The following is a 72,089-nucleotide window of genomic DNA, read 5'->3' as shown; positions in this document are numbered from 1 at the left end:
CAATTACTACTCAATTGATCATGGAAAATCCTATCACTAAATCACATTTAATCACATTTAATCACAACATCAATCATGAATTTTCCCTAAAATTCCCCAAATTCAATGCCAAGGCTTCATCCCTAACCTCTAGTCTAAACTACTCAACTAGCATGATTAACATCAATATTAAACTAATATTAATCCTAATCATGAAACTAATTGAATTAATGAAGCTAATTGAATCAACAAAAATCAGAAAATTCAAACCACAAAAATTGGGGAAAAATCAATGAAATTCAAATTATCAAACTAATTCTAGAATTCAAGCATGAAATCAAAGCATAAACGAAATTAATAAAGAAATTAAAGAATTAAAGAACAAATCAAAAGAAGAATTAGAATTATACCTTGAAATGAAGAAATTGCATTAAACTTGAAGCACAAAAATGAAGAACAAAACTCAAGTGAAAGAGAAAAAAGAAATCTGAAAATTAATGATTGAATTTAATTTAGAATCAAGAATTTGATGCAATGAATCCTAATCCTAATCACTAATCTAAGCCCTAAACTAATTATAGAGAGAGAATTATAAGCTAAGCCTAAAATCTGAAAATTAGAAATGAATTACGTGAAAACTAACTCTTCGACAATGCTGCGATTTTAAGCTTTATAGTAGCAGCCCGCAGCCCCATTCTGTCGCACAATACGTCTTGTGTGGTCGCACAGATTGTGTGCGGTCGAATCTGAAATCGTGTGCGATCGTTTTCCAAAATCGGGAGATTCTGTCTGAAGTTTGCAGTTTGTGCGACCACACAGAATTTGTGCGACCACACAGTTTGAATCTGTTCGACAGCACAGAGTGCAGGAGCTGCGTGTTGCTATGGCTGCTTCTGTTCTACTGCGTGTTGTGCCATGGATCTTGCTCGTAGATGTGATGCACTGCTTTGCTGTCTTGCTGCAAGGTTGTGTACATTGCTGTCCCATACTACAAGGTATGGCACTCAAGGGGCTGTACAACAGCCTAAGGATTGCTACAAGGTGTGAGCAAAGTTGCTGTTGTTGTGGCTCGTTGTTGTTCGTATGCATAGTAGCTGTAGGTGGGGTATTGATGCACTGTACCACTCGAGCTGTTGCTGTGAGTGCACTTGTGGGCAGCGACGAGACTCAAACACAGCAACCAAGTTAAATGCCTCGCCTAGCACATTCAATAAAATCGTAAAGCACTTTATTAAAAATCAAAAATCAAAATACTAATTCGTTTAACAATTTTACAAATCGTAACACATATAACTCGTCTACAAGCATAATGACACAATATTAACACGTCAATACTCAAAACGAACCTTACGCAATGAGAATGCGCACAAAAGGCATATTTAGAGAAAAAACGACTAAAATCTACGCAAGACGAGAAAATGTTACGATAAATGCAAAAATGCAATAAACGAACTAAAAACGATAAAACTAAGCGAAAATAATAATAAAATGCTAATGAAATGAACTAAAATCCTAAGCTAAGAGCGACATAAATGTCGCTCATCAAACTCCCCCAAGCTAACCCTTTGCTTGTCCTCAAGCAAAGCTAGAATGAGAAACGGGGAGGAGAATGAGCTTAGTTATTAAAAAACAAAATTACGAAAATAAGAACTACAAGAATGCACACTAACTCACTTTCGTAGGAATCACGGTTGCATTTAAGCGCATGCAACAAGCTCTTTGAACCCCACAATCGCTCATGAGGGCGAGTGGGATCTCGCAAGGGTTTCCAAAGAGGAACACCCATAACTCTTCCAGAAATTCGAATCAAGGCAAGAACTAAAAATGAAAAACAAACAAGAAAAAGAAAGAAAAGAAAAGAAAAAGAAAAGAAAGGAAAATAATATGAAAAACGAAACTACAAAACTCAAGATAAGGGCCTTTATTATGGAACAAGTATGAGAGAATGCTAATATTACTAACCAAATAAACGCAAGCACGCTAAACAATGTCCTAAATCGAGTGAAAGATTCAAATGCCAAGCAAAGAGAACTACGGGCAAACACTAGTCAATTCCCCTACAACCGAGCATACCACATCAAATCTCTAGATCCTATCCACCCTAGAGAATAGCGTCTCGAGACACCGCGAAGGCGCCGGAAAATAAGATTAGGCTACCCGACATCTTAGCATGACAATCCCATTCCATAAACTTGACCAAATCCTCCCTCCACCGACAATGACTCAACTCAAAAGGGTCAAGAGGACTTTTTGGGGTGAAACGTAGGCTAGGGGTAAGGTGTGGAACAAATTTGGTAATTCGGTGCTCATACCTAAAGTGAAGCTCAATAAGAACTCAACTCAAGCAAAACGAACCAAATACAAACTCATACCACTTATTTGGGGTACCCCCAAGCTTATTCAACAACAATTCTAAACTACAACTCTTTTTGCACTTTTCTTGATTTGATTTTCTCTTTTTTTTTGCGTTTCAATTGAAACTTTTCGCATGCCTTGTTTTTCTCTATTTTTGGCCTTTTCAAAACTTTTATTTCTCATTTTTGCTTTTGCATCATTTATTCACAATATACAACACATTTCCCAAACTTTGCCATTCATACCAATAAACATCATTCCTCAAATATGCATAATCATTCCAAAACTATCAAGCATCATAACACTAAGCTTCACTATCACTTCTAAGGGTGAAAACAAAACAAAGGCTATTAGGCTTGTAATGTGCTCATAAGAAATGAAGGGTCAAGGCTCAAATGGCTAGCAAGGGGGAAAATGCAAACAAAAACATATGAGAAAAATAGAAAATAAAGTCCTAAACTAAAAAGAAAAATAGTCACCGAAAGAAATGCCTCTATCGTCCCCTAAAGTAGTTCGGTCGCGGTCTCGGGGAGGAAATAGTCAAATTTGGGAAGTAAGAAAGTCAATGCCAAGGATCCATGCCACTCAATATATGTATATGTGTTTGGGCTTCTTTGAACATGAACCTCACAAAGGAGCAAATATCACTCTCTCCGGTTTCAAATCACTAGAGAGATCGACACCATCTTACCACAAGCCAAGGGTTCAAGACGCATGGTACCCAGAGTTCAACCAACTTTCTTAACACCAAATCTTAGATTCGACCCAAGACATTAAAAACCGTGCTACCATCTACCAATTAGGAATAAAAGCATTCTAGTCTACAAATTCCAATTTTATTTGCCCAAATCAAGAATAATGCCTAAAAAGCTAGAAAAGCTTGGCTTGAAAAAGATTGAAAAGGAAAAAGAAAGAAAAAGATAAGAGAAAGAAAATAAGGAAAAGAAAATGAAAAGAAAAGAAAAGGAAACAAAATCAAATATTCACAAAATCAATGAAACTAATCAAGGAATATGCACAAAATCCAAAATATTCACAAAATCAAGCAATCCATCACACGGAGATCAAAGTAACAAACAATAGAATCTCCCCCCAAGCTCGAATTAGGCCATGTCCTCAAGGCCTAAAACGAAACTAGGAGGGGCACAGCTACCCATCCAACCAATGCCCCGCAATAAAGATGCCCAACCCAAAGAATGCATGTGAGTTAGAAGGATATTACCGGTGATGACGTGGGAGCAAGTCCCGCAAAGAACCGTAATAACGAACGAACTCACCAAGGAATAGCCGGAAATGGCAAATATGGATGCAAAGATTTCCACATCAAGAAAGCTTGAGCCACAAAAAAAAACTTCAAAAATCAAGAAAAATTAGTATACATGAGCCAAATGGCCAACACCCACGGGTTGCCTCCCGAGAAGCGCTCTTTTTACGTCATTAGCTTGACGCTTCTTACCTCTAGTAAGTACCCCGACAACGATCGCAATAGTTTTTCATATGCAATGGCAAACATATCCAATAGTAACAAGTAGGCAAGAGTCAAATGAGATGCAAGCACAAAGTAAAATGCAACTCTATGCCTAAAAGGGGTAGGGAACCAAAAATATGAAAAATCAAACGGAAAAACAAAAGAAATACTCCCTTCTTCATGCTCCTTTAGTGAAGGAGAATCATTAGGATCAATGGAGGAAAAGGAATCCTTAAGCGGCGGGAGTTTGGACAAAAAGGGAAAAGAAATGGGAAATGAAGGATAAATGTTGAGTTTTCTCTTTCGAAAAGGGGAATGGGGGAAGGGAGTGGGAAGAAAAGATTCACAAACAACTTCACTCACATCACATAAAGCACAAGAAATCTCAAAATAAGATCCTTCATTCACTTTAAAATCTTTTTGGTTGGCACATTCACTCTTTTCCTCAATTTGAATCGATTTAAGCACTTCAAGGCAAAATGGAGCAAATAAATTTTCATCACCATCATCGAGGCATTCACTCAAAGAGGAACGAGTAGGAACAAACTCTCCAATACTCAACTCCTCAATGTCATGCATCATAGGTGGCAATGTAGCCTCAAACTCATCTCTTCTCCATGAAACTTCCTTAATAGATTCTTGCAATAGGTTAGAAATTCCCAAAAAGCCTTTTACAATTTGTTGGGGCATGACTTCAAATGAACTCAAACAAGAATCTATTCTTAGGTCTTCTTGAATTTCAAGATATTTTATGAAAAGGAGCCTCTCCAATAATGATTTTGGAGATTCAAAATTCAAAGAGCTTAGGAAATTATCATGGAGAAAGAGAAGATCATCAAGTGTAATCGATTCATCATTTTGAGAAACAAGAGAATTTGCCATTTTTTTAGTTTTCAAAGAAAAAGAAAGTGAAAAATGAACTAGTCTAGAGAACTAGAAAGAAAAATCAAACAATGATGCCACTCCCGGCAACGGCGCCATTTTGATAAGGTGTTTTTCCGTCGTTGAATAGAAAATCACCTCACCAAACAAAATTTATAAAACACCTAAACTACCGGCTATATTGACTTAGCGGCAAGTATAGGGATCGTCCCATAGGAATGGATATCTTTGACTTATCAATCCATGCGTTCACAAGCTAGTTCGGATGGAATTTGAGTTTTTGAACTAAACTAATCAAAGTTAGAAAAGCAAACAAATAAAGGAAGCTCTAGAGATTTCGGGAATCGGCAATGGAAATCGAATCAAAGAAATAGCAAGGTCAAGACATTCATGAATATGCAACGACATAGCAAATAGGGGAATGAAAACTAATGACGTGCTCGCCACCTCTCGGATAGAGCACGCGAAGCAACCTAGCCTATAGAAAAGCTTGCGCATAGTCCTAAGCTAGATTAGCTCGCATATAATAGGAACTATCATTCACTTGCATGAATTAGGCTCGCAATGTCTTACCAAACCTAAATCATAAATTCCAATCTAACTCAATCAACTAGCATTTGCAATTACTACTCAATTGATCATGGAAAATCCTATCACTAAATCACATTTAATCACAACATCAATCATGAATTTTCCCTAAAATTCCCCAAATTCAATGCCAAGGCTTCATCCCTAACCTCTAGACTAAACTACTCAACTAGCATGATTAACATCAATATTAAACTAATATTAATCCTAATCATGAAACTAATTGAATTAATGAAGCTAATTGAATCAACAAAAATCAGAAAATTCAAACCACAAAAATTGGGGAAAAATCAATGAAATTCAAAATATCAAACTAATTCTAGAATTCAAGCATGAAATCAAATCATAAACGAAATTAATAAAGCAATTAATGAATTAAAGAACAAATCAAAAGAAGAATTAGATTTATACCTTGAATTGAAGAAATTGCATCAAACTTGAAGCACAAAAATGAAGAACAAAACTCAAGTGAAAGAGAAAAAAGAAATCTGAAAATTAATGATTGAATTGAATTTAGAATCAAGAATTTGAAGCAATGAATCCTAATCCTAATTACTAATCTAAGCCCTAAACTAATTCTAGAGAGAGAATTATAAGCTAAGCCTAAAATCTGAAAATTAGAAATGAATTACGTGAAAACTAACTCTTCGACAATGCTGCGATTTTAAGCTTTATAGTAGCAGCCCGCAGCCCCATTCTGTCGCACAAGAGGTCTTGTGTGGTCGCACAGATTGTGTGCGGTCGAATCTGAAATCGTGTGCGATCGTTTTCTAAAATCGAGACATTCTGTCTGAAGTTTGCAGTTTGTGAGACCACACAGAATTTGTGAGACCACACAGTTTGAATCTGTTCGGCAGCACAGAAGCCTGTTCGACAACACAGACTGCAAGAGCTGCGTGTTGCTATGGCTGCTTCTGTTCTGCTGCGTGTTGTGCCATGGCTCTTGCTCGTAGATATGCTGCACTGCTTTGCTGCTTTGCTGCCTTGCTGCAAGGTTGTGTACATTGCAGTCCCATACTACAAGGTGTGGCACTCAAGGGGCTGTACAACAGCCTAAGGATTGCTACAAGGTGTGAGCAAAGTTGTTGTTGCTGTGGCTCGTTGTTGTTCTTATGCATAGTAGCTGTAGGTGGGGTATTGATGCACTGTACCACTCGAATTGTTGCTGTGAGTGCACTTGTGGGCAGCGACGAGATTCAAAACACAGCAACCAAGTTAAATGCCTCGCCTAGCACATTCAATAAAATTGTAAAGCACTTTATTAAAAATCGAAAATCAAAATACTAATTCGTTTAACAATTTTACAAATCGTAAAACATATAACTCGTCTACAAGCATAATGACACAATATTAACACGTCAATACTCAAAACGAACCTTATGCAATGAGAATGCGCACAAAAGGCATATTTAGAGCAAAAATGACTAAAATCTACGCAAGACGAGAAAATGTTACGATAAATGCAAAAATGCAATAAACGAACTAAAAACGATAAAACTAAGCGAAAATAATAATAAAATGCTAATGAAATGAACTAAAATCCTAATCTAAGAGCGACATAAATGTCGCTCATCAATCTACCATCCCAAGTCCCATACTTAGCCAAGTTTGGAGTTCCATTATCAGAATGCATGTCTTTAAACTTTTCCTTGAGTTCTAGGTATGGAAATTTGTTAGGTAAGCAATTAATGATAGTGGCTGCTATGGTATCCTTTCTCATTAAGATAGGTTTCCCTTGAACTTTAGCACGGTATTTACATCCAAACACAATTTTCTTCACGTAAATATCAGGGGTTTCTATATCAAGTTTCTCGAAGGATCCTATATTGGTGTACTTGGAAAGAAACATTTTATTCCTGAAATAAACAATTCCGGGTCTCACTAACGATTTCCAACCAAGTTATAAACAAAGTTCAATAACGCAATAAGTTTGGTGGAAGCAAACAATTCTTTATGCACATTTAAATGTAACACTTAAACAATTAGCACACGCACGTACATAACAATCAATTTCTTATGCTAGCATTGACTAGCTACTAATGCACATATAATTCTATCTTATATGCCCTTCTTATACTACCCATCTCTCATAAACTAAAGCATTGGAATAATTTAAATAACAAAGTAAATGGACGATAATATAAGAAAATTATAACATAGAATGATAACATAAATAAAAGTATAAAATAAATAAAGTAAAATAAATAAAGGAAATGCGTAGAAAATAAATTCGAAAATAAAGTTATTAATTCGAAAAAGATTTTATATTTCCTAAATAACGAATTCTAACTTTTGAAACAACTAAAAAAAATTTGAACTTCTTTTAAAAAAAAAGTGTACTCAAATTTTTGTTTTTGTTTTTAACTTGAGTAAATAATTTGATTGCGAACTTAAATAAGAAATATTATGTACTTTCAAACAAGATAAAAGGAAATCGGCCCCCCATAAAAAGTACCAATTTTTGAACACTATAATACGTAGGAGCTCGATTTTAAGAAATTTATTTTAAATAACTAGATAGTTAGGAGCCTAAAATTTTATTAAAGTAAAACCTTAGCTTCTAGATACCACTTTGTAACACCCCAACAATTCTCTCTTTTCTAAAATAACATTTTAATATAAAACGTAGAGAATTATCAAGGCATTATCGCCCGTGTGAAAATGTAACGGCTTATTCAGAATTTTACAGCGGAAAACATAAAACAAACTTTAGGTTTATAAATAATCGATTACAGGTTTAATCCCAAAAACCAATCAACGAAAATAAGGATAAATAGTACGACAAGTTTAAAGTCCAAATTAACAAACCAAGTTACTTAGCAAAACAAAATAAATACAAGCTCTCTAATCCCGATCCCAATGATGCATCATCTTCAAACCTGTAGATGGACAATGCTTATTGATCCTTTGAGACTGCTCACCAAAATGGGTCATCACAGGATCAATAAGGCATAGCCATGATCAACACACACAAACAAAGCACGTAATCAGCAAAGCTGAGTACTACATACTAACACAATAATAATCCTAACATGATTCTATTAAACGAACAATCCTAATATGATGCTAATGAAACATAAGGGCAAACAGAACATATTAATTTGAAGACCACACTTGACTAGACTACGCTAGACTGGACTAGACTTTTATAACAATAACATTATTTTAATTGAAATAGTCAATGGACCGAGTTGCTACTAGAAACTTCTTCACTAAGGAAGACGAGGTACGGGCGTGACTCCGTAAACCCCAATGACCTGCGATATCGAGGGACTTTTGACTGAAATAGAACTGGTGATCAATCCTGCCCCAGAAAAAGCCATAGGCGACCCATGACCCCAACTCCTAATTGTCTGTCACTTTAGACGTGCACAGTCTAAAGCTATTGCTACTCAGTTTCACTTTGCGTGATTTATAAATTAAACTCTGTTGTGACTCAACAACATTTATTCACGACTATTTTTATCTTGGAATTAAGTAAGTGATTACAAAGGTATCAATCAAGACTCATTCCAATTAAACCCAACCTTTCCTTTAATACTGATCACCCCTCTATATGGGTATAAGGTTTCAACTTACTAAACAAGGTCCTCGGCCCTCATAAGGTAGTGAAAAGCTAAAAGGGAACAATGAACAATCGATCTGAATCAATGTATATAAAATAAAGTTCCCAACTGACATGCTTGCATCAATAATCCATACTAACATGTTATAATTCTCATAACGAAATATATATGCTCAACATGTCCATCCAACAATATTAAACATGCACTTTCAACATAACCAAGTTCATCAACAATTTCAACATGGTTTCAACAAATCACACACATTTCAAGCACACAGGTATGTACGTACCTTGTGTAAACAAACTGATAGGCCACTTTAACGAATTCAAAAGTCGCCTACAAAGAATTCTCCGCCTAAAAACAACCAATAAAATTCCCCAATCAATTTCCAACAATTTACAGCAATACTAAATACTCTAAATACACCCTAAACACATTTTGAACCATCTCCAATATCGAAACTTAACTAAATAACCTCCAAGCATAATAACTATTAAACTAATGATCCCAAATCGTTCTAAACTCCAATAAAACATCCCTTTTAAAATTTCCAGTAATAAAATATAATTTCAAACGTCCACAAAACATAATCAACGTTCTTAAAATCATAAAAAATAATAGCTTTAATAATATATAATCATTCTATTATGATTAAAGCCATTAAAACCTTAAAATTCATGCTTTAAATGATTAAAACTCTTATTTCAATTCAATTACAAAATCTGAAAATTAATAATTTAATTATGCAAACCTATAATTCTGAAATTCATAATTAAAACATAAAACTTATAATTTAGATTCAAGAAACATAGTTTAAATTATAAGAACGTAGTTAAATTCATTATTTAGACATAACATGTAAATCTGAAAATTCAAATTAAATCATAAAAACATATAATTTAAATTCAAGAATTATGTGTTAAAACTTAATTAATACATAATTTCAAATACTTAATTCACGTAGGGGTTTCAAGGGATTAACCAAAAAAAGAGAAGAGAAGAGGCTGGTCGGCGGAGCACAGGCGCGACGGCGGACCGGAGGCGAGCTGAGGCACGGCCGCGCACGGGCAGTTGAGTGTGGCTGCCGCGATAAACAGAAACAAGTGAGAGAGGATCAATAGAACAACCGAGAAGGGAGGACGAAAGACAGCAAGAAGATGAAAGAGATAAAGGAGAGAAGGGACGGCTACCGTGCGGCGGCGAGGCGGTGAAGCTTTCGCGGCGGCTGTGGTGGCGGCGAGGAAGAACTCGCGGTGGTTGTATGGTTGGGCAAACAACAACGATTAAAAGGAAAGAAAAGAAATTGAAACCGCAATGAAGGAGGAGGGCGAAAGAGGAGAGGAGAGTTATCGGACGATGGAGGAGGAAAGCAGGCGGCGGTCAGGCAAGGTGGTTGACGGCGGCCTGAAGCAAGGAGAGGGGCAGCAACACACTTCACGTGTAACTGAAGCAAGGAGAGGGTTTTGGTTTTCGTTTTACGTGAATTATATGTGGGTTTGAGAGGAGTGAAACTTGTGCGTCAATTTTGGGTTTTATCTATTTGGGGCTTTTCCAAAATTGGGCTAGGATTAGGATTTGGGTTTGAGTGTATGAATCAAAAATCGATTCGGTTTGTTTTCTGAATTCGAATTCTTTTCAAAGTAAAATTCAAAACTATTTTGATTTCATAAATCGTTAAATATTTAGAGCGTAATTAAAATAAAATAAATATACGTCAATTGTATATTTATTACTAAAATTCATAAATTCTATTTAAATATAAATAATATACGTTAAAATATATTAATAAAATTTATAAATATACGGGGGATTACACCGACCGGGGAAAATTTTCAACTTTTGACATAAGTTCACTTGATAGACATTTCTTAGCCACAGGACTGGTCCTGACAGTCTATCTTGAATATATCGTCAATTTGAAGGGACTCATCATTTAATAAACCACAAATTAAATGGAGTATGAAAAATACATTTCATATATGATAAATGTTCAACCCCAATGTTTTACAACCATGGGCCTAAAACCCATCTTTAAAATAATTCATGGAATTCAAAGCTATGCTTGATTTCCAGTGCCACAATGTGAGTGTTGTTTCTCACTTGTTGCATAGGTTTAGTTATCATGCTTTGCCAATCTTAATATCCTTTTCATCGAATGTTCTTCGAGATATGATGATAAGATCTTTTGAGTATGTTTATTTTGTGATCTAATCTTTCTTGATACAATAGTGGTTCTACGCATTTTGCAATGAAGAACCATCAAGACAACAGACATGTGATCTACCCAAGTTCAGTGAAGAACTCTTTAACATAAACAACCCTGATTTATTGCTTCTTAGGCAATAATTACTTTTACTTCAACTGTTTAGGTTGCTAGTGATGCTTTTTTTGGATTTACTTATCCAAGCAGTTCACATATATGTGGAAGACTTTCCAGCTGTATCTTAGAACATAGAAATTAATATTTCCCACGCAACAACTCATGGTGATGCTCTGTAGCTCATCCTTGCCAATGGTTAACTCCAAAGGGATCTTGCTTGATCCTTTGCCAGTGTTTATGCGTGTAGCATCAATATTTAACATATATTTATTTCCCTTAATCAAGAACTATTCCTATGTACTTTTTTAAGTACCATAAGTATTCTTGATCTCAATCTAGTTGATCTTCACTTAGATCAATAGAGATTGGTATATGTTCGTCATGCCTAAAGCCATACGATACGTTTTTGGCGATCCTCATATTATATCATACATGATAAATTATTTTGCAGAATTATTCTCAATTGAATTCTATTCATGTAACTTTAGCTATCCAATTTCAGTAAACACTGAATTCAGCTAAATTCTTTGACATATAATATAGGTTAAGAATCTCATTTAGATTCTTTGATGTTTAACTTAGTAAATGCTTATACATAGTTCAAACATTCTTTACTTAGATTTATTCACATGGGTCGAATATCTCCAATGGAGTCTTTCAAGTTTTGATTTAGTAAATTCCATTTACTTAATGCAAAACATTAATATAAGATCTTAGTAAATAGATCTTAAACCCAGTATGTACTAAGTTTCGCCTTGGTCCATGATTGATGAATAATTTTCAAATCTAAGTCATTTAGCATTTGAATGTTATTTCACAATAGAGAGATATGCGTGTGACATAGGACCAATTAAGTTTTACGTACTCCCACTAAACTTCTTATATATCTATAAGAATCATGTGCATTTTATGAAACTAAAATACTTATTATCTTCACTAAAATACAGTTTCTATTCCCAATTGCTTGCTTAAACCTGTACTTAGATTTCATAAGCTAGCTTTCCTTTCCAAGCATTTATTTGGATCCACAAATCTTATGACATGCCATGTACATAGTTTCTTCCAACATTTGATTGAGGAATACATTTTGTCATCCAATTGCCATATGTACCAATATGCAATTATTGCTTGATTTATAGACTTGAGCATTAAGATTATGCATGAGGCTTCAACACAATCCACGCCATGAATTTGCTTGTAACCTTTAGCAACTAATCTAGCTTTGTGTGTGAACACAATTTCATGTTTGATGGTTTTTATCCTTAAAACCAATTTGTAACCAATAGGTGTTAACCTATTCTTGCAAATCAACAAATTTTCAATTTTGTATCAAAACATTGGTTATGTTTTATGGCCTTTAACCATCTAAAACATTTGAGTCTATATATGGCCTCTAACCATTTTAGGGAATCTAGGCTTCGTCATAGCTTTCTTACAAGTCACAAACTCATTAATCTACATAATAATATTAATCTACGCTTTTTTGGTCGAAAAATGGCGCCAAAAGCGTCACAATTTTCTAAAATGACGCTTCAATAAAGCGTCATTATGTTTTGGGCCACTATATAATGACACTTTTATTAGCCACAATATTTGTCTTTTGTGACGCTTTTTTGTGCCACTCGTTCAATATAGGGACGCTTGTTGTGGTGGGTTTTTGTCGAGCTACATTTGGCACGAATTCCAGCCAAATCAATTTTGACCCAACAAAGTGTCACAATTTACCTCCCCATATTTCCCACCAAAACACTTTTGATGCATAAAAACGTCACAATTTACGTCCCCATTATTTCCAACCACAATGCTTTTGATGCAAAAAAGCGTCACAATTTACCTCCCAATCATGTTTTTTAAATGCTTGAATTTATAATTATGTTGAAACAAAGGAGAATCAAATATATGAAATTAACTAATATATCTTATCATAATCACACTTGTAATCAATTAAAATTACAAGTCGATATATATAGCCATAAACTAAAGTAACTGCATAATTTACACACATACTTAATTTATTTAAAAAAACATCTATGTGCTATTTGCACTGTCCAATAATCAAACTAGTTAAGAACATACCAAAATAACAATAGGATCCTATATTACATATCCATACATCAAATTTTTTACTTTTCAAGTCACACTAGAAATAAAAATTTCTTAGTACTATTTAACTAACATAGCATTTATTCCTTTAATAACATAAAAAATGTCTGTTTCTAAATCCACGCGACTGAGATTGGAGCTTCAATATCTTGATCTAATTGTTACCTTTTCCACCTGAATATTAATCTACACATAAAAAAAATTATGTCATATATATGCAATGTAAAAAGAATTGTACATAACACTATTTTCTTTGAGGAAATACTTTCATAAAAAATCCGACATATATATAGGAAAAGTATACAAAGATTCCTCAAGCCAACTGCAATTTTCAGGACTTATAAACATTTATAAATGCCTTGTCAAGGAAAACTATTACTAAACAAAATGAAAATTTTAACACCAAATTGTGTACCATAATTTAGCTATACAAGATTTCAAGAGCAAGAATCGATACAGCAGAAAGCATAAACTTGAATGGATATCGAAATTTACTCTAGGGACAAGATGATTTAAATGAAAACATATTGAACCATTCTAGTGCAGTACTTCCTGACAAACTTGAAATAAAAAAATCATTTTTACGACATTGTTCTTTATGGTACACAATATGGGTATAGATGAGATTATCCTAGCTACTAAACTACTATAATTATTATTATCCAAGTCTAAATAATCCATATAACTCACAGTTACTGCACATAGTTTGAAACAATAAGCAGGGTAAACTAGAGATTAATCATCTTGAATTCTTATGCATAGTATTAAAATACTGAAAGGGCAATTTGATGCTACAAGAATCAAATTCCACAAGTTCCTTCACAAAATAGTAACAATCACCATAATCGGTGTGACTTTCTACCCCCATTTCATTCTTTCTCATAATCTTATTCAACAAATGTCTCATTTAATGTATCATCTTAGACCATTTTCGTAAACATATGACAAGAATTGATCCAGAGAACAAATGCTCATAGTACTATTAATTGACATTTATTTTAGAAAATCCTAGGTCTAGAACTCTCACTAAATTCAAATCTAGTACTTCGTATTTAATAGACATCACAAGGAGTTACTCAGACTACTTGAAAGTAAAATGACAGGAAACTAAAATGCTGACTCAAAGTCTCAAGACTATCAAAATCATCATATATGTTCAGACATGTAAAAAAATAAACTGACGAAGTCTATGATATGTTAACCTTTAAGGTCCCGATGTTTTTAAGATAACAAATTTCAAAGGACAACAATCTCTTCCAGCATTAATATCAGACATTCCTCTGTCTCCCTTTGCTTTTAAATGGAATTATCTTCCAGCATTAAATTAAGCAGGTACAGGTGGAAATAGTTGCATTGTTAGGGAAGGAGAACGGTCCAACAATAGTGGACCACGTAAAGGAACAGAAGGTGCAATTACTGGTATTAGGCCACAGAAAGCGATCAAAGGCATGTAGATTTTGGATGAGGTGGACTGGCAGAAAAAGAAGATATGGGTTATTGCATACAAAATGCCAATTGCATGACAGTCGCTCTAAGGAGGAAGAGAAAAAAACTAGGAGGCTATTTGATTACTGTTGAACGTCATAATTTTTTTTTGGCTCTTGGCCTTGATTATTTTAATAAAAAAATAGGCTTAATGAAGGTATGGCCTCCGTTAAAAGAGGTTTGGTGTCTATAGATGATTATTCTATTTGTAAATCTGAAAATTTCTTCAATAATCCCTCTGTTCCATATTGGATGACTTGACTTTCAAGGCTCGAGTCACTTAAAGGTAAATATGTGAAAGAAGACATGGAGGGGGAGTTAGACCACTTCCTAAGTAGGATTTAACTAGTACCCACCATTCCAAATAGTGTAATAGCACCTTTAATCCTCCTCGTGTATGACTACCCTTATATGCAAACTTTCTTCGAACTCTATTTGCTTATTTATATCAATCATATGACTCGATGTCATTTATGAATTTCTAATTTCTAGAATGATGTTCAATCATACACTCAAACACAGGGATAACCTCCACTTCTTTAGCATCTATCTGATGGCCTGAACATAACAAAAAACTAAGCAGCTCTAACTACGTTCTCCACTTAGATATTAGCTATGATTTCAGAAAGTTGAGCATGTACAAATTTAAGCTCACACAGAACAGTGTAATGTGACTACTTAGAAGGATACTGACCAACAACCTTAATTTGACAGCTTATTGAGCTCTTTGGAAGAACTCGACTTCCTTGGATACATGCGGTCTTTTTTGTTCCTTAGACTTGGGAGGTAGGGTCACTAAAACTTTTGCAACCATTAGAATATAACTAAGTAACAAAACGGGGAAGTGTTCAAGTTTTTCATCTTTAATTTTCAGATTATAATATTCTTTTTACATCATTCAGTTAATATTACAAACAAACCTGCTACATCATCCAAATTTCAGAACCCATTACATGCTTTATATGAATAGCTTAGCAAGCATTAACATTGATTTATTCAACTTATACCATTTTCCTCTTTAATCAGGTGCTCGATAAAGAGTGGGCAACTTGTTTTTACAAAATGCATTATGTGGGTGAGGAGGGGCAGAGTGGCCTTGGTCACATGGTGTCCAAAATAAAACAATGGTAATGTATGGCTTTTTCCTATATAAAGATTGATCATGAACATCAAACAAGGCCGATTAATGATTATGAACAGAACTTACAATTTGTTGAACTGTACTTGAAGCTTTTTTATGCTTGTTCTTGAATCTTGTATAAAGAATAAGTCCGTGTAATTTGGATTTATTTATTACTTTTTCTTAATCCTATACTTACTATGCATAGTTATACGTAAAAATATAATCTCATTGGTTGGTAGATGCACAACTAGTTGATAATTAATGAAAGGGTTAAGAACGATAATCTACATATCCGAACAATTGTAGCAAAATCAGCTTTTAACTTCTTGTTCGCATCACGCCAGGTGTTTTCTCCCACTGGACAAAATGAATCTCGTTTTGCAATATCACCGAGGAAACTCACAAGGGTGGAACCACATTTTCGAAGAGGTTGCAGAATTCAGTAAGCATGACAATGTATCTGAATCCTTGTTCATCAATCCAAATGTCTCAAGGCTGGACTGAACCATTCACCCTGTGGCGTTTTCCATTAGCATCTGCCAGAATTAAAAGATATAAAGTTAAGCGCAATAATAAAAAAAAACCACTAAATTACACAGAATCACCAATATTAAAAACTATATGAAAAAAAAGGTGCATCTTTTATGTAGAGACATGTTTACCTATAGGCTATAGCTATAACCTCTTCCTTTTCATCAAAATTCATGCATTTTGGCCAATTTGGAATTATAATCTGGCGTTGAGGTTTTCATTGTTTCACACTAGTATCTCCCCCACCTCCTTCAATCAATTCTTCTTCACTCTCAGAAACATATTTGTCTGATTCATCAGAATTGTAATTTGGCATAATTTATGTCTCAACATGAATAGATGGAGTTCGCTCAGCATGAAAGGATGGAGTAGCATACTAGTTTAGTTTAGCAGGGAATTTTAATTTGAAAAACGTATGATATAGTTTGGCTTTAGTTGTAGCATATTGGTCAAACTTAAGGTTAAACAATAAATGGGATTAGGCTAGGTGATAGTAGGATAGTAGTAGGAGACTCGTTTTATATAGTATTACATACTCCACTCCTTATTAGAAAATAGCTCCCTTTAGGGTGTGTCATCTAATAACCTCCCATAAAACATACTCTTAAGTAAGATAAAAATGAGATGAAATGAATAATAATCTTTTTTTTAACCGTGCTTCTAAGAGTGGCTTTAATTTAGTCATACAGCTTCACAGAGATTGAGAAACAACTTGAGATTAATGGGGAATTCAATTATGGTTTATATAATTATTACATTCTTTTATTGTTTTATTAACCTAAACATATATAGAATCGGCCAAACAAAAATATTGAAACCATATCCTTTCATAAATATTAAAATAAAAAAAATCTACAAGATCCAAAAAATTTGCACAAAACGTTAAGATTCTCTTAATATCAACCCTAAAGATTGACAAGAGAAAGAGTCATTCACCTGCAGAATGGAGAAAAAGATGCTAGTAAAGCAGAGACTTCCAGAAGCAAAATCTGCCTAGAAAAGACATGAACTTGTTAATCAGTAATGACATCTAGAAACAAAATCTAACCGTTAAATGGGGGACTCTAATATCACCCCTAAAGATTGACAAGAGAAAGAGTCATTCAGCTGCAGAATGGAGAAAAAGATGCTAGTAAAGCAGAGACTTCCGGAAGCAAAATCTGCCTAGAAAAGACATGAACTTGTTAATCAATAATGACATCTAGAAACAAAATCTAACAGTTAAATGGGACACAACAAAGATCCATCAGTTTCAGAGCGTGTTCCAGTTAATCTAACATGACAGACAAATATAACTCTGTCAAAATCTGGCTTTGGAGTAGAACTTATTTCCAGTTTCTACACGTAAGTCCTCATAAGACCTTATGATTACAGCATTTACAGGTTAACGATGTATTGAGAAGACTAGGCATATGATTTGTCATATTTTCAATTTAATAATCACACATTCACACCAAGATATTTTATTTACTTCACACCAATATGATAGCCTGCATATTTTTCTACCATCCCCTACACTCAAGCCGATCTACCATACTATGGCCATATAGTCACTATATGTTGAGTACAGCAAGATAACTTTTTTTTTTTGGTAACAAATATATTAACCAATCGTAATAAAATGTATGTACAAGGTTGAAAAACACACATACAAAAACACACCCAACAAAAAACAAACCTCTATAACCTATAACGCACAAAACGTCAGACATATACAACTAAGATAAAAAAAAAGGCAAACAGTCAAAGATGAAGCCAAGAAGACAACAACAACAACCTTGCGGACCATCCCTGAATAGCAACAAACAAGAGCAGCAGAGCTAGAAGCACGCCAACAGAAGCACATGTGATTAACAAACGCAAGCTGCAACCACCTGCAGCCACTAAGGCAGCACTGCAGTAGCAACAACCCAGAAGCAACACATTGTGGAAGCTCTACGACAAAAACACCCTGACCCCCTGCTTGGATAGCTTTATTTCCATAAGCTAATATGTATTCTATAAAAATCCACAAAAATAAGCATCAGCTACTTACTAGATCTCACCTCAATAATAAATTTTTCATTGATAATCAACCCTTGCCCAAACTATACGTTATCGGCACCACATATTAACATTTTAAAAATTGAGTTTATGCTACTTTTTTTCTTTTTTCAGTGGAAATTCTGCACCAGTGACATACTGCACTGATTCAATGCACATTCAACATCAAGAAATTAAATTTCAATTTTTTAATCAAAATCAAATAAAGTGTGTCTTAGACAACATATTCATGATCAATTTGTTTAACTAAAGCTGAAGTCCTAAATTCACATTATACACTCAACTTATTATGGAAGTTCACAACAAAGATAAACCAATTGCTGATCTTTTAATTAGAATATGCGGGTAGGATTCTTGGATGGAGACTGCCCAACAATGTTTTCACTGTCAAGTATTTCCTTGTAATAGTTGTAAGGATTCTTTCCTTAATTGTATAGATAGATAAACAAGATGTAATCCATCATTATTTCGAAATATCAATCAAATATCGTTGCATATAACTACATATCTTACAAGTTACAACACATTCCTTGAAGAACTTAGTTCCCCAAATCAGAATTAAAAAAAAAATCTACAGTTGCTATCATAATTTGCAGATACCCTAAAAAAATTGAACCATCCTAAAATTACAACACACAAATCCTTTCCTTTTTACAGTTTCTAACAATCTTGAATTTGCAAAAAGAAAAAAAAAGGTGAAAGAAAGGAATGGAATTGCCGAATTGAGGGAAATCAACAATTATAATCGAGACTATAGCGGGTATGGAACATCAATAAAAGGAGCTTACCCGTGAATTAGCGACGATGCTCTATTATGTCGTTGTGATGGATTTGTTACGGAGATGTGATGAAGTGTTCAATATTGCAATTACGAAATCAAATCATGAAATCCAAAGAAGCTTGTAATAAGAATGAAATTAGGGGTGCAAGAGCGAGAACTATAATGGCTCTCTTGCAGATTTCCCGTTCATAATCGAAAGGAATGAGAGAGAATTGAGTTGAGGAAAACGTTTTGGTGAGAATAATATGAGATTTTTTTTGAATAATCTGGGATTTTGCTGAAGAATAGAGGGAGAAGGTCGAGTCGGTTGCTCGAGAGCAGAGGAAGTTCAAGTTTAGAATGTCGTGGGTGCGTGGGTGAGAGGGTAGTTTTTAAAAAACATGCTCATTATGGTATTTGGGACTCTTTTTATAATTAATATTATAATTAATATTTGTGTAGACGCCTAAAAGAGTCAATATTTGCATTTTCAGTTTTGTGAAGACAAAAATATTGCGACCCTCTTTAAAAGCGCCACGGCAGAAGCGTCATTATTTACCGCATTTTTTTGTAGTGTTAGGCGGAAAACTATTACTAAGATTACTGTAAAGGTTTATCCAAGTAAGTGTTATTTTGGCATGGCACCTTTTAACTCAATTTTTAAAGTTTGAAACTTAAGGCTTTTATTATGTTGGTTAGATTTTAAGTGAACTAAAATCCTTAATCATGCAACATAATCAGGCCACAATCTCATGCATAGTTAAGACATATTTAAAGAAATTAATAAATAACTTAAAGCATGCATAAGATATAAATGTGATCTAGTATGGCCCGACTTCATCTTGAAGCTTCAACTTCAAAGTCCGTCTTGAAAATGGATTGGAAACTCCGTCTTGAATTTCACCATGGGAGGAGCCATTTTCTTCAAATAGGATAAGCTATAATTTAAAATAATTACAACTATTTGATGGTACGCAGACCATATTTAAATAAAAAACTTTGGTGCATTAGACCAATTTTACATTCAAATTAATGGTACGCAGACCATATTTTCTATCCTATTTGGGCCATACTAGTCACTTTCAATAACCTGCAAATCAGTACATATACAATATATACCATTCACCCATTAATTTATCAAGGAATGGCCCACATAGCTAGTTTGTAGAACATATTATGCATCACATAAATATTTGTAGCAATTAATCAAGGCTTCCAATAATCTACCAATTATTCAATCCTTATTAATTCTAATCAAGTTGTTTTAACCTTAAAGGATTGTAGACCTAATCAAGAGTTTATGTCTAAAATGCTCCCAATTAAACCAATAAATTTACATCGCTCGGCAACGCACGAGCAGGCCACACGCATCGCAGCCAGCCCAGGCCACGCTGCGCGCAGCCCACCTTGCTTCAACGCGTCTGGTCTCTTCGCTGGGCAAGGCAGCGCGCGCTGTGGCGCAGCACGCTCGCTGCCCACACGCGTCTGCTCGCTCGGCTCATACCTTGCCCCATCGGACAGCACACACGCCCATCACCAATGCCTCGCGCGCGCGCGCCTTTGCTTGTTGCTCGCTGCATTCGTACCGCATGGGCGACGAGCTCCTTTGCTCGTCGTTGCATGCCCGCACTATACAACACTCCTTAAGGGTAACACGTAGCGTCCTTTGCTTTGTGCGTGCAACATTCATGAGCGAATTTCATAAAAATTAAAACTTTTTAATTTAATTTATTGACAAATTAATAAGTCATATTAATTTTATAAATTTAGGGCGAAAAATCGAAAATTTATTAATCAATTAATTTCCAATTATCATGGATTCAAATCTAGGTCATAAAAATTTAAAACTTATCAAAATAAACAATTTTTATGGTGGTTTTTAATCATGGATACCAAATTAAATCGTCAATTAATTATGAAAATCAAATCAAATTCTAAATTATTCGAATTTCAACAAATTAATTACAATTACAAATTAGGTTGTATAATTAACAATCTTAGGAATATAAATTTGTTAAACGTATACAGTAGGTCAATCAAAAATTCAAGATTTAACAACAAGAAGCGCAAATATTTAATTTAACATCTTAAAAATTACAAATATTGCGTTGGAAAAACTAAAACCTCCGAAAAGTCATAGTTAGGCTTCGAATTTGGGAATTCTGGGATCGGCCGAAACACAGTATTTTTGTCAAAATTTTAGAATGCCTTTTACATACAGAATCGACACAAAAATCACTCTATTTCGTTGAGAAACGAAGAAACTGCCGAAAAACTGCGAACATGTAATTAAATAATCGCAAATTGCAATTAATTACAATTACGAAATTAATCACTCCTTTTAATTCCTTGCAAATTTATAAAATATAACCATGTTAAGAAATTATTATGGAATTAATTAGAGGCTCGTGATACCACTGTTAGGTTATGATACATATAAATGAATATAAATCATGTGGAAAAACCATAAAAGCCAGGATTCCAAATTAATCGCCATATAACAATTAGCATAATTTAGGATGCATACTCTTTGTAGCGTGCCCTCCTTTGCTGCGCCCGGACCGAACAAGAACAAGTCTTTAGGACTCCAAGTGTCGTCCCTCCGTAAATAGTCCACACCACGTCCGGATCCACCTTAGTTTTAATTAACTAGAATTGCCCCAAAGGTACTATGTGTTTTCGGTTTTTATGCAGCAAATAATGACTAAGTTTTATGCCTAAAACTTGTATGAATACTTAGAAAACTCGTTATAAATTGTGAGCATTGATCACCTATTTATAGGGCATGGGTATCGGATATTAGAATCCTACTAGGAAACGATTTAGTGAATCTGAATTAATCTAAAATTCAATCACTTAATTTATCTAGTAGACTTAGGAAATCAATCATATATGAATCCTAATCGATCAAGGTTTCGTACGCAAGCACAAACACACACGCACGAACAGCAGCCCACGAGGGGCGCCATGCGCGCGCGCGCGCTGAGCCCAGGCCCAGCAAGGGCTCGCAGCCCACGAGGGGCGCGCGCCTGCTGGCCTTGCTCTCCCATTTGGGCTTTGCTTGCTTTGGTCGCCCGCGGGCTTTGCTAGGCGTTGGGCCTAGCTTCGTGCTAGGCCTTGCGTCTAGCAAGCTCGTCCAATGTTTATTCGTACGACGCGCTTCCGATTAATTTTCCGATTCCAGAATTCATTTCCGATACGAACAATATTTAACATTTCCGATTCCGGAATTAATTTCCGTTTCGAACAAATATTTAATATTTCCGTTTCCGGAATTATTTTCCGATTCCGATAATATTTCCGTTTCCGGTAATATTTCAGATTCCGGCAATATTTCCATTTCCGGTAATATTTTCCGATACGTACCATGTTTCCGTTTCCGGCAACATCTACGACTTGGATGATATTTATATTTACGATACGATCCATATTTAATTTCCGTTTCCGGCAATATCATCGTTTCAGGAGTATTCATTTATTTGCCTTTGACGATCTCAGCTCCCATTGGAACCAAGATCCGTCGATTCCGAATATCCATAGATGGAGTATTTAATGCTATTAAATACTTGATTCGTTTACGTACTATTTGTGTGACCCTACGGGTTCAGTCAAGAGTAAGCTGTGAATTAATATCATTAATCCACTTGAACTGAAGCGGCCTCTAGCTAGGCATACAGTTCACTTGATCTCACTGAATTATTAACTTGTATAATTAATACTGAACCGCATTTATTAGACTTACCATTAAATGCATACTTGGACCAAGGGCATTATTTCCTTCACGAGATACCTCTGGGCTGAATCGCCGCCTCGACCTCGATGTTTCTCCTGACAGTCCCCTTCACGAACAGTTTGGCGAACCTAGAGGCCCAATCCTCGAGCATATGCGCGAATTCGAGCCCCTGACAAGCCAACCCCGCCCAAATCCGGGTTGGCTACCTCCTCCTCCAAACCAAGCACTTTCCATAGGCGCCTCGACGACCGTCACGGCTTCGACGGCCGCCCAAGCCATCCTGTTTCAGGTCGGCATATCCCAAGCAGCGACGTCTGTTCCCATGTTGGCACCTTCTTTCCACCTGGTGTCTCATCCATTACCACTTCCAACGGTAGCCATGACGACATCAGCTCCTGCCCCGGCACCACCGCAAAGGCCGGCACCACCTCCAGCAACCCAAGCACTTTGCTGGCTCATCAAGTCGTCCAACTTGTTGTCAATCTCGCCACCTCGATACCAGGAGCACCTCCTCACATGGGTAATGGGTTAGTTTTTGACAACTCTAATGGAGATAAAATAGTAATCGGCCTCTAACCACTAGTCCAAGTAATATACTTGAGGCTCCGACTTTTAGAAGAATATTCCTCTATTTTTATTTTATTTTTACTTGCACCGTTTGATGTTTCATGCATGTTAATGTACATCTTTAAATATTAATACCTGTGTTTGAACATTAACTAAATTTATAAAAAGTTGATATTTTGAAAATATATATATAGAGAACATTAACTAAATTATATAATTTTTTATGTATACATCACAAAAAGTTGATAAAAGAAAATGTCGTGAATAAAAAAACAGAGCAAGGACATCTATACCTATACTAAAAGAGAATTTCCTCTCTCCTCCATTGTCCACGTGTCTCTCTAAGAATTGATTTCCTTAATTTTTTTAATTTAAAATATTTTATTCCTAAAAGTAAATACTTAATAGTATCCCGTATAATTCCATAATAGTCTATACTTAGATATCAATAATTATTCCATATAAACTTTAATTTTAGTAACCTCTACTTATTACTTCAGTTTTGTATATTTGAAATAATTTATTATTGTAGTATATATTCCAAATTTTAGTACGCTTAACTCATATATATTGTAGTTTTTACTAAATGTATTAGTTAAGCGTACTAACATTTGGAATACATACTACAAAATAAATTATTTCAAATATACAAAAAAATATATATTTTAAGTTCTAAAAATATAGATGTCCTATACTAAAATATTTTAAATTTAAAAAATTGAGGAAATCAATTCTTAGAGCGACACGTGGACAATGGAGGAGAGAAGAACTTCTCTTTTAGTATAGGTATAAGTATATATATATATATTAACCTTAAAAAAGCTACATTAAATGCATTAAGAAATACTAATGAAGTAATTTTATTTTATTTTGATCTTTATGTGGCTAGAAATATTATGCAACATGACAAATAAAAAAAACATATACTATCAAAAAGAGAAGTGTATGCGAGGAAAGATGGTTTTTAAAAAAAAGTACAATTAGTGAACACAAGTCAAATTAAAAAAAAATACAAAAATCTAGACTAATCCTTCGATAAAATTGTAACACACATTTCTCTTAGAAAGTATGGAGTATGTACCCCGTAATACATTTACGAATAATAGATAAAAGCATTCTTGCATAGAAACATAAAATAAAGTTATTGAAGGAAACAAATAATTTTGTAGAATAATCTAACTAAAAAGATATCTACACATTTCTAAATTAAATGCGCGAGGAGTACTTAAATTCTATGAATATATATGGAATAATAAATAAATGGTTTGTATTGTAAAATATTCATAAAATTACGTAAATAAGCTTTTTTATGCTGGTATAAATGATCTATATAAGAAATACACTATCTTGTTGCATAAATCATTTCTTATGTATTACTATATTCTACCCGATCCAAAATCTATCAATTTTGGTAATTTTCATTTTTTTAAGCTGGTAAATATAGGAAAAATTACCAATTATTAAGATTGAAAACTATTTTCTCCCTCAATATTTATAAAATGTCAATTTTACATGATATGTTCAGGGATGAAAAAACTAACAAGAAGCTAATAATTAAAATAGGTTGGAGGAAAAATTGAGGGTATTCCATCTAAACTAAAAATTGATGTAAAAACAATTAAATAGGAAAATTCCATTAATCTAAGATGACAAGAAAACCTTATATTTACAATATACTCCGTAGATGAGAATATATATATATATATAATGGATATTGTAGTTTTTAACTTGATATAATATCATGCACAATCTCCTTTGATGTTTTTTTTTCAAGTATACTTCATAAAAATAGGAAAGAAAATTAGCATTCTCTACATTTCCATTTTGGTAAAAATGAACTAAATAAAATATGTACAACAATTAAAATTTTGCGTGTCTATTAATTACTAGAAAAAAATAAAATGGTTCCCAATGCAAGACTGAGCACCTAATATTTTTAACATAGGTATGTAGTCTCTTTAACAGTAATGTAGCCCACTTTTATTTTTAAAATTTAATGTTCATCAAAATTTAAGTTATTAAATAAACGTGCCAACTATGACTATATCATGATTAATTAGGTTAGTGTTACTTTATAATTGAGTGTTAGGTTATGATACATATGAACAACATAAATCATGCGGAAAAACCTATATGCCAGGATTCATATTATTTGCACATAATCATATAATTAGTCTAGGATGCATACACTTTGTAGCGTGCCCTCCCTAGCTGCGCCCGAACCGAACAAGAACAAGTCTTTAGGACTCCAAGTGTCGTCCCTCCGTTGAAAGTCCACAGCACATCTGGATCCGCCTTAAGATTGACCAACTAGAATCGCCCTTAAGGTACTTAGAATTTTCGGCTAATAGGGCAACAATATAACTGAAATTTTGCTCTCAAAATGTCACTCTGAATACTTGAAAACGCGTCCATAAATTGTGAACCTAGGCACATATTTATAGGGCTATGGAAAGGGATTTAGAATCCTATTAGGATACTAATTAGTTTAATTAGAATTTCATTAAAACTCTTTTAAACTAATTATATCTATTAGGATTAGGATTTAATCATAGAACGAATTCCATTAGCTTTAGAATTCGTATCGAACACAAACGTTGCACGAGCACGAGCACCACACAGCCCGCGCAAGCCTTGCGGCCCACGCGAGCAGCGTAGCTCGCAGCCCACCTGTGCGCGCGCGCCTTGGCCTTGCTGGGGCTTGGCCTTGCGCTAGGCCTGGCGTGGCCTTGGCTGCGTTGTGTTGGGCGCTTGGCTTGCTGGACGCGGGCCTGGCTTCGTGCTGGGCCTTTGTCTAGCAAGTCTCCTCCAATGCTAATTCGTACGATGCGCTTCCGATTAACTTCCCGATTCCAGAATTCATTTCCGATACGAACAATATTTAACATTTCCGATTCCGGAATTAATTTCTGTTTCGAACAAATATTTAATATTTCCGTTTCCGGAATTATTTTCCGATTCCAATAATATTTCCGATTCCGACAATATTTCCGTTTCCGGCAATATTTCAGATTCCGGCAATATTTCCATTTCCGATAATATTTTCCGATACGTACCATATTTCCGTTTCCGGCAACATTTACGACTTGGATAATATTTATATTTTCGATACAATCCATATTTCCGTTTCCGGCAATATCATCGTTTCCGGAGTATTCATTGTTTGCCTTTGACGATCTTAGCTCCCACTGAAACCAAGATCCATCGATTCCGAATATCCATAGATGGATTATTTAATGCCATTAAATACTTGATCCGTTTACGTACTATTTGTGTGACCCTACGGGTTCAGTCCAGTGTAAGTTGTGGATTAATATTATTAATTCCACTTGAATTGAAGCGGCCTCTAGCTAGGCATTCAGCTCACTTGATCTCACTGAATTTATTAACTTGTTAATAAATACTGAACCGCATTTATTAGACTTAACATTAAATGCATACTTGGACCAAGGACATTATTTCCTTCAGTCTCCCACTTGTCCTTAGGGACAAGTGTGCATTTCCTAATTCCTTTGTCGCTCGATGCTTGCTCTTGAACATAAGGTAAGAGTTGTCATCCTTATTATGTCCAGAGGTGTTTCTCGGTTTCAGAGTTCAACTGATCAAATAAACAGATAATCATAGCCTATGATTAATCTGAGCACGGCCATGCGTTTTACAGTTTCTAGCTCTCCGAGTGGCCTTTTAGCATCTCATCCCGATTTATGGGAGGACAATCCCAATCTTGCGATCTTGAGATTAGACTTCATTTGATAGGTGATTACCCGAGCGTTGCCTTTATAGCCTCCTTTTACGGTGCGACGGTTGACAATGTCAAAGTAAGCAGTTCTCAAACAAGTAATCTCAAATCACTCAGGTATTGAGGATTAGTGTCTAATAATTTTAATGAAATTTACTTATGACAGATTTTTATCTCTTACAGTAAAGTTTCATAGGTCTGTCCGATACTAGTCTTCCCAAAGTAAGTATCAATGCAAATGATTACGACATTGCCATGTCCACATAGTTCAAGAAACAGAACTACTAGTCATCTTGCATTCTAGTCGTCTGACGTTTTCTATGCGTCCATCTTTATAGAAAACTCCGACCAGAGACCTTTTTCAACTTTTGACATTCAAGTTCACTTGATAGACATTTCTTAGTCACAGGACTGGTCCTGACAGTCTATCTTGAATATATCGTCAAATTGAAGGGACTCATCATTTAATACTAAACCAAGATTAAATGGAATATGAAAATACATTTCATATATGATAAATGTTCAACCCCTAATGTTTTACAACCATGGGCCTCGAACCCATCTTTAAAACAACTAGTGGAATTCAAAACTATGCTTTGATTTCCAGTGCCACAATGTGAGTGTTGTTTCTCACTTGTTGCATAGGTTTAGTTATCATGCTTTGCCAATCTTAATATCCTTTTAATCGAATGTTCTTCGAGATATGATGATAAGATCTTTTGAGTTTTTTATTATGTGATCTAGTCTTTCTTACTTTGATAGTGGTTCTACGCATTTTGCAATGAAGAACCATCAAGTTAGCAGACATGTGATCCACCCAAGTTTAGTGAAGAACTATTTAACTTAAACAACCCTGTTTCATTGCTTCTTAGGCAATAATTACTTTTACTTCAACGGTATAGGTTGCTAGTGATGCTTTGTTTGGATTTGCTTATCCAAGTAGTTCACTGATATGTGGAAGACTTTCCATCTGTATCTTAGAACATAGAAATTAATATTTAATTTCCCACGCAACAACTCATGGTCTCCAATCCATGTTGCCATTTCAAAACACGATGCTCTATAGCTCGTCCTTGCCAATGGTTAACTGATCCAAAGGGATCTTTCTTGATCATTTGCCAGTGTTTATTCGTGTAGCATCAATATTTAGCATATCTTTATTTCCTTGAGTCAAGAACTGTTCCTATGTACCTTTTCAAGTACCATAAGTTTTTCTTGATCTCAATCTAGTTGATCTTCACTTAGATCAATAGAGATTGGTATATGTTCGTCATGCCTAAAGTCATACGATACGTTTTTGGCGATCCTCATATTATATCATACATGATAAATTCTTTTGCAGAATAATTCCCAATTGAATTCTATTCATGTAGCTTTAGCTCATCTAGTTTCAGTAGATACTAAATTCAGCTAAATTTGTTGACATATAATATAGGTTAAGAATCTTACTTAGATCCTTTGATGTTTAACTTAGTAAATGCTTATACATAGTTCAAACATCTTTTACTTAGTATCTCCAATGGAGTCTTTCATGTTTGATTTAGTAAATGCCATTACTTAATCCAGAACAATATTATAAGATCTTTGTGAATGGATCTTAATACCCAGTATGCACTAAGTTTCTCCTTGGTCCGACATTGATGAATACTTTTCAAATCTAAGTCATTAGCATTTTAATGTTATTTCACAATAGAGAGATATGTGTATGACACACATAGGACCAATTAAGTTTTATGTACTCCCACTAAACTTCTTATATATCTATAAGAATCATGTACATTTTATGAAACTAAAATACTTATTAGCTTCACTAAAATACAATTCCAATTCCCAATTGCTTGCTTAAATCTGTACTTAGATTTCATAAGCTAGCATTCATTTCAAGCATTATTTGGATCCACAAATCCTATGACATGCCGTGTACATAGTTTTCTACCAACAATTGATTCAGGAATACGTTTTGTCATCCAATTGCCATATGTACCAATATGCAATCATTGCTTGAATTTTAGACTTAAACATTACGATTTTGCATGAGGTTTCAACACAATCCACACCGTGAATTTGCTTGTAACCTTTAGCAACTAATCTAGCTTTGTGTGTGAACACAATTTCAGGTTTGATGGTTTTTATCCTTAAAACAAACTTGCAACCAATAGGTGTGAAACTATTCTTGCAAATCAACAAAATTTCAATTTTGTCATCAAAACATTAAGTATGTTTTATGGCCTTTAACCGTCTAAAACATTGAGTCTATATATGGCCTCTAACCATTTTAGGGAATCTAGGTTTCGTCATAGCTTTCTTACAGGTGACAAACTTATTAATCTACATGATAATAGTATGACTGCAAGTTGTAGGTTTCTTCACTATCTAATTAGAAGAATCGGATAGCTTCAGTGACCTGAACTCCATGTTCCTTTACTATCTAATAGAAGAATCTCATAGTTTCAGTGACTTGAACTCTATGCCTACTTGGGTATAGAACATCAAACAATAGAATATCAATAGCCACTTGAAAGTCCTTTGAATATTATGTTCTCCTTGAAGCACTTGTAAAGCCTTCTAAGAGATGTCTATTCTTTAAAGCCACTTTTAAAGTCCTTAAAGAATAAGTTCGGATTTTCTGAAGCACTTCGAAAAACCTCCGGAATGTCCGTTTATGTTTGTTGTTCGCCTCAAAGACTTTCGAGGTCTATTTTCTCCGACTTGTCATTTTGGAAACGAATCTCCAAAAGGACATTATTTCGAGAAAACAAACATTATGTTCTCAAAATTTGTGGTAGAAACAATACCTTTGTGTCTCATTTGAATAAATCACAATGAAACATATATCTATACTTGGGTCTTAGTTTGTCGAATAACAAACACTAAACTCCCACTGCGTTTGGCAACTCTCTAGATATATATTATCGAAAAGATATTCTGAAATTACTTTTCAATAGCTTTGACGAATTTGGTTTAGTTTAGTGGTAGTTGAGCATTTTTTTTAGAAATTATAGGAAAAGTCTTTATGAATCATCATTGATCGAATCAAGTACTATTGACTTCGATCATTCCAACTTAGATATGCCATATCTTATGGAGCTAGATCGTCAAAATTACTACACACAATCATTAATGATCATTTTTGGTCTTAAAGTAATCATCGTCATGATCTAACCTAGATCTTTATGATTTCTTCCCAAGTGGTGATTTTATACTTCTGAATCTCTGAACTAGTCAAACAGATTCGAACTTATATCACATTGAGTAAATAAACCTATATTCACTCAAATCCAGGTGACATAATAAAGTCATAAAATATTTCTTTAGCTTTGAACTCTATTATCTGGGCGTTCTAACAATAGTTCATAGCTTTTGTTACTTTCAACAAGTAAGACTAGCTTGTCTTGAATTGATCTAGAAATCAACCAACTTTCAAAAGTCCATCAAAATAGAGCTTTAGAACGTTAAGTTGTTGATATGGTCTAAGCATCAATGCCAAAGATTATTGGAACTCAAATCAAGGGGTTGATTTGAACCTAGTAAAGTTCTTATTGTTAAAGATTTGTTTTTTTAATCAAGCATATTGACTCAACCCGTAAATGACCATTTCATTCAAATAAACAAACAAACATTGTTTTTGTTTTCTTTGAATGCGAGTATTTCTGTGTTTGAAGCAGAAATTTAGGTATGCTGATTATGGAACAAAATAGCCATTAAGTTCCAGCTTTGAAAGGACTTAAAACAAACTAGATGACCCTACAACTAATGTAGCATTGCCATGCTTCATTTCTCACTTGTAGGCCATTAGTGTAGCCTAGCTTCCATTGTTTGAGTTATTACCGAAGTAAGAACCTTAGCGGTATATGACACCAAGGAAGTTTGATTGCTAGGTCACTTCTCTTTAAGCATAAACTTATAGGTAGAAACGGAATTGTAAATTCCTTTCATTTGTTCCTTTGTTTTCCTATTTCTTGTACCCTTTCTTATAGTCTTAAGAATTGAATTCTCTAGTGTTGACTTTTATACTTTGTTTAGACATGTCCAATGTCACTCAAACAAAGTTCTTACCATGTTATTAATGTTGAATATTCTATTTCAACTAGATGGTCTTACCAGAAGCTTCTAAAGTTCTCTATGCATCGATCTATTCGAATGTTTAGGGACTAGACTCATTCGAGAAATAAATGGACAAAGATATTAGGTTGTTAACCATTGGTAAAGATGAGCGTTTAAACTCAATGCTTTATGATCTCAAGACTACATTGTATTTTGAATTCACAAGCACCAATCGGTTTGCCATTCGACTTTGATACTCGAAAACTGTTAGGTTATGATACATATGACAAAACATAAATCATGCGGAAAAACCTTAATGCCAGGAAACATATTATTTACATATAATCATTTAGCATAATTCAGATGCACACACTTTGCAGCGTGCCCTCCCTAGCTGCGCCCGAACCGAACAAGAACAAGTCTTTAGGACTCCAAGTGTCGTCCCTCCGTAGATAGTCCACAGCACGTCCGGATCCGCCTTAAGATTGACCAACTAGAATCGCCCTTAAGGTACTATAAATTTCGGCTAAATAGGGAAAGTGTTTGTGGCTGATTTTTGTTTGAAAATCTTACCTTTGAATACTTCAATCCTCAATGTAAATATGTGACCCTAGGCACCTATTTATAGAGTTATGGAAAAGGATTTGGAATCCTATTAGAATTAGATTTAATCATATGACGAATCCCGGTAGCCTTAGGATTCGAGTAACACACTTCGAGTGATACGCTAGCACCGCACGCAGGCCTTGCGGCCCACGCACAGCGCCAGCCCACTCGTCGCAGCCCGCGCGCGCGCCAAGGCCATTGTTGGGTCTGGCCTTGCGCTGGGCCTGGCGTGGCTTGGCAGCGTGTGTTTGGGCGCTTGGGCTTGTTGGGCGTAGGCCTGGCTTCGTGTTGGGCCTTCGTCTAGCAAGTCTCATCCGATGCTAATTCGTACGACGCGCTTCCGATTAAATTCCCGATTCCGGAATTTATTTCCGATACGAACAGTATTTAATATTTCCGATTCCGGAATTAATTTCCGTTTCGAACAAATATTTAATATTTTCGTTTCCGGAATTATTTTCCGATTCCGATAATATTTCCGATTCTGACAATATTTCCGTTTCCGGTAATATTTCCGATTCCGGCAATATTTCCATTTTCGATAATATTTTCAGATACGTACCATGTTTCCGTTTCCGGCAACATCTACGACTTGGATAATATTTATATTTCCGATACGATCCATATTTCCCTTTCCGGTAATATCATCGTTTCCGGAGTATTCACTTGCTTGCCTTTGACGATCTCAGCTCCCACTGAAACCAAGATCCGTCAATTCCGAATATCCATAGATGGAGTATTTAATTCCATTAAATACTTGATCCGTTTACGTACTATTTGTGTGACCCTACGGGTTCAGTCAAGAGTAAGCTGTGGATTAATATCATTAATTGGACTTGAACTGAAGCAGCCTCTAGCTAGGCATTCAACTCACTTGAGCTCACTGAATTAATACTGAACCGCATTTATTAGACTTAACATTAAATGCATACTTGGACCAAGGGAATTATTTCCTTCAGTCTCCCACTTGTCCTTAGGGACAAGTGTGCATTTCCTAATTCCTTTGTCGCTCGATGCTTGCTCTTGAACATAAGGTAAGAGTTGTCATCCTTATTACGTCCAGAGGTGTTTCTCGGTTTCAGAGTTCAACTGATCAAATAAAACAGATAATCATAACCTTTGATTCATCCGAGCACGGCCATGCATTTTACAGTTCCTAGCTCTCCGAGTGGCTTTGTACAACTTTTAAGCATCTCATCCCGATTTATGGGAGGACAATCTCAATCTTGCGATCTTGAGATTAGACTTCGTTTGATAGGTGATTACCTGAGCGTTGCCTTTATAGCCTCCTTTAACGGTGCGACGGTTGGTCAATGTCAAAGTAAGCAGTTCTCAAACAAGTAATCTCAAATCACTCAGGTATTGAGGATTTAGTGTCTAATAATTTTAATGAAATTTACTTATGACAGATTTTCATCTCTTACAGTAAAGTTTCATAGGTTTGTCCGATACTAGTCTTCCCAAAGTAACTATCTATGCAAATGATTACGACGTTGCCATGTCCACATAGTTCAAGAAACAGAACTACTAGTCATCTTGCATTCTAGTCGTCTAACGTTTTCTATGCGTCCATCTTTATAGAAACTCCGACCAGGGACCATTTTCAACTTTTGACATTCAAGTTCACTTGATAGACATTTCTTAGTCACGGGACTGGTCCTGGCAGTCTATCTTGAATATTTCGTCAAATTGAAGGGACTCATCATTTAATACTAAACCAAGATTAAATGGAATATGAAAATACATTTCATATATGATAAATGTTCAACCCCAATGTTTTACAACCATGGGCCTCAAACCCATTTTTAAAACAGTTCATGGAATTCAAAGCTATGCTTGATTTCCAGTCCTACAATGTGAGTGTTGCCTCTCACTTGTTGCATAGGTTTAGTTATCATGCTTTGCCAATCTTTAATATCCTCTTTATCGAATGTTTTTGATAAGATCTTTTGAGTTTTTTTATTATGTGATCTAGTCTTTCTTACTTAAATAGTGGTTCTACGCATTTTCCAATGAAGAACTATTAACTCAACAGACATGTGATCTACCCAAGTTCAATGAAGAACTCTTTAACATAAACAACCCTGTTTTATTGCTTCTTAGGCAATAAATACTTTTACTTCAACTGTATAGGTCGCTAGTGATGCTTTGTTTGGATTCGCTTATCCAAGCAGTTCACGGATATGTGGAAGACTTTCCATCTGTATCTTAGAACATAGAAATTAATATTTAATTTCCCACGCAACAACTCATGGTCTCCAATCCATGTTGCCGTTTCAAAACGCGATGCTCTTTAGCTCGTCCTTGTCAATGGTTAACTCCAAAGGGATCTTTCTTGATCCTTTGCCAGTGTTTATGCGTGTAGCATCAATATTTAGCATATCTTTATTTCCTTGAATCAAAAACTAATCCTATGTACCTTTTCAAGTACCATAATTTTTTCTTGATCTCATTCTAGTTGATCTTTACTTAGATCAAATAGAGATTGGTATATGTTCGTCATGTCCAAAGTCATACGATACGTTTTTGGCGATCCTCATATTATATCATACATGATAAATTCGTTCGCAGAATAATTCCCAATTGAATTCTATTCATGTAACTTTAGCTCATCTAGTTTCAGTAGATACTAAATCCAGCTAAATTCTTTGACATATAATATAGGTTAAGAATCTCATTAGATTCTTTGATGTTTAACTTAGTAAATGCTTATACATAGTTCAAACATTCATTACTTAGATTTATTCACATGGGTCGAATATCTCCAATGGAGCCTTTCGTGTTTCATTTAGTAAACGCCATTACTTAATCCAGAACAATATTATAAGGGCCCTGTTTGGCAACTAGAGGTTAGCGTTTAGCTGTTTACTGTTCACATTAGCTGTTAGCTGATTACCTTCTTATTTAGCAGATTTGACTGCGGAATTGACTAGCTGTTTGTTTAAATGTGTTTGGTTACACCTAGAGGTTTCTTAAAAGCTTTTCACTATTTTATTGTGTAAAATGACATTTATAGACATTGTTAACATTTATTTTCTTTTGCAACATTTTCTTTTATTAAAACGTGAATAGTAGTGACTAGTGAGTTGCTTTAAATTACAAATGTATGACTTATCATCCTATAAAAAAAATATGTATTCCATTTAGACAAATATAAGTAATTAAACTCATTTAATAATTCATGACAAAACACCCAAAAAAGTTATAAAAAATTATGACAAAATAAATAGATAAATCACAAATTAAAGGAGTGTATAAACCCACATTCTCTACAAAATCACAAAAATTCCAAAATAAATATATACTCCGTACGTAATATACACCCAAAAACTAAATTAAAAAAAAAAAAAGTAAAGATCCAACCTTCTCTACCACAGTACCACCTAGTAACCTACCTCATTTCCATCGCCCAAAATAAAAATAAAAACCACCTTCTTCCATTTTTTTCAATCTCCTCAAAAACCCACCATCAAAATCCTCAACCTTTTGATTCGATCCTTAAAATTCCATCAATACTTACCCTGATCATCTTCATCTCCCGATCTCCTCTTGAAAATCTCCTTCATTTTCAACTTTATTTCCAAAATTAATGAATACAAATCAGATTTCATGCCAAGTATATTTCATTGTAGTTACAATTGAACTCCATATGCAGCAGATTGAAGGTAGGAGAAGCAATTTAATTAGTAGTCTATGGCGTTCATGATATTTCTAAAAATATTAAATTTATACATGCATATCACTATAATTGTGTTTCTTATTGGGTATTTTGGGCGATAAGTAAATACTTGTTAGTACTAATTTTTTCTTCAACAAATACTCCGTATTATTTTCCCTCAATATTATTCTTGTATAGCAACTTCATTGTTGTATAGCATATTAGCAACTTCATTGTTCAGTTGAATATGGGCATGAAAGTAATTTAGCAATTAATACCAAATCCTCTTTTGAAAACGTTGGTATTTGGAGCGTATTCTAAACTGGAGGTTTTGGGCAAAATCCGCTTTCCAAATCGCTGGTTACCAAACACCCCAATTAGTGGATTGACTAGTCAAACCTCTAAATTTGCCTTCAATCCGCTAAACTCTCACCGATCCGCTTGTTACCAAACGCAGCCAAGATCTTTGTGAATGGATCTTAATACCCAGTATGCACTAAGTTTTGCCTTGGTCCGTCATTGATGAATAATTTTCAAATCTAAGTCATTAGCATTTGAATGTTATTTCATAACAGAGAGATATGTGTATGACACACATAGGACCAATTAAGTTTTATGTACTCCCACTAAACTTCTTATTTTTATCTATAAGAATAATGTATATTTTATGAAACTAAAATACTTATTGGCTTCACTAAAATACAGTTCTAATTCCCAATTGCTTGCTTAAATCTGTACTTAGATTTCATAAGCTAGCTTTCCTTTTCAAGCATTTATTTGGATCCACAAATCCTATGACATACCATGTACATAGTTTCTTCCAACATTTGATTGAGGGATACGTTTTGTCATCCAATTGCCTTATGTACCAATATGCAATCACTTCTTGATTTATAGACTTGAGCATTACGATTTTGCATGAGGTTTCCACACAATCCACGCCATGAATTTGCTTGTAACCTTTTAGCAACTAATCTAGCTTTGTGTGTGAACACAATTCCATGTTTGATGGTTTTTATCCTTAAAACCAATTTGCAACCAATAGGTGTAAACTATTTTTGCAAATCAACAAGATGTCAATTTTGTCATCAAAACATCTAAAACATTGAGTCTATATATGGCCTCTAACCATTTTAGGGAATCTGGGTTTCGTCATAGCTTTCTTACAAGTCACAAACTCATTAATCTACGCGATAATAGTTTGACTGCAAGTTGTAGGTTTCTTCACTATCTAATAGAAGAATCTCATAGTTTCATTGACCCGAACTCTATGTTTCTTCACTATCCAATAGAAGAATATCATAGTTCCAGTGACTTGAACTCTATGCCTACTTGAGTATAGAACATCAAACAAATAGAATATCAACAGGCACTTTGAGAGTCCTTTGAATATTCTGTTCTCCTTGAAGCACTTGTAATGTCTTCTAAGAGATGTCTATTCTTTAAAGCCACTTCTAAAGTCCTTAACGAATAAGTTCGGATTTTCTGAAGCACTTCGAAAAGCCTCTGGAATGTCTGTTTATGTTTGTTGTTCGCCTCGAAGACTTTCGAGGTCTATTTTCTCCCACTTGTCATTTGGAAACGAATCTCCAAAAGGACATTATTTCGAGCAAACAAACATTATTTTCTCAAAAATTCGTGGTAGAAACAATACCGGTGTGTCTCATTCGAATAAATCACAATGAAACATATATCTATACTTGGGCCTTAGTTTTTCGAATGACAAACACTAAACTCCCACTGAGTTTAGCAACTGTTTAGATATAATTGAAAAAGTATTATGAAATTATTTTTCAATAGCTTTGACGAATTTGGTTTAGTTTGGTGGTAGTTGAGCATTTTGTTTTAGAAATTATAGGAAAAGTGTTTATGATTCATCATTGATCGAATCAAATACTAATTGACTTCGATCATTCCAACTTAGATATGCCATATCTTATGGAGCTAGATCGTGAAATTACAACACACAATCTTTTGATGATCATTTTGGTCTTAAAGTTATCATCGTCATGATCTAACCTAGATTATTATGATTTCTTGCCAAGTGGATTTTATACTTCTGAATCTTTGAACTAGCCAAACAGATTCAAACTTATATCACATTGAGTAAATAAACCAATATTCACTCAAATCCAGGTGATACATAAAGTCATAAAATATTTCTTTAGCTTTGAACTCTATTGTCTAAGTGTTCTAACAATAGTTCATATCTTTTAATACTTTCAACAAGTAAGACTAGCTCGTCTTGAATGATCTAGAAATCAATCAACTTTCAAAAGTCCATCAAAATAGAGCTTTTGAATGTTAACTTGTTGATATGGTCTAAGCAACAATGCCAAAGATTAGTGGAACTCAAATCAAAAGATTGATTTGAACCTAGTAAAGTTCATAATGTTAAAGAGTTGTTTGTTTTAATCAAGCATATTGACTCAACCCGTAAATGATCATTTTCATTCAAATAAACAAACAAACAAGCATTGTTTTTGTTCTTCTGAATGTGAGTCTTTCTGTGTTTGAAAACAGAATTTTAGGTATGCTGATTATGGAACAAAATAGCCATTAAGTTCCAGCCTTTGAAAGGGCTTAAAGCAAACCATATGACCCTACAACTAATGTATCATTGTCATGCTTCATTTCCCACTTGTAGGCCATTAGTGTAGCCTAGCTTCCATTATTTGAGTTATTACCGAAGTAAGAACCTCAAGCGGTATATGATACCAAGGAAGTTCGATTGCTAGGTTACTTTTCTTTAAACATAAACTTATAGGTAGAAATGGAATCGTATATTCCTTTAATTTGTTCCTTGTTTTCCTATTTCTTGTACCCTTTCTTATAGTCTTAAGAATTGACTTCTAGTGTTGACTTTTATACTTTGTTAGACATGTCCAATGTCACTCCAACAAGGTTCTTACCATTTATGTTGAACATTTTTGTTTCAACTAGATGATCTTACCAGAAGCTTCTAAAGTTCTCTAAGCATCGATCTATTCGAATGTCTAGGGTCTAGACTCATTCGAGAATTAAATGGAAAAAGATTTTAGGTTGTTAACCATTGGTAAAGCTGAGCGTTTTAAACTCAATGCTTTATGATCTCAAAACTACAGTGTATTTTGAATTCACAAGCACCAATTGGTTTTCCAATCGATTTTGATGTTCGAAAACAACCATAAAAGTCACTATAAGAAACGTACATTTAAATTACTCATTTCTCTCATTTCCGTGAATCGTTCTTGGATTCATTACCAATCGAGGAAATTTACTGTTACCTTTCTAAAAGGATTTACTGCAGTGCAAGATATTTAATTATAAACAATAATTAAAACATACATTGAAGCATGCAAAGTCTAAACATTTATCATGAGTAATAACTTGAAAATTAAAGCAATCATGCAATTTGAACAAGTTATTGGCATTTTATTCGTATTTATGGTTCCGGCAGGTGTGAATAAAATGATTCCAAGACCCTAAAATCATTGAAGAATTAAGCACATTATGTATTTTGACTCAATTCTAAAATATTTTAGGTAAGCAAAAGCCTTTTTCTAATAGTCTAGAAACTACTCTTGGTTGATAGGTACGTCTAAGAACTTATTAGGAAAACCTATCGCATTTTCCACGACATAAAAGGACTCTTTACTTATATCGTTGAGTTTCACAAAAACTAACATGTACTCACAATTATTTGTGTACCTTACCCCTTTAGAATCAATAAGTAACACCATCGCTATGGCGGAAAACTATTACTAAGATTGATGTAAAGGTTATCCAAGTAAGTGTTATTTTGGCATGGCACCTTTTAACTCAATTCTTAAGTTTGGAACTTAAGGCTCTTACTATGTTGGTTAGATTTTAAGTGAACTAAAATCCTTAATCATGCAACATAATCAAGCTTCAATCTCATGCATATTTAAGACATATTTAAAAGCAATAAATAACTCAAAGCATGCATAAGATAAATGTGACCTAGTATGGCCCGACTTCATCTTGAACCTTCAACTTCAAAGTCCGTCTTGAAAATGGATTGGAAACTCCGTCTTGAATTTCACCGTGGGAGGCGTCATTTTCTTCAAATAGGATAAGCTATAATTAAACTAATTACAACTATTTGATGGTACGCAGACCATATTAGAATTGAAAAACAAATTTGGTGCTTTAGACCAATTACATTCAAATTAATGGTACGGAGACCATATTTTCTATCCTATTTGGGCCATACTAGTCATTTCATAACCTGCAAAACAGTACATATAGAATATATATACCATTCACCCATTCATTATCATGAATGGCCCACATATTTGGTTAGTAAAAACACATTGTATGCATCACATAAATATTTGCAGGAATTATTCAAGGGCACCAATAATCTACCAATTATTCAGTCCTTATTAACTCTAATCAAGTTGTTTAACCTTAAAGGATTTGTAGACCTAATCAAGATTTTGTGACTAAAATTGCTCCCACTTAAACCAATAAATTCATATGCTTTACTAATTTTAAACATAAAAATGTATTTCTAGTCTACCCGGAAACATACAAATTTAATTAAAATTTAAAGCTCATATAAATTTATAATTGAATCCATTTTATTTAATTTATTTTTCAGTTGAATTAAATGAATTTAAATTAATTCAAGGTTTAATTTTAGTAAAATAATTAGTATAAATAAAATTTATAATAATTATAATATTCAAAATTAAAATCCGAGAAAACAACTTAAATTATTAATTTTAAAATTAATTAAATTTATTTCCGAACTGAAATTCCTAAATTAATATCAAAACGTATCAATCGTCTCAAGACGAGGCACTTGGGCTTGCGCCCAAGCCCCATCGAGCTACGAGGCCGCATCGCCCCGCACGACTAATCGTATGGCATACGCGAGCAGGCCACATGCAACGCAGCAAGCCCAGGCCACGCTGCGCGCAGCCCGCTCACTTCGACGCGTCTGGATGCTTTGCTGGGCGCTGCAGCGCGCGCTGTGGCGCAGCATGCTCGCTGCCCACACGCGACTGCTCGCCTGGCTTTGCGCCAATGCCTTCGCCCTTGCCCCTTCGCCCACGCTGCACACAGAACTCGACACAAGGGCAGCGTGCTTCCTTGTGCTCGTGCGCCATGGCCCTTGCTCGCTGCATTGTACCGCACGGGCGACGAGCTCCCTTGCTCGTCGTCGCGTGCCCGCACTATACAACACCCCTTAAGGGTAACACGTAGCGTCCATTGCTTTGTGCGTGCAAGATTTATGGGCGTGCTTTATAAAAACTTAAAATTTTTAATTCAAAATTACTGACAAATTAATAAATCATATTAATTTCATAATTTTAGGGCGAAAAATCGAAATTTTATTAATCAATTAATTTCCGAATAACATGGATTCAAATCTAGGTCATAAAAATTTAAAATTTAACATAAATGAACAATTTTTATGGTGGATTTTAATCATGGATACCTAATTAAATTATTAATTAATTATGAAAAACAAATCAATTCTAAATTATTCGAATTTCAACAAATTAATCATAATAACAAATTAGGTTGTATAATTAACAAGTCTAGGCATTCATAATTGTTAAACATATACTGTAGGTCAATCAAAACTCAAGATTTATCAACAAGAATCGCAAATACTTAATTTAACATCTTAAATTTACAAACTTTTGCGTTCGAAAAACTTAAACCTCCAAAAAGTCATAGTTAGCCAAAGAATTTGGGAATTCTGGGTTCAGCCGAAAAACATTATTTTTGTCAAAATTTTAGAATGCCTTTTACATGCGAAATTGACACAAAAATCACTCGATTTGGTTGAGTAACGAATATTCTGCCGAAAAACTGCGTACATATAATTAAATAAACGCAATTTGCAATTAATTACGAAAACTAATCACCCCTTTAATTCCTTGCAAATTTGTAAAATTTAACCATGTTCATGCAATTTAGATTATGAAAATAATAAGAGGCTCGTGATACCACTGTTAGGTTATGATACATATGAAAAAACATAAATCATGCGGAAAAACCTTAATGCCAAGAAACATATTATTTACACATAATCATTTAGCATAATTCAGATGCATACACTTTGTAGTGTGCCCTCCCTAGCTGCGCCCGAACCGAACAAGAACAAGTCTTTAGGACTCCAAGTGTCGTCCCTCCGTAGATAGTCCACAGCACGTCCGGATCCGCCTTAAGATTGACCAACTAGAATCGCCCTTAAGGTACTATAAATTTCGGCAAAATAGGGCAAGTGTTTGTGGCTGATTTTTGCTTGAAAATCTTACCTTTGAATACTTCAATCCTCAATGTAAATATGTGACCCTAGGCACCTATTTATAGAGTTATAGAAAAGAATTTGGAATCCTATTAGAATACTAATTTATTTAATTATAGTCCTACTAGGACTGTAATTAAATAAACTAAATCTTTTAGGATTAGATTTAATCATATGACGAATCCCGGTAGCCTTAGGATTCGAGTAACACACTTCGAGTAATACGCTAGCACCGCCCGCAGGCCTTGCGGCCCACGCACAGCGCCAACCCACTCGTAGCAGCCCCGCGCGCGCGCTTAGGCCATTGTTGGGCCTGCCCTTGCGCTGGGCCTGGCGTGGCTTGGCAGCGTGTGTTTGGGCGCTTGGGCTTGCTGGGCGTAGGCCTGGCTTCGTGCTGGGCCTTCGTCTAGCAAGTCTCGTCCGATGCTAATTCGTACGACGCGCTTCCGATTAAATTCCCTATTCCGGAATTTATTTCCGATACGAACAGTATTTAATATTTCCGATTCCGGAATTAATTTCCGTTTCGAACAAATATTTAATATTTCCGTTTCCGAAATTATTTTCCGATTCCGATAATATTTCCGATTCTGACAATATTTCCGTTTCCGGTAATATTTCCGATTCCGGCAATATTTCCATTTCCGATAATATTTTCCGATACGTAGCATGTTTCCGTTTCCGGCAACATCTACGACTTGGATAATATTTATATTTCCGATACGATCCATATTTCCGTTTCCGGCAATATCATCGTTTCCGGAGTATTCACTTGCTTGCCTTTGACGATCTCAGCTCCCACTGAAACCAAGATACGTCGATTCCGAATATCCATAGATGGAGTATTTAATGCCATTAAATACTTGATCCATTTACGTACTATTTGTGTGACCCTACGGGTTCAGTCAAGAGTAAGATGTGGATTAATATCATTAATTCCACTTGAACTGAAGCGGCCTCTAGCTAGGCATTCAGCTCACTTGATCTCACTGAATTATTAACTTGTTAATTAATACTGAACCGCATTTATTAGACTTACTTGGACCAAGGGCATTAATTCCTTTCTAAAACACCCATAAAAGTCTATATAAGAAACGTACATTTAAATTGCTCACTTTCTCTCATTTCCGTGAATCGTTCTTGGATTCACTACCAATCAAGGAAATTTACTGTTACCTTTCTAAAAGGGTTCACTACAGGGCAAGATATTTAATTATAAACAATAATTAAAACATACATTGAAGCATGCAAAGTCTAAACATTTATCATGAATAATAACTTGAATATTAAAGCAATCATGCAATTCAAACAAGTCATTAGCATTTTATTCGAATTTTTTTTCCGGCAGGTGTGAATAAAATGATTCCAAGACCCTTAAATCATTGAAGAATTAACCACATTATGTATTTTGACTCAATTCTAAAATATTTTAGGTAAGCAAAAGCCTTTTGCTAATAGTCTAGAAACTACTCTTGGTTGATAGGTACGTCTAAGAACTTATTAGGTAAACCTATCGCATTTTCCACGACATAAAAGGACTCCTTACTTATATCGTTGAGTTTCACAAAAACTAACATGTACTCACAATTATTTGTGTACCTTACCCCTTTAGAATCAATAAGTAACACCATCGCTATGGAGGAAAACTATTACTAAGATTGATGTAAAGGTTATCCAAGTAAGTGTTATTTTGGCATGACACCTTTTAACTCAATTTTTAATTTTGGAACTTAAGGCTCTTACTATGTTGGTTAGATTTTAAGTGAACTAAAATCCTTAATCATGCAACATAATCAAGCTTCAATCTCATGCATATTTAAGACATATTTAAAATCAATAAATAACTTAAAGCATGCATAAGATAAATGTGATCTAGTATGACCCGACTTCATCTTGAACCTTCAACTTCAAAGTCCGTCTTGAAAATGGATTGGAAACTCCGTCTTGAATTTCACCGTGGGAGGCGCCATTTTCTTCAAATAGGATAAGCTATAATTAAACTAATTACAACTATTTGATGGTACGCATACCATATTTAAAAGCAATAAAATTTGGTACTTTAGACCAATATTACATTCAAATTAATGGTACGCATACCATATTTTCTATCCTATTTGGGCCATACTGGTCACTTTCAATAACCTGCAAAACAGTACATATACAATATATACCATTCACCCATTCATTATCATGAATGGCCCACATAGCTGGTTAGTAAAACACATTGTTATGGATCACATAAATATTTGCAGCAATTAATAAAGGGCACCAATAATCTGTCAATTATTCGGTCCTTATTAATTCTAATCAAGTTGTTTAACCTTAAAGGATTGTAGACCTAATCAAGAGTTTATGACTAAAGGCTCCCACTTAAACCAATAACTTTATATGCTTCACTAATTTTAAACATAAAAATGTATTTCTAGTCTAACCGGAAACATACAAGTTTAATTAAAATTTCAAGCTCATATAAAATTATAATCGAATCCATTTAATTTATTTTCAGTTGATTTAAATGAATTTAAATTAATTCAAGGTTTTAATTTTAGTAAAATAATTAGTATAAATTAAAATTTATAATAATTATAATAATCAAAATTAAATTCCGAGAAAACAATTTAAATTATTAATTTTAAAGTTAATTAAAATTATTTCGATTCCGAATATCCATAGATGGAGTATTTAATGCCATTAAGTACTTGATCCATTTACGTACTATTTGTGTGACCTTACGGGTTCAGTCAAGAGTAAGATGTGGATTAATATCATTAATTCCACTTGAACTGAAGCGGCCTCTAGCTAGGCATTCAGCTCACTTGATCTCACTGAATTTATTAACTTGTTAATTAATACTGAACCGCATTTATTAGACTTAACATTAAATGCATACTTGGACCAAGGGCATTATTTCCTTCATTGAGGACCATATAGAAAAGAGATTTTTTTAAGTTAGCACAGCTTTGAATTAGAAAACTGTTAATTTTCTTTAAAAGATACGGAGTACTAGCAATTGAGACTGGTAATATCAAAACTTTAATTAAGTGTTGTGTAATTTATTAGTATAAAAAAAAGGTTTTCTCTAACTTTAGAGAGTTGTAACGGATACAAAAGAGCTAATAAGACTCAAGTTACAAACTTGCACACACATAATTAATAAAGATATTTATTATGATGGTTACTCGAGCATGTAACTACGTAAGGTGGGTAGTGAAGTGGGTAAGGTGAGTCCTTGCACTTGACGAGTTTGTATACTTAGGTGAATGGTGTGGTAGATAAATTTAAGATTTTGCTTCAGTCATATATAAGTAATGAGCGGGTATTGACATGATATGTCCACAATTCATTACAACAACAAAGTCTTAGTTCCAAAAGGCTAATCTGAAATGTCGTAAGGAAATGGCATGAAACGCGAAATACGGAAAAGTAAAAAATTATGTTAAAGAGAGTAAACACGCAAATTGAGACACGAAAAATATGAAGCAATAAAACAAAGTTGGTTTAAGTTTGTATTAAGTTCCTATATTAAAAAGACATAGTATGAGTTCATGAGCGAATATATTTTATAGCCTCTCTATGGTAATACTTGGAAGGATGGAACCACTATTGAAATTTTCTTTTATAACCTACATATGGTCCTTATTTTTAGACTTAGTGTTTTATTATAGTACTTGGGAAAATAAGACCGTCTTCTCGACGTAATTTTCATTCCGTACAAAAGGGTAAAATACGAAGTAAGGGAAATGTGACGAACATAAAATACAACTTGCTCTATTCCTAAATTATTGTTTTCGTCTCTAGAACGAGTATAATAATACAATTGTCGACATAAAATATAAGCTGCTTCATTCCTCAAAAAAAAATTCTACTTTGATATAATTCTATAATTCTATAATAAAAAGTTTTAAATTTGTCAAATAAGATATTAACCCGAAAAAATACTTATAAATCGGATATACAATATTGTTAAGGAAATAGTAATCTCTATTATATAAAGGAACAACTGAGGGCGTTTTGGTAACTCAACTTTTCGTGTCCCCAAGCAAAAAGACGAAAATACCCTCATATCCTTCGCAAAATCTGAAACCCTACGCCAAACCTGTTTCATTTTCTTAATTTTGCCAGTTCGCCACTTTCTCTCTCATACTTTCTTATCTAAACCCTAAACCCCCAGAGAAAATCGACGACAACGGCGACCTTCTTATCTCATGCATCCGGCAAAGGTAAACGACGGACAACGGTGAAAGAAGACAATGTCTCAAAGCTTTAAGTTGATGGGCAACGAGGTAGGAGAGAGATCGAAGAACAACGTCGGCCCTACGACGTCAACGAGTTGTCTTTGTGAGTTGCAAACACCTTAGTGCGACGCCGTGGGATCCACGCCGTTGTCTCTGTTGTAACCCTGGAGAAAATCGTCGTATCTAATTGCGGCGATTCACGCGCCGTCCTTTTCCGTAAAGGCGTCGCAGATCCTCTATTTTCTGATCATAAGGTATATTTACCTCTTAGTTATTATTTTATTAATTAAGTTGAAGGAAAACTAATTTTTGTCTGAATTGATTTATGATTTTGAGTAGACCTGTCAAACGGGTCGGTCGGGTTGGGTTGTAAGAAATTACTTTCGGGTTCGGGTTGAATCGGGTCGGTCACTTTCGGGTTCGGGTTTACAAATGCTTGTTCAAGACCCAGAACTTTCGGGTTCGGGTTGACCCAACGGGTTGAGATAATTTAAAACGCACATTATATTTTCATTAATTTAGGTGAAAAATATACAAAATATTGGCACAAATTAACAAAATTTCCTACTAATGTTTATATTTTGTCAAATTCAACCATAAAATGGCGTATAATTCAAATTAAAATTATATTACACAGAACAATAGTAAAAATAACGTGTCTTTTATGCTTAAATTTTCTCATAATCTCATTTATTACTATAAATACAATGATTTTCAGTCGGTCGGGTTCAAAACAGGTTCGGTCGGGTTTTGACCCATTCCTTTTCGGGTTGCTCGGGTTCGGATAAAATCGGATTACGGGTCACAAAATCATGTTCAGGACCTAGTATTTTCGGGTCGGGTTCGGGTCGGTTTTCGGGTCGGGTCGATTTTTGACAGCTCTAATTTTGAGGGATGATTTTGGGGGATTTTCCGTCATTATCGTCCATCAGTTTCTTAGGGTTTCCTATGATCTGTAAAAAAATTCGAACTTTATTTGATTTTGGATATGGGAATTTTCTAGGTTTGCTTCAATTTTTTCTGTCACTGTTCATTTGTATTTAGGCGTAGTGTTCCTGGTTTTTCCCAGGTGTTTTCTCTCTGACAATCAGGCTTAATACTTCTCGATAATTAAAGGCTTAATAATATTAATTCATGCAGCGACAGAGTTCTATAATAGTATTAAGCCTTTGAGTATTTTAGGTCAATCCTCCTGTGATTAATTGCAAACATAGCTATGAGTTTAAGGGCTCGAGATTCTAATTCCTTAATTGCAACTCTTACCTGTAAAATAGGTCGACAATGATAACGAAATACTTGATTGGTTTTGGTGAATTTTGAAAATTCATTTTGGATTGAATTTAATTATCAAGAGGGAAATTCAATCTCTATTTATTTAAAAATGGGTGTTGAATTGAATTTGCAGAATAACAAGCAGTTGGTGTTTGGGATGTCTATAGACCTGTTTTGCTTCCTAAACAGCTGGAGCTTGAAAAAACCCCGAATGTGGACCTTAAATTCCAAGTTCCCGATGTTGGCAAAGCGTTTCAGGTATAATTCGTAAGATCAAGTGGTTTGGTTTGGTTAGCTTTCAAATGTGTGTGATATATAATATATTAATTTAATTATTTATCTCTTCACTTTGAATTTTTATTTCTCGATTTTTGTTTTCGATTGCATGTAATCTGTTAGCTTTCGATTGCATGTGATTAATTGTTTGATTGGTTATGTGTGGAAGTAATTATATTGTTACAGTAATATTGATAGTTTGTAATATTAAGAATTTTTTTGGGTTAATTTTGGTGATAAATTGTTTCAATTGGAATAGAGATGAAAGAATTATGTTTGTACTGTGATTATTGTATTTTTTTGTTTTGTTGTGAAACAGTGATTATTACAAAGGCTTCAACTTTAAAATTGAAATGTGATGTTCTATTTTCTTAGGTAAATAATCATACAATTGGATAATTAGGGATGTAGGGTATGGAAATTATTCGGAATATGCAATACAAACTTTTATATAAGGCGGTCTTATACAAAAGACTACATTGGTGTCATATAAGTTAATCACTGGAACTAATTAGTTAATTCCTGAAACTAATTAGTTAAATACTGAAACCAATTAGTTAAGCAACGGAACTAATTAGTTAAGCACTAGAACTAGTTAGTTAAGCAATGAAACAAATTAGTTAAGCAGTGAAACCAATTAATTAAACAATCAAAGTGGTCTTTCCGGTAAGGCGGTCTTACACAAAAGTTGTCGAATATGCAAACAATGAAGTACGGTCTTGGTACAGGGAGACTGCTAGGAATGTAAGGTTTATTATTGCTAGATAGAGTCTTTTTGTTTAAGTATGATTCTGTTTAATGCGTTGTTTGAATTTTTGTAGAAATCTTTAAATTTCATTCTATTAATTCATTTGTCTGGCTCATTCGAATGATGTTGATCTATTCATTCGTTTGGCTCATTCGAATTTCATGCTGATCTATATGCTTTCCACATCATTATTGTCTCAAGTCCATCATTATTGCTTCGATGGTGCTGATGAGCTGATCTATTCATTCGTTTGGCTCATTCAGAACTAGGTGAACACTGAAACGACCTCCCTCCTGTATTGATAATTTCACCATATATATGCTTTCCATATCATTATTGTCTCAAGTCTATATAACATCACCATTTTCTAACAACATTTTTGTGACAGCATCATGTCTATCGTAGAACTGGTCACATATGTATGAAAGGGCAGTGAGTGTTGTACACATGCCTCATTATATACTCCTTGCTATATTTATCCAAGAGGGATTCATTTAATGATTAATTATAAGCTAGTTAGTCATAAGGGAAGAGGACATTATTGAGCAACTCATTGACCATGTATTCTTTCTATATGTTGTGAATTTTTACTTCAATGCTATGAATTAGTACTTCCATGCTAGAAGTTAGTGTAATATTTTTCTTTCATTCTTAAATTGAGGATTAACTTAGTAATATTTTTGTGGTGCATGAAAGGCTACAATTTTGTTATTCTTTTCCCCTAAATTACTTCTACACTTTCCCTAATTTTCTGTATTCCTAGGAAAACGAATCACTTGCGAATTTCCCAATAATCTGAGTTTTTTTGTTTGTGTTTTTCTAGGTATTGTTTATGGGGTGATTCACACTGATTTCTTCTGAATTGTTGTGCAAAATTATTGAAATATTTGTGGGATATTGTAGACGATGCGGAGAGCTATGGTTGGCCCTAGATCTTCTTCAACAATAACCTTCCCCAACTGTGAGGTTTTTGAGAAGGTAAGATCTTATTTTGATTACAATTCTTCGTTATTTTAATTTTTATGTCTGACTTCCTCTCTTTAATTCATTGTGTTTAGATCAATTGTTAAATAAATTGATTTACTATCTTTTTGGTTATGAATCCTGCGAATTCAAGTACGTGAGTAAGTATTTTTCTGGGATTATTTTGTAAAAATGGTATTATGTCATGGTTTTAATTTGTATAATTCTAATTGCCTTAGTTTTAATTAGATTTACGAAGTTTTCTGTTTCAGAAAAAAAGACTGGGTTTTAGTTTTTATTCCCACAAAAGCATGACAGGTCTAAAGTTTTTTTAAAGAAGTACTTAAATTGAGGAAGGAGTAACATACACCTTTTTGGCCTACATATGATGCCAAAGTTTTTTAATGAAAGAACATGTCATCTATGCCGAAGTCTTTTAATGAAAGCGCTGGGATATTATATATCTATGCCGAAATTTCAAAATTTTGGTCTTTTGATGTTATTGCTGCTTTTGCAAGAATATATATCAACGAGATTGAAGAAGATGGCTTGGAATATCAAAGAGATTGCAGAATATGGGTAGCAGTGTATTAAATTACTTTTTCCATTTGGAATATTGTAAATTGAGTATAATTTGCCAGTAGATCATATTTTTGTATTTGACTTTTTATAAGCTTGATATTCCATGGTTTTGGAACTCTATTCATCTACATATATTTGGGACTAACTCATTGTAAATTAAAAAATCGTATTACGGAGTAATTTTTTCTATATAAAGTAATTAGCAGCTGTTAGCACATAGAGGGGTTACGGATAAGATCCCAAAAAATGGTGACATGGCAATTAGGGTAAATTTTTAATATTTAAAAAAACAGGGAATTGAGAACTATTGCCTATAACAACTGAGCTATATGCTAATGAAAATGACGTCGTATATAAAGCAGTTGTAATAATTTTATGCTTTTATATAATTCGCACGCATTGCGTGCATAAAATACAAGTAGATTAATAATCAATCTCGAAATTTAAATAGTAGTGTAAATTATGATAGAGTATGAGGCACGAAGCAAGATGTACGTTGCAATGAGTTGTAAATATTAGAGCGTAAAATCTTAATAACTAACTCTATTATTGTTGATCTTTAATGATATGTATATTATGAAAATTTAACTATGTCTTAGATCATTTAGATTTTATAATCAGTACAAACTTAATATTTAAACTTATTAAATATTGTAATTACACGGGTACTATACTAGTTATTGACCTATTAGCGAATTTCGCATCTTACAATCTTTGGAGGTTGTTGGTTTGCAAAGGAGTCGTAGGATCAAACCCACTAACAGATACTTTGGGATGAGATTGTCTTATGGCAAAAGATATCTATTGTTACCGTACAAAATATACACTTGGTTTTATTCGTCTGTATTTATACTTTCTCAGTATTTTTATGTGGGGTTACAATTATTAATTGCGGCCGTATTTATTACTCCCTCCGTTTTTTTTATTTGTTACGTATTATTTTTAGGGTGTTTCACAATGTTTGTTACGTGGGAGAATATTTCCTTTTATAAACTTATTATACTATCATTTTTTGTGCCAGCTTTTAATTTTAACTAGTTTTGAAACCCGTGCGATGCCCGATTTTTTTTTTAAAGTTTTTTAATTTAACTTTGTGCGTACTCGGATGTTGTATTTTTTTTATATAAAAATGTAAGGTTGTATTAGTTGTATATTTAAACTTGGGTGATTTTGTTATCACGTAAGATGCATTCTATTCACCTGTTTTTTTTCACTTATTTGTTCTGAACTTTAGGTAAATCTTATTTTTCATGAACTTATCTTTTAAAAACTTATTTGAGCTTAACTTACTTTATCTAAACTTATTTTTCATCAAATAAGTTGAAATAAGGTGAATAGAACAAAGCTTAGTTAGCCAGTGTTCTATATCTAAACTTTATTGACTTCACCTTAATTTTACTGATAAAACTGAATATTGAATGATATTGAATCTCTATTATATCTACACTACCTCTTTACCCGTGAAAAAGTCAAATATCTCGATGAGTTTGGTGTCCACTTAATTAAAGTATCTAACATCTCCTTACTTTAATTTAGATCTGGAATTTAAATCTTATACATATAAGTTTAAGATATGTGCTACAACTATTGTACTCCGTATACTATACTAACGTGCAAATGGAGTAATCTATCTAATGTGCAACTCAAATATGGTTCAAATTTTAGATTATATTTAATGAGACTCTTAAAAAATACACTCTTTTATCATACTTGTCACTAACCGATATATTTTTATAATGATGGCATTAGTTGATGATAATCATTATTAGATAAGTTTTTTTTGGGGAGTTTAATTTAATCGACTTGTGAGTTGTGATATCATTAAGAGAGATCATGATGAAATTTTTCCGGTCATAATAAATATCTTCAAAATAAAGTGTAATCATGATCTAATCATCGATCGATCTATTCCTCTATTTGATTATCTTCATCCATGGGCCATGGCCTTGATAAAAAAAAAATTGTATTCATCACTATTTGTAAATGATCCATATTACTCTGTACTTAAATTTTTTTGTTAAATTTGTTATCAAGATATATCAATTGAACGACCACCTACCATCATACTTAACAAGATTAGAATAGAAGAAAATAACATTACAAATCACTACGATATTTTAGAAATTTAGAATGCACGTATACGACGTATATATTAACTACAAACATAAATGAGTATAATCATAAACGAAAAAAATCCTTATTTCCAATCCAATCATTAACAATAATTTGAATGTTAAATATGAAAGACTACATATACAATATAGTAAATCTAGAGTATGATAATTTGAAGTCGTGCCTTGATTATGGGAGAGTTATATCTGCATATAATTTATCAAGAAGCATTGAAAAAACAATTAGTTAAACTTTTAATACTCAATAACTCTTTATAAAAGGAAACCATACCATTATACCGAGGCTTGACCGATCATTCTTTAATTGTACCTTAATATCCTAGACAATACATACAAATTGAAGTATTAAGTATTGAAAATTTAACAAAATATTAACTCGAGCATGATTAAACAAATCCATTCAACGTCCAATACAATCTACACTACTCGTGCATAATTATACTCTACTAAGCAAACTCATTCAACAAAATATAAGTTATACACCTCGTGCATGATTAAGAACAAACCAAAAATAAAAAATAAAAAGGAACTCCAAAAAAAAAGGAAATTTTTTAAGTAATTAAGCGTTGGGGTGGGGGTGACAATTAGCTACCAAAGTATCAATTAAGTACATCTCTCAATATCTCATGGGTTTATATAAATTTGTATGGATAAATTCATTAAAACAAAGAAAACAATTAGCACATAAAAAGAAAAAGAAAAGATAGAGTCAAAACTCAAAAACAATTAAACGTACGAGCGCATGATATGTTATGCAAATAGTTTGATAGTTGGGGTAAAACATGAACACCAAAACAAACAAAATATATTTATTTAATAATATGACATGTTCTACGTTTTCACCTCCTAAATAAAATGAAAGATGATAATACAACAGAGAAATAAAAGGTTGTTCATTTAAATCAATATTTATCTTTTCACCTCCCAAAAAATCATTGTTTATCCTCAATTTTTTACAACTTTCATACGTATCAACTATCAAGAATTATAAGATTCTTGTATTATGAACTTGTTATCTTTTATAAATTAATTTAAAGTATATTAATTAAATAATAATTTTGTGACTGGGAAATGCTACGTGGCGCTCCGAAATCTCTAAAAAAATCCCCTTTATATATATATAACCAAACTTAAAAGTGAAAGATGTGATTGTGTATGAGTTATGAATTGAACAATACGACCAATTTATAGGATTTCATCAATTATAAATTTGAATATGATTAGAACTTCCAATTTATATCTTAAAGAATTGTAGTGTATTAGTGATTTAATTAGAATTCTCGATCATAAGTTTGGTACCCGAATTGATACAGTTGACTAATAATTGATTTTGCATAGTATTATTAATTAGGACTATTTTTTTTTGGACTACCCATCAAATAGGAGTATACGTTTGTTGGCAATTGTTTTGGAATTGATTTTGAATAGGATTATTAGGACTATTTTTTAATAATTAGGACTATTTTTTTTTTTTTTTGACTCTACCCATCAAATAGGAGTATACGTTTGTTGACAATCTTCATCACTAATTGGAATTGATTTTGAATAGTATTAGGACTATTTTTTTTTGGACTCTACCCATCAAATAGGAGTATACGTTTATCTAATACGTTTAGGTTAGATCTGAGTTTTTTTTTTATTTTTTAAATTAAAACTTAGATATATATCCATGTGGCATCTACTTAATTATCTACGTGGCACTTGAATTTTTTAATTCAAAAATAAATTATAAATCTTATTTTTCATTGGCCGAAAGCATTACTAATCCTACGTGGCGCTCTAATATTTCAGCAAATATGCCTCCTTTATATATATATATATTAGATTGGTCCAATTTTTCAACTCATTAAATTTCTTTACAATTTCCCAAGTATGTTAAGTTAGCAATCTGTGTGCTTTTCCATTATTGGTTCATTTTGATAAATAAAAGAATCTTATTGGTTATTGTAATGATTAGTGGATTGTGGTTTTACTTGGGTTTATTTTTTTAATATAAATGATGGAATTTAAAGCATTTAAAATAAAAAAGAAAAAGTATATTTATTTTACGTTAATAAACGTGCAAAAGTCCAAACGTAACAAACAAAAAGAAACGGAGGGAGTAGGAGCCAGTTTGTTTTTGGTTTACATCTACTCTTCAATTCTTTATTTTTTTTTCTACTTCCAATACATTCATAAACAATTTCTTTTTGGTAATTTTACAGCTACTTGTTTTTTTTTTTTTTTCATTATCAATTACCTTACTTATTTCCCATAAAAAAATTAAAAAAAAATTACCATACTTACTTCATTATTATTTACTCCTTTCGTCATAAATTAGTTTTTACACTTTTCATTTTTGTCTGTCCTATAGTTTTTACACTTCTATTTTCGAAAAAAAACGTAATTATTTTAATACATCTCACTTTCCACTAACAAAAACTTATCTTTCCACTAACAAAAACTTAGGGTCTCACGCACTCTCATACAATTCAAAAATACTTCACTATCTTATATCATATCTACTTTTCAATAATATAATACTCATTATCTTCTTTCACATCTACTTTTCCAATCATGTAGTCCGTAATACGAATGATTTACTAACCAAACAACAACTTATCTCCTAAAACTATGTGTCATTTTTTAATGGGAATCTAACACGCACGATGCAGTCAAAACCACTACTTTGTATGTTACTAATTTGTTCCATGAATATATTAGCTTTATTTTTTTTATTGGAGTAAACATATACGAAACGGTTAAGTCACTTAACCGCACTTGACCGTTCTATATTCAATGTTTCTATAAAACTGTCATCATAGTTATCCCTGTGTGCAATAAATTTATTGTAAACCTTGTGCGTTCAAGACCTTTTTGTTATTTGAATATATCATCTCTTCCTACTACCAAAAAGTTAGGGTCTCACATACTCTCACATCCAATTTAAAAATACATCACTATCTTCTATCATACCTAATTTTCAATAAAATAATACTCCATTCTCCGTTGTCTTCTTTCACATCTACCTTTCCAATTAAATAATATTTAACAACTAAACAACAACTTATCTTCTAAAATTATTTGTCTTGATTCTTGATAAATGTCAAAACTAAAACTAACATGGGACGGAGTGAGAGTACAAAAGGAGCAATATCTTTGTGCAAACTCTTCTGGTTTTTTTTTAATTTAGTTAACTTCAAATCTGTTAAGTTTACTGCAGTTCATATTTATCCAGTCCAAACGAATAAGGCCTTTAATACAGTAATTGGTATGTACTCCGTAATCATTTAATTTGTAGATTGGTCCATTTAGTGGTCAACATTAGACTTTACAGTTTAGAGTAGTCAATTGACAAAAGAAGAAACCTTTCCCAATGTCCTGAAACTCTTCATCTATTTAAAACCTTATATTTCCTTCTTTTCATATTAATGGTTGAATAAAACATATGAAAGATTATAAATCTTTCAAAAATCTTAAAGGGTAGAAAAAACGTTTATATTTCTAGTCCCTTTTTTCCAAAGTCTTCCTTTATCTATATATAACACAAATACACAATTAACCTGGTTAATTCATATAGTCCTCTGTTTCATACACAAAATGATGATGAAAGATAAAAAACAAAACACCATTTCAACAACAACACCAATGAAGCTCTCTTATAGTCACTTAAATAACCTTAAACTATGTTGTTTTTGGCTCGTAATTTTCGCCTTTGCCATGACATTTGGAATCAGCCTTACTTTTTATTCACATAGATTCACCCTGCATAGCAATAATATGCATATTACTACTATGCAAACCCCACAAAAACTCCATGCTATCACCACCTCTGCTTTACCACCAAGTAGTGCTTCAAACAATAAGTATGATCATTCGACCGAGGAGTTGTATCCGATTCATGGTGTTTCGAGTGACAAGGAGTTGAAGAGGAAGGCATCAAGGATAAAAGAAACTCCGATGAAAGGGAAAGGGAAAGGGAAAGAGATTATGTCTAATAATAAGATTGCTTTTATGTTTTTGATAAAAGGGACACTTCCTTTGGCTCCTCTTTGGGAAAAGTTGTTTGAAAAACATGGAGGCTTTTACACAATATATGTTCATTCTGATCCATCTTTCATTTCTTCACCTCAGCTCAACACCGGGCTGTTTCGTGGCCGCATCATTCCTAGCAAGGTACTACCTCTGTTTCAAAAAGATCTTTACAGTTACTATTTGCACGGATTTCAATGCAATATTTAACTATTAATATATCCAATTTCGTATGTGAAAAAATTATAAAAATTTGATAGTCTGAAAATACATCCCGAGACCAATCTAACAAGAACTTACATGTAACGTTTTGATTTATATAATGGTGAGAATTTACGGTCAAAGTTTTTATACTTTGGACACATTTTCCAAAGCGTAAAGAACTTTCTGAAACGAAGGTAGTACGTCCTTTCTTTTTTAACTCTTTAAGCTTATGTCAAAAAACAAAAAAAAAACCGTATTTTCACTGTTTTTGTTTTATATACTCCTCGAAATATCATTTATTGTTCTTTAACTGATTGATAGATTAGTTAAGAGTTTGTTATGTACCACTATAACTTTTAGAGTCTGGTTTTGAGATCATGAATAGTGGAGGGTTCTTAGGTGACGGTTAAAAAAAAAAATATAGTTTATACTAGCTCCATTTCTTAGTTTTCTTTACACTTTCCTGAACGTTCTTTACATTTATACTTTATTTTATTTTTGGACATTAAACTTTAGTATCTTACCGCTCTTATCTCACAAATTTATCACTTTCCACTCACTTTTATTTTACTCATTTCTCCTACATTCATCCATCCACATTTTTATACTCCTCACTTACTTTATCTATATTTTATAATACTCACTACCTTTTTACACACTCTTTCCTTTTTATCTTAATATTTGTGCAAATAGTAACCGTAAATAACATTGTAAATAACATTATGAAACGACATTATGAAACAAGGTACTAATAAAAAGAAATTATGAAATGAGTAAAAGCTAGCGCCATCAATATGTTTTGCATGAAAAAAGAAAAGGAAAATGAGAGCTACTCCTTCCATCCGTATTTGATTTTTATGTATTCTATTTTGAGTGTTCTTTTACAAATTTTTCATTTTACTCATGCAAACACTAGTTATTGGAGATATAATACATGTCCTGAAAATTAGGTAAAATCAAATGTTAAATGGAGCGATTTTTAAGGGATTGGGGATTGAACAGAGTATATGGACTTTTTAATTACTCTTTCAATCATGTGCTCATTCGATGTACAATAAATTTAATTACGAGTACTCCTTTAATAGGTCATGCGCTCATCCGGTGTACAATAAATTTATTGTATGTTGGACTAACTTTTTTTAACATGTTTTGATTAACATTTTACATATATTATGAAGTAATTTTGTTGGATAAACTTTTTAAATGGTTAAATAATTACCTTTATATATTATGAGTGATTTTAAATTGATAATTTTTATTTATAATAAAAAAATTTACTTTTGTCGGTATAACATTTTAGTATTTAAGGTAATTTTATCTACGAGTTACAATATTTATTACACACCCTGTTTAAAAAATAACTAGTGTGTGGCCCGGGCGAATGCCCCAATTGCTACTTTGAATAATTAAATATGGAGTTCTTCCCAATTCAACTCAAAATTTGACCAAAGTATGTGTAATACATAAAAGTGAAAAGATTCATTAAGTTAATTCATCAACTACACATGTACATTATGTCATTTATCAAGCCAATTAATATTTCAATTAGATCATCTTACAATTCGTTTAATTTATTTTTTAAGGGAACTAAGTGCTTCAAATTAATAAAGACAAAATTAGATATATGCTGAGCATTTTTTAGTTGATGCTTATGAGACTTATGTTATGATATCATATTTAATTCATGGTTTTCCTAATGCTTTAATTGGTATTTTTACTCCAATATAGTCTATAAGAAATAAAATGTAGCATACTGATTTAGATGTTTTAAAATTCATGTAAACATGTATTTATAAATTAATGTGTATAGATAAACAACAATTAGTGGTTGGTCAAAATGATGATGGTGATGAGAGTTATTCTCCAAACTTTGAGGTCTTGCGTTCAAACCTTGATGCATTGATTTTTGATTGTCAATAACATCAATATCCTTGGTGAGTGGATGATGTAGCGTAACATAAGAGTTTTACGTGACCCATAAACTTTTTTCACAACGTCTTTTAATATATTAGTATAGATTTATTCCTTTTGGTTGCTTGGTGCACTTTAGCATTTCGATAAAGAAATACTCCGTAAGTAATGCGAAAACAGAAGTATACGAGTGAATAAATTTTACTAAAAAACAAAAGAAAGACTTAATCAATTGGTTAGAAATGTCGTCTATTTGTTAGTTCATAATTAAAGTATTGACAACAGCAATAAACACATTAAAGCTTTATGTGTGGTTGCTAACAAGTAACAACTACCGAGTACTTCTAAAATTTTACAAGTACCCCATACCATCAATAATAACGTCTTGTATCCGTGTTAGTTACGGAATATGGACTATGGAGGATGGGGGTATGTTCTGGGATGTGCATGACCTGTTTACATCAAACTAGTACTAAATAAATACGGGTATCTTTTTCTTCATTCTTCTTCTTCTTATAACTAATTTATAACAATTAAAATTCTATAATTTTTCACAAGCTTAGGCCACCTTCGGTATTCTTTTTTGTTTTCAATTATATGTTTTTTATAAAATTAAAAATCAAAATATAAAAACCATAAAAAATAGTTTCTAGTTTTTTGTTACCAGTTTTCAAAATCAATATAAATACTACACATGATCTCAAAAATATATATATATATATATATATATATATATATATATAATACTACACATATGACTATTATTTAATTGATAATTCAATCTGTATCATATGACTTTTAGTTATTTAAGTTCGTGTATTAAAGTCAAACTTAGTTATCAAACTATCACCCCTCAGTGCCCTCACCCGTGTTTGATTGTTTTTTCTTTTATTTTAACTTCAGGTCTCTTTACTTGCAGTTTTTAGAGAGCAATAGTAGTAAGATACGAAGTAATAGATGGTAACACACACCTACACAGTCACGCTGATAATGACAGTAATCAATTTCTTGTATTTAAGGAGATAAAAATAATAGTTGAATCCTAAAGAAAGATCACACACTCACACTTGCCGACATGAGTCTCGCGTCTCGCCACAGGCTCACAAACCTGGCCGACTTGCTTGTGTTGAAATATAATGTTACCGGTGATAATTAGAGGTGTCAAATCTGATCATCAGATGGGTTATGGGTTGATCCATGACCGTTCGGGTCTATTCGATTCGGGTCAAGTTTGGGTCAAAAGTTATCGGGATTAGATTGCGTTTGGGTCGGGTCTATTCAGTTAGGGTCAATTTCAGGTCAATTGTTGTCGAGTCCGGGTAAATTTTGGGTCGGGTCAAGTTCGGTTCGGATAAAAAACGGATCCGGTGATCCCGTGTCGGGTGAAACACAGGTCAGGTAACTTTGGATCGGATAGACTTTGACACGGGTCATTTCAGTTCGGGTCAATTCAGTACCAGTTCGATTTCGGTTCGGGTCATCTCAGTTAGGTCTTGGGTTGGATCAATTTCATTCTAGATCTTTTCAAATCATTATCGATTAATGTTTTCATTCTATTTCTAATTAAACAAGTTATTAATCTACGTCTTTATTGGTATTTTTAATTTACTGAACTTCAACATGGTTATATCAATTAGAGTTTGTTGTAAGTTATAAGATGATTAATACGGAGTAATTATATAACGAGAACCATATGTAAACACTAGATACACAATATATTTAAATCTATAAGAAATTAAAAATATAACTCTTTAAGTTGACACGAAATTCAACTTACTAAATAATAACGATTATAGTGTATAAGAACATACATCATAAATATACTCCAAATACAGCTAAACAATTACTCCGTATAACTTATCACAACAATTCTTCAATTTACTAGTAGTCCTAACAAGTTTAAAGAACACATTATTCATTTTTATATCATGAATTTGATCATAACATTAGACATTTAATGATTATTACACGTATACAAGTACTTAATTAACAGAAAATAGCTAATTGAAACTCAGATAATTAGATACTTACCGGGTCAAATCGATGTCCGGTGAAGTTCAGGTCGCGTCAAACCGGTGTGGGGTGGAGTTTAGGTCGGGTAAATCGGTGCCGGTTAGACAACAGTTCGGGTCAAATAAGATATTTACCGGGTCAAATCGGTGTACGGTGAAGTTCAGGTCGGGTCAAATCGGTGTCGGGTGGAGTTTGGGTGGATTCTAACCGGTGACAGGTGGAGTTCGGGTCGGATCAAACTGGTTACGGGTGGAGTTCAGATCGGGTGAAAACCGCTCCACTATTTTACTCAAAACCGCTCCACTATTTTACTCATATACCCTCCTTTATTTACCTTTTATTCAACATATACCATCCTCATTTACCCTCTTACCTTCCCACCTCCGTCCACCACCGACTGCCACCACCACCGCCACCACTGCCGCCACCACATCGCCGGCGAAAAAATGCGTAGTAATGTTTACATGGCCACCGGTGGAACGTCAATTTTTATTTTTTTTAGAAACTTATGCATTTTTAGCTCGTACGGTCGTACCATGGTACAAGCTTATGAATTTTAAGCTTGTACCATGGTACAGACTTGTGAGTTTTTAGCTTCGACCATGGTATGGACTTATGCAGTTTAAGCTCGTACCATAAACGGAGCTTAAAATTCATAAGTCTATGCCATGGTACGAGCTTAAACTGCATAAATCTATACCATGGTCGGAGCTAAAAAATTCATAAGTGTATAATTTATTTTTCAAGTAGATTAAATCAATTCAACAGCAAATCAAAACTTTAATTCACACATACCTCACTCCTTTCAATCTTTAATAAAATCAATTCAACTCAATTGGATTATATACCGGTCAAAGTTCACCAATTATTTTCATACGAAGGGAGTACATGATTGCTTTCGTCTCTGTATTTTCTATATTAGCAGCTTGTCTCCGTAAGTATTAGCCCTCATCAAGAGAGTTTCTATGAGAAAAAGAAAAAACACATGAAGATTGTCTTAGGCTTCAATATTTTACTTTTTTAATTGTTTAATAGAAAAATGCAAAGTACCTCTTCTTCACCTTAAAAAAAAAGTTTTAATTAGGTCTTATACTATTTCAAGTTTATTTTCTTGTAATCATGTATGACCAGGTCCCATAAGTTTCAATCAGGTCAATCAGGTTTAATTTAGTTACAATAATTTCAAATAAGTTCAGGTATTATTTGACGAAGAGAATACCCCTATATGTTACACTTCCTCAGTTTCTTTATATTTGCAACACATCCTACTATTTGAGAAAGTAGTAAGATTATTTTGGTGAATTTCTCCATTTACTTTCTCCAATCTCCTTCTTAAATTGAATGTCAAGAGAGTGTGTTGCAACTTGCAAGTATAAAGAAATGGAGAAAGTAGTACGTAAAATTTAATTTAAAAAAAAAAGTTAGTCCGTAATAATTTTGTAGCTGTATGCAGGGAGTGGAATGGGGACGGTTCAACATGATTGAGGCAGAACTACGTTTACTAGGAAAAGCTCTTAAAGATGTTTCAAACAAACGATTTGTCCTCCTGTCAGAAACTTGCATTCCCCTCTTCAACTTCCCCACCATTTACTCTTACCTCATGAATTCCACGCAAAGCTACGTTCAAGCCTATGACAAAAACAGTCCAGTAGCAAGGGGCCGATATAAGAAGCGTCTGAGTCCAACCATCACGGTTCATGATTGGCGAAAAGGGTCCCAATGGTTTGAGATGGAACGAGAGTTAGCCATCAAGGTCATATCAGATGAGCATTACTTGTTGTTATTCAAGAGAGTATGCAATAAGTGGGCATGCTATGCTGACGAGCATTACTTGCCTACTTGGATGAACATCAACTCAGGAGGGAGAAACTCCAATAGAAGCATAACTAGGGTTGATTGGTCCAAAGGGGGATGGCACCCTGCCATGTACACCAGAAAACATATTACACTTGACTTTCTAATAAGGTTAAGGAATGGTAATACATGTCAGTATAATGGCAACAATACTAACATTTGCTTCTTGTTTGCAAGAAAATTCTTGCCTAATACACTCAATAGGCTTATCAAGTTCGCACCCAAACTCATCCACTTTTAGACATCTCTAATTATTCTCAATATACATACGTACGGAGTAGTACATTACATTTGTATTGTGATTATATGTATACTCCAAAACAAGCATTTATTCTTTATTTTTAATTTACAAAATATTTCTTCTTTGTTGTTTTAGATACTTCGTCCGTTTTTTCTTACTTGTACCACTTGGGTTAGGCAAAAACATAATGAAAGAAAGCAAAAACGCCCATGTGATAATAGTAAATGATAGGTATTTGTTATGGGTCGTTTTGTATCACGTGAGGTCGACGGCATGAACGGGTCAACGTGAATCAGATCGTACCAGTTAACTCCTACTTTTAGGGAGTCGTTGTGGCTGAGTCAAGGTCAAAGCAGTTAGAGAATATCAAGGAATTATTTGAGGAGATCATGGAGGCAGTTGAAAAGATCATGGAGGCAGTTGCTAACACATTTATCTGACCTACACTTCTGTATAAATAGCCTCACCAAGTAAGACTCTAGGAAGGAAAAGGCTACGACAGAACCTTTACTACTGCTGTCTACTTCCTCCGCCAAAATATATCCCAAGAGCTAAACCAACTATTGCAATTCCCCCACGATACCTATAGCCTAGCAGCAACTGAAGATAATAAACCTACCTCTCCTAATTTCCATATAGACATTCCATTACACACCATCATTACCCACGTCTATCTATACTAACCTCAACAAAAGACCATTCTCCTAATGATATGAACCTGATCTATCTCTCAAATAATGCACTTTCTCATAATACATATCCTTCCACGAGGTATCATCCGCCATGAAACAAACCTTGGAAACATCAGTCGCCCATTACCAATCACCTTCTCCGATAATCCTCATCCACTTATGATCCTATATTACATTCTACTTAAGCATTGCCATTAGCCATATTTATATACACGCAAATATACATTGTACTTGTACTCACCTAGGCTATTTATGCCGATAACATAGTGGATTGGTGGACTCATTGCCACCCGCGGTTTTTATCCCTTTCGGGTTTTCCGCGTCACCATCTCTTGTCTTGTCTCTCTTTATTTTCTGTCATTTATTTCCTGTCATTTGCATACTTTATTTTATCTAGTCGTCTATGTCCCAACCAAAGGTCGTCCATACGAAATTTGGCATAAACAGTATTAATAGTAAATGTAAAATATGTACAACGGTAAAATAGGTAATTGGTGTGTGAACACACCAAAAAACATGTGATTGCATACCATAAAAGGAAATGGTGCAAGTAATATGCAATTTCCAAAAAAGGATAATGGTGCAAATAAAAAAAAAAGAGGAGGTATAAAAAAAGCAGGAATTTCACGTACCATACCACACCGAGCGGCTTGAATGAATGCCGAGTTTTTTCCACCACCAACTCGATGCATGTTGTTAATCAAAGTTTCCTCAAGTACCCTAATAGGCTTTATCGACTAAGCTAACCGGCATTTCTAGAGCAAAATTCTATTTTCTCTTTGTTTCAGCAAAACATCTACTAATCTACAATGTCAGACAAGATCATTTCTATAGAATCAAATTCAAATGGAAGTGAAACAGGCATATTAATGGTTAAACCTAATTTACATCACTCAAGATACAACAGTCAAAAGTCAAAAGTCAAAGTGGCTTTACACTACACATCATTGACTGTTACCGCCTGTATCCTCAGAGACAGAAGGTGAGTCAGAGTCGAAGTTATCATGTGATGGCGATACTTCAATACCACGTAACTCCTCTATCATTTTGACTACTTGCCCCATTCTAGGCCGCTGGTCAGGAGAGGCAGTGGTACAAGCCATAGCTATCTGCAACAAGCCCACCATCTCCTCTTCGATGTCCTTATACCTCATTAACTCCAGATCGAAAACCTCAGCTGTCCATTCTTCCCTTACTACTGACTGAACCCATCTAGGAAGATCCACCACACCACCAACTCCTACTGTGCCATAAGGTCCACTTCCCTCCACAACTGATGGATATTTTCCTGTACGCCAGAAATATGAAATGAAAATCGAGTACATGAAATGTGGCATCTATGTACAAATCGGAAATTCTCCAAGGATTATACATCAACCAATTCAACAACAGGACAACTTACAAGTAACAAAATGCACATTTACTGAATCGTTTTAGAATGTGTTAAAGAATATAATACATTTTGAGTTTATCAACATAATCAGGAGCTAGAAGCTAGAACCTATAATCTCAGCAGCTTCTTTGGGACACTTGGATCATTCAGTTGTCATGTGTTGCTTATAGAACCTTAACCTCAAGGATCTAGCATTCACCAAATCATCCAAGAAACCCTACCCTTTCCACTTCCTAGTCAAGGGATACAGCAATATCATATCAACAGACTTAAAAAAAAAATTATTATTCTACTTTGTCCGTTCTGAAAGCTAGTCAAAGCACTGAAACTTAACATACGACTCTGATTCTCTGAAGCAAGACAAACAATCACCTTACAAGCTAATATCGGAGATAAATGGTGCTTCAAACTAATACAGAAACTTGAAGAGAAACATCTAGGGTGCAATCCAGTCCACAAGCCTCCTGTCTATGCCAAAATTTCTTTCTCACAGCATCAACGAAGTCAAGAATTAACAGGCTGTCTCTTATCTGAATACACTATTATTTTAGGTTCCTTCTCATGGGGCAAGGGAAGGTTAGTCCTTCTCAAGTCTTATTTGATTATACAGTATGAAACTTACTGAAAATATCTGGTATGGAAATAATAAGCATTTCCAAGGCTTTTTAGGAGCATTTTTTTGGACAATAGCCCAAGTATCACTGTCAGTAATCAGTATAACGTATCAGGTATGTATCCTACATGGGTACATGACCGCCATGGTATAAAAGGGCAGATCAGACAGTCAGGAGTAACAGCATCTAAAAAGTGCAGCACGCAATAAGTAAAATGGTTTTGTAGCCAGACTTGAGCCAGCCACTAGCCATACTTCCTTTTTGTATTTAGTATTCGTTATTATGTTACTCCCTAGCTTCACATAGACAATTTGTACAAGGGTTCCTTTAGCATATATAAACTTACCTGTTAGAAGCTCCAGCAGTAAGACTCCAAATGAGTAGACGTCAGCCTTTTGGTTGAGCCTGCGACCATCAAGTGATTCAGGAGCTCGGTAGCCGTTGGATTTTAGATTGATGGATGAAGCTGGGGTGAAGCAAGAGAGGCCAAAGTCAGACACACACGCATCACCAGCTTTATCAATGAGGATATTTGTCGATTTGATGTCGCCATGGATGAGTTTGAGGGCTTTGCATGAGTTATGGATGAATGCAACTCCTCTCGCTGCTCCTGCAGCTATTTTTAATCGTGTTGTCCAGTCTAATGGGGTTCGTCCAGGTCCTCTGTTCCCTGCCACATTAGAAAAAGGTGGTTTTTACTTCCTATACGAAGTAAACAGTAGTTGTAAATGTACGGAGTACTTCGTATTTAACCTCACTACATTAAAATAGTGATATCTAATGGTTGTATGTGGCCAGCGACATGATAGAATTCTCCACAGGACTAATACTATAAAGAATGTAAGAAAACAACGTGAAGCAAATTTAGAAGACCACATCAAGGGAGGGGCCCACAACAGGAAGCTGGTAGAGTTACTGGCTGTGCTTGAACTGTGAGCTTCAGAAGTTCAGAGTTGTAAGTGGAGCACATAATTAAGTTTAGATACATAAGCAGATTTTCTGGGGTGGGGGACTTTTAAGATTAAAATGGCAATAATAAGCTATGAAAAGAACAAAAAGGCAAAAGCAGACAATTAAACCTATCAAAATAATTAACCACTTTATGAACAAATAATTAAGATGGACGCTCTCCCAAAATTTTGAGTCTTTAAAAAGGTTTATATGTAAACACCGCCGTGCAAGAAATAAGTAATCACAGCGCTCCCATCACTTTCTCAGTATCTCATCCCTTTCCCCAAAATGAGGCAATGATGTTTATTTGAGGGGTTGTGTTCATTTTCACACAGTACAAAAAAACTGTCTCTCACGTTAAAAGTAGTTTAGTACAGTACCATATCAGATTCAGAACAACTATATTCACCTTTTGGCCCACATTTACTTCCTCTCATATGGCCAACTAGCAATACACTTGTTTTTAACCTCCACCACAATAAGGTGGTGGACTAGATTATTTGCTAGGTCCGTAGACCAGGCAAGACTGACTCTTGACTCTTACAAATCAAACAGAATAACCCAACCCAGATCCGAGTTGAATTTGGACCCAAATATGACTCGACTAGGATTAACCCTAACATAAAGCCGAACTGAATGACTCGTCATCCAATTGAGACCTGAACTGAATGATTTGTTTGCAACCACTATCTCTTGGTATAATAAGAAAAAAATACTAGTGCGTAAGAGTCCATCTAATAACACCCTAAACAGTCCAAAACATGCTCCGGTTACTCCCTACTAGTACTATCCTAGGTACACCTAAAAGTACCCAAATGCCTTCTATCATACGGTGTTAATACTAAACTCTGTTGAGCCATGTACTTCATGTTAGACCAGCTAACACTACACTCCTTATTGATATCGATACCGTGTGTAAACATTTGCACCAAAAAAATTTACTTGCATGATGTCTATTTTGGACATTTTGTGGCAAGGAATCCAATAAAATATACACTAATGAAATGACCTCCAAATTGTTGTTTCCTGGAGTATAAAATTGACCCTGTTGAATATCCCCTTACACAAGCTACATTACAAAAAAGTATTTCGCACTCAACCAAAAAATATACAAGCCCCTAAAACTTGGTATAGAATTTTAGAATAAAGTTCAACATTAACCAACATCACATGCAAATTCTGCCATGACACTGCTACCAAGTTGTCCATTAAATGGACCCTCAAAATCTCATAATTCAATATTCATTTCCAGTAGCTTTACTGATATCTTGTACATTCGACCCACTTGCTTCCATTTAAGGGTGCAATTTTCTTCATACATTTCTGTCTAATTTTGTAATGCCCAACTTTTTTTCATCATCATAATATTGCCAAAAACAATTCCCAGATTTACCAGACTAGTACCTCTCATCCACTTTTTTATGTAGTACCTCATTCTTTGATGCTACCGAGTGGTACACTTATGTTTCAACTAACTAAAACCCTCCAAAAACAAGATAGATCGGCAAAATTAATACATTGACTGGATTTTTACCCTAAGTTTCAATTAATTGTGAAAAATCCGGTTAAAATGGAGTCATCCAATTTTGGGTACAATTCAATTCAGTTCTAGGTTAAATAAGTCGAGTCAAGTACTGGAATCAATTTGACCAAGGCTAACTAGCAACCATGGAGTATCTTAGACCATTTGACCACAATTATGCAAGTATCTTAGACCATTTGACCACAATTACTTCAAAGAATAAAATGCAGAAACTAAAGAAAAAACAATGAAGGAAAAGAGATCGAGTTTACCGTGGAGAAGCCAGAACAAGCTGCCATTGGGCAAGTAATCAAACACCAATAACTTTTCATCCCTAGCAAAATAATAAGCCTTCAAACTCACCAAATTAGGGTGTCTCAACCTCCCTAAAACTTCCATTTGTTGCTCAAACTCTTTCTTTCCACCCACCTGCGTCTCCTTCAATCTCTTCACCGCCACCACGCTACCGTCGTCTAACATCGCCTTATACGCCGTCCCGAACACCCCTTTCCCTAGCATCTCCGCAGATGCTCTCAACAAATCTTCAAGCTCAAACTTCTTCCCGCCTTCAAAGAACACCATCCTCCCTGGCCGTTCCAACCCGGTGAGTCCGCTCGGGTACGGACTCGACGAGTACACTATCTTCTCTCCTCCCGAAATTGCCCCTGAACTACTCCTTTTATTATTCCTCCAGAAATAGCAGTATAGGAGTAAACTTATCGCCGTTAAAACCAAAATATCACCGACGATTATCGCGGTAATTGCCCACATACTCATCTTCCCGCGACTATGCCCCGCCTTTTTCGCCGCCGGATAAATCCTTGACGGGACAGTGGATACAGGGGAGGATGAGACGACGGAGGTTGTGGGTCCCACCGGCGGTTGTCCAGCGTCGTTTCCGGGTTTCGCGGGGTCGTCGGAAGCCTCTTTGCAGCTCATCAATGGAAGGCCACAGAGTGCTACATTGCCGGAAAATGCAGAATCTGGAAAGGATGAGAGAGATTTTGGTATTTCACCACCTAATTTGTTTCCAGAAACGTTAAATTCTTGAATATTGGGAAGATTTAACCCAAAAATTCCGCCGGTAAATGCGTTGTCCTCCAACTGAAGCGTCAGAAGGTGGTTCAAACGGTTGACATTCTGCGGGATTAAGCCGGAGAAACTATTATGGGAGAGATCAAGGCGGTAGAGGTGGAATACAGAGGTGATTGACGCGGGGAAGTTGCCGGAGAAGTTGTTGTAAGAGAGGAAGAGGAGTTTGAGAGAGGAGAGGGAAGAGAGGTCAGGTGGGAGTGGACCCGAGAAGCGGTTGTGCTTAAGAGAAAGGACGCGAAGGTGTGAGAGAGAGAGTAAGGAAGGTGGGAAGTTCCCTTGGAGGTTGAGGTCTTCAAGAACGAGCTTGGAGACTCGATTTTGAAGGCAAGAGACGCCATACCAGGAGCACGGACTAGTGGTGGTGTTCCAGGAGGAGAGAGAATTGGAGGACTCAGCAGAGGATTTGAAGGCGAGTAAGGATTGTGTGTCGGGGTGGTTGGAGGTGGCGGTAGTGTGGTGAAGGAGGGTGGAGAAGAGGAGGAGGATGTGGAAGAAGTAGCGGTGGTGGTGGTGGTAGGGCGGGTGTTTAGCCATTGTCAGTAATGTGTGAGAGAGTGATAGTAGGAGTGAGGAAGGGGAAAAAGGAAGTCAAGTGTGGTTTTTGAGGTGTAGTGAGTGAAGAGAAACGGTTGACGAAATGTGGAAATGTGGTTAAGGAGTAAAGGACAAAAGTTATTGGGCAACGGTAAAAAAAATTACTGTAAAAGTTATGTATCCCAATTCTCCCAAGCTAAATTTATCAAACTACTCCATAGTCGGTTGATTTCGATTTTTTCATCAAACGCATCGAATATAATTACGTGTTTCAAATCACATATTACACGAGTTAAGATAAAGAATTAGGTCTCAACTTTACTTTTCGGTAAGTTAACCCATCTTTAACTCACCTCTAACCATCGCATAAATAAAAAATAAAAATTTAAAGCAAATTAAAATCAGAAAGTTTACATTGAATTAAAATGACAAAAAAAAAAGGAACTTTGCTACTTGTTTGCTTGCTGTTTCTCCGTTAAATATCTCAAAATAAATACAACAATTTAGTATAAGTCATAACCGATCAACTTAGGTCATTTTAGGCCAAACTTGATCGTTTTCCTTAATATAAGTAAAAATCGATCAACTTAGATCAATTTATCAATTTATGTCAAACTTGATCGTTTTCCTAAATTTAAGTCAAAAAAGATCAACTTGGGTCAATTTAAGTCAAACTTGATCGTTTTCCTAAATTTAAGTAAAAAAAGATCAACTTAGGTAGGTAGCAATTTTAGCCAATCCCTGCAGGTAATATTAGGCTGTTTATGCAAGTCATGCTACTGTAATCTCATTATTAGACAATACTATTCTACAAGTTAGTACTATTGTGCAAGTCATGGTACTGTCAAATGAGTCCCTGAAGGCAACAACACAACCAACATAAATCATTGATGCCCTCAAGTCTCAAGTAACTCTATTGTAATCAAACTTGTTGCAAGCAATATCTCAAGCCCATAATATTTCCTTCCATTTTCAATCTATGTAGAAGTAATCGACATTATACCAAGGTCAGATAGTACTTAGTAGTTCAACCAATTGTCAAATAACTAAAACAAGATACAATGTGGACAACAAGCATTTACAAAAAAAAAAAACAAGGATCCATATTCAATAAAAAAAAGTTTCAATTATATTCAACTAAAAGCTCCAACAAATTGCTATAACAGATAATATGATTAGTTACTTAGTAGTCCAACAAAGACGAATGTTTGGCGCAAAAACGCGAGTCCTTCATTTAGTTCGATCAGTAAATTGCAACGATGCCGTTTTATTTTTTTTCACCCATTTGCTGTGACACATGTAAGGATTCAATTGGTTTCTTGTTTATTATACCGCAAATGATACGTTGACACGTATAAGGGACTAACCTTTTAACTATGGAGACTAACCTTTTAACCATGGGGACTAAACTTTCATAATTATTAGTTAATTTTGGCCGAAATATTCTTTACGGGTCCTAAACGGTGAAAAAAAATGTGCAGGTCCCAAACGGTGAAAAACTCGAAAGGTGAGACCTCATTGTTTATCTTAACTCCATATTATACCCCTATTTTTCGTACTGTTCATAAAGTGCATTTGGCACTTAACGTTCGTTAGTCCTCCGTTAGCAGGAGTTCCCATTTTTGCCCTTATGAGTTGTTTGGCGTGATTCCTTTGTTTAAATCCCCATTCATCTGCAAACTTTCTCCTCCTCCCACTGAACCAACACCACTCCTCACCGCTGTCACCACCTTCGCCCCGCTACCATCGACGCTTCTTCCAAACTCTCCAAAGAGGCAAAGATGAGCCTTTGTTCTCTCACTTCACCCAACCCCTGCAACACCACCACTATCATCACCAGCAACAAAAATGGTGGAGTAGCCAAGAGCTACACCAACAATTACAACCCTAATTTCAATTCCAATCATCAAAACTCGCCTCAAAAATCTTCAATTGGTGCTGCCATAGCTGTTGATGCACTCTCATTCAGCCTCTTCGATTGCTTCTAATTCGACGACTTCTGATCAATCTTCCAATGAGTATTGCCGCGAAGATGAGGGATTATATTGGGGGATGAAATGGTGTTATCGGCGCCAAAATTGTGTACGAATGAGGGTATTGCAGAGGAAGCTTGGGAGATTGTGAATGATAGTTTTCGATACGGGTCGTAGTCGTTGGTCGCTGGAGTTGTGAATTGTAAGACCCTCTTCTCTCTTTTTGATTCGGTTATGATTATCGAGTTATATTGGTTTTATTTGTATTTTGATGAAATTTCATGACTTTCTCTGGAAAAGAAGCCTGCTGAAATTGAAAGGTTGGTAAATATTATGCCAATAGTATTAATTCAATTCAATTAATTGCTTGTTGGATTTGTTGTTTGAGCATTTCAATTTTCTTTGATTATTACTTCTAATTCTGTTTAGGTTTAACTTTTAGGTTGATTAATTTGATTAATTAGGTGAACGATTAGTGGAAATCATACATCAGACATATGCAGGATTCTGAGTCGGAGACTATTAACAAATACATGATCTCACTTCGTTCTCCGCCTTTTTGGAATTTGGTAATGTTTAGGCAGTGGTCGAGGCCGGTAGTGAAGAGGGAAAGGATAGTTTTGTTGAAAATGGTGGTGGTGGTGGTGGTTTGCCAAAGAGGCATGGGAAGATTAAGTATAAGTTATATGGACTTGATTTCTCAAGCCCAATGTGGAAGGATGTGGCTGATAGGGTTCATGAGGCAGAGGATGTCAATTTTGTCTCAAGAGGCTAAGCCAATTACTGGGAAATGTAGATTAGTTACTGAGAGGATTAGTTATTGAGAAAATAAATTGTATTTGCTGTAGAACATTACTTGAATTACCATTGAAGTTGAGTTTTTGTTTTTTCTTAATTTGAGAATGTCATCTTGATGCAATTTGTACAAAGAGATGATCTTCATGCAATTTCCCACGCCCTCATAGCTTCATTAATTCATTCTTTTGATATTTATAAGCACCAAGCACACAACGACTATATTTTGATCCTTAGGTTTAATAAAACTAGTCATTAGA

At 34.3% G+C, this 72,089-nt stretch overlaps 2 protein-coding genes across 2 annotated transcripts; one reads left to right on the top strand and one right to left on the bottom strand.

Moving 5' to 3' along the window:
* Positions 1 to 55,398: 55,398 nt before the first annotated feature.
* On the top strand, positions 55,399 to 62,394 carry LOC110782562 (glycosyltransferase BC10). Its single transcript, XM_021986729.2, has 2 exons — positions 55,399 to 56,181; positions 61,619 to 62,394. The coding sequence occupies exons 1-2, from the start codon at positions 55,606 to 55,608 to the stop codon at positions 62,258 to 62,260; spliced, it is 1,218 nt and encodes a 405-aa protein (XP_021842421.2). The 5' UTR covers positions 55,399 to 55,605; the 3' UTR covers positions 62,261 to 62,394.
* A 1,370-nt stretch (positions 62,395 to 63,764) lies between these two features.
* On the bottom strand, positions 63,765 to 69,159 carry LOC110782563 (probable leucine-rich repeat receptor-like protein kinase At1g68400). The gene is made up of 3 exons (XM_021986730.2): positions 67,705 to 69,159; positions 65,306 to 65,629; positions 63,765 to 64,240 (listed from the first exon to the last, which is right to left on the bottom strand). The coding sequence occupies exons 1-3, from the start codon at positions 69,059 to 69,061 to the stop codon at positions 63,897 to 63,899; spliced, it is 2,025 nt and encodes a 674-aa protein (XP_021842422.1). The 5' UTR covers positions 69,062 to 69,159; the 3' UTR covers positions 63,765 to 63,896.
* Between the last annotated feature and the right edge of the window lie 2,930 nt (positions 69,160 to 72,089).

Source organism: Spinacia oleracea, chromosome 3 (assembly GCF_020520425.1).
Source record: "Spinacia oleracea cultivar Varoflay chromosome 3, BTI_SOV_V1, whole genome shotgun sequence".
NCBI classification, from domain to species: domain Eukaryota; kingdom Viridiplantae; phylum Streptophyta; class Magnoliopsida; order Caryophyllales; family Amaranthaceae; genus Spinacia; species Spinacia oleracea.
Note: the sequence above shows the minus strand (reverse complement) of the source record. Positions and strands in the feature narration are given on the sequence as shown.

Excerpts from the sequence above, each read along its gene's own strand:
- LOC110782562 (XM_021986729.2), top strand. The coding sequence starts at position 55,606 with ATGATGATGAAAGATAAAAAACAAAACACCATTTCAACAACAACACCA. Across the intron at positions 56,182-61,618 it reads GCCGCATCATTCCTAGCAAG|GGAGTGGAATGGGGACGGTT; the intron begins GTACTACCTCTG and ends AGCTGTATGCAG.
- LOC110782563 (XM_021986730.2), bottom strand. The coding sequence starts at position 69,061 with ATGGCTAAACACCCGCCCTACCACCACCACCACCGCTACTTCTTCCAC. Across the intron at positions 65,630-67,704 it reads CTTGTTCTGGCTTCTCCACG|GGAACAGAGGACCTGGACGA; the intron begins GTAAACTCGATC and ends CTAATGTGGCAG. Across the intron at positions 64,241-65,305 it reads ACTGCTGGAGCTTCTAACAG|GAAAATATCCATCAGTTGTG; the intron begins GTAAGTTTATAT and ends TCTGGCGTACAG.